The 72,089-nt window shown below is 34.4% G+C and overlaps 3 protein-coding genes and 1 long non-coding RNA gene across 4 annotated transcripts; all 4 read left to right on the top strand.

Moving 5' to 3' along the window:
* The first annotated feature begins 13,979 nt into the window (after positions 1-13,979).
* On the top strand, positions 13,980-60,747 carry LOC142544466 (uncharacterized). Its single transcript, XM_075651512.1, has 6 exons — positions 13,980-14,956; positions 56,273-56,829; positions 56,874-58,112; positions 58,195-58,317; positions 59,143-59,837; positions 60,153-60,747. The coding sequence occupies exons 1-6, from the start codon at positions 14,890-14,892 to the stop codon at positions 60,745-60,747; spliced, it is 3,276 nt and encodes a 1,091-aa protein (XP_075507627.1). The 5' UTR covers positions 13,980-14,889.
* On the top strand, positions 41,722-42,637 carry LOC142547665 (major pollen allergen Bet v 1-G-like). The gene is made up of 2 exons (XM_075656053.1): positions 41,722-41,999; positions 42,179-42,637. The coding sequence occupies exons 1-2, from the start codon at positions 41,813-41,815 to the stop codon at positions 42,478-42,480; spliced, it is 489 nt and encodes a 162-aa protein (XP_075512168.1). The 5' UTR covers positions 41,722-41,812; the 3' UTR covers positions 42,481-42,637.
* LOC142545015 (major strawberry allergen Fra a 1-3-like) lies at positions 52,087-52,977 on the top strand. The gene is made up of 2 exons (XM_075651998.1): positions 52,087-52,355; positions 52,524-52,977. Exons 1-2 carry the CDS (start codon positions 52,169-52,171, stop codon positions 52,823-52,825), a joined length of 489 nt encoding a protein of 162 aa, XP_075508113.1. The 5' UTR covers positions 52,087-52,168; the 3' UTR covers positions 52,826-52,977.
* A 311-nt stretch (positions 60,748-61,058) lies between the features above and the next one.
* LOC142545013 (uncharacterized) lies at positions 61,059-63,171 on the top strand. The gene is made up of 2 exons (XR_012820195.1): positions 61,059-61,370; positions 62,733-63,171. It is a non-coding gene; the product is annotated as an uncharacterized LOC142545013 (long non-coding RNA).
* Positions 63,172-72,089: the final 8,918 nt, after the last annotated feature.

Raw genomic sequence — 72,089 nt, 5'->3', positions numbered from 1 at the left:
AAGCTGAATCAGTAACTGTCTGCTGGAATATCGTTCTTCTGCTGCTGGATTTTATCTGTTGTCTGCTGCTAAATTCTAATATGCTGAAAAGTATCAGCTTCTGAAATATTATCTTCTGCTGGAAATTTTGCATTGCTACTGAAATGCTGGAAATGCTGGAAATTCGGGTTCTCACACCACTTTTTTTTTTAACACTTAAGTTAAAATTTCAACCTACCCATCAATGGCCCAGCCCAGCCCAGCTTCTCCTTATTTTCACGCCGTCTTCACAAAATTTGGGATTCTTTTTTGTTGGCCAGTCACTGTAGTTGCTCATTTGCTTGTTCTTCCTAAATCCTGAGATTCAGTCATCTTCCTAAGATACAGGTTAGCATATCATGTTTTTCTTAATGACTTCTTGCATTCTGTATTTTATTTTTTAATGTAATTCATAAATTACTTTTCCAAAAATTTTAATAATTTTCTTCTTATTTTATTTTTTAAAAAATCCCTCAACTTAGTCATTCCATGAAATGCTATTCGAATATAAAGATAGTCTCTGCGACTGTTTTGATCGAATAAGCTTGAAGAAGTTATAAAAAAATTGGAACGAGCAGCTTTATTAACGAGAAAGAAAAGAGAAGAATAGGTGATGAAAATGAATAGGAAATATGACTTGCACAATAATGATAGGGAAATTAATTATGTTAGAAGTTAAAGTTAATTTTTTAAATAAAGTACAGAATTTAATATAAATTCAACATCTAAACAACATATATGGGTGCATTTGAATTTGTGTTTATTTTGCACTTAATGCATAAAATTATGAGAACAACAGATACTCTTTGTCAAATTCTTCAAAGAAAATCTCAAGATATTTTGACTGCTATTACATTTGTCACTACTACCAAAACTAGCCTTCAAGAATTTAGAGAATGTGGGTGGAAAGAATTTCTTCAGGAAGTAAAAGTTTTTTGCTCAAGAAATGAAATCGATGTGCCTGACCTTGACTGTCTATATAAGATTGGACTTTCCTGTCAGCAAACTACAATAGAGCATCATTACCACTTTGATGTTTTTAATGCAGCAATAGATTTCATTTTGATGGAGTTAAATATTCGGTTCAATGAGTCATCGGTGGAACTTCTTTCTCTTAGTACAACATTAGATCCTAAAAATTCATTTGACTCATTTAACAGTGATGATATTTGCAAGCTTGCAACGAAGTTTTATCCTGGAGATTTCACAGATCAAGAAATTGTTGCTTTGGAGTATGAATTGATACATTATAAACTTGATGTGATGCAGAATTTAAAGGTTAATTCTACACTTGTTGAGTTGTGTCAGCAATTGACTGAGAGTGGACGGTCAAATGTTTACATTATGTTGACTAGATTGATTCATCTTGTTTTGACATTACCAGTGTCTACCACCACTACTGAGCGAGCTTTTTCAGCAATGAAGCATGTGAAGACGGCACTTCGCAATAAAATGGAAGACGATTTTCTTGCCGATTGTTTGACACTCTATATTGAACGAGATTTAGCTAAACATATTGATGTAAATTCTATTATTGATGAATTTTATGTTTTAAAATCTCGTATGGCACAACTTCGTTGAACGATATATGTAATTTTTTTTTAATAATATATAACTTAACATATTGAGTTCAAGCCTCCCTAACTCTTATTCCTGGATCCGTCCCTAGGTATAGCTGCATTTTCTCTTATTATCTATGTCAATATATTCAATATTATCAAATATTCTTTTCTTTTATTATAAAAGTGTGAAAGATGGATAAAATTTTCAAATGAAAATTATAAACTCTGACCTTCATTAGAATATACTGTTGATAATAATTTATGATTACACTCATCGAATTATGGTAAGATTAATTATCATGATAGAGTCAGAATTAGGAATGCACGGAGTGATTTAATCTTTTGTTTTTCCTATATATTGATAGTATATCTCATGTAACTCTACTCGAAATATACATATATTAGATATATAGAGTTCAACCTAAATGAGACAATGATATTTTTAGTCATGTAACTAACATAATTTTCATTTTTCGTCATGTTTGGTTTATTCACGATTTTAGTTGGATGAAATATTTCAAATATAATAATAAAGGATAGAAGTTAATATGATTCAGTGATTATATTAAATAAACAAAATTGTTAACCCGGATAGAATTATAATTGGAAAGGAAAAAAGATATAATATTTTATCGTAAAAAAATGGAGGAATACGTGTTATGCTAGAATATGACTATATATAAAATATTAATCTGAATAATATTTATTTACCCGTTAAATTAATAAATTCGTCATTCCTTTGTTCTTTGACAATTCTTAGTCTTTAGAATTTAAACAACCTAGAATTTCTAGAAGCCTTTTCCAAAAATAGAAGTTTTAAAACTAGAATACCTAGAATTTTTAATTATATTCTAAAGATGTGTATATATATATATATATTAGAATTAAGAACTAGAATACCTAGAATTTTTAGAAACCTTGACTTTTCTTGTATTCTAAAGACGTCAAATAAGAGGAATATATAACGTTTTTAGAATATAAGAAAAGTCAAGGTTTCTAAAAATTCTAGGTTATTCTAGTTAAGTTCTATAAGAAAAGTCTATATATATATATATATATATATATAATTAATTAATTGATTTGTGGTCCTCTCTCAGGTTTTTGTCTATTCATGCATATCCTTCGATTTACCTTCTTGTCTGGGTCAAGAGGTCTCACACTCATATAAGAGGGTTTATGACAATCAGTTAATCTTTTTAAAAAAGGGGGAAAGCATTCTTAGATGTGTGGTTAAAATTTGTTGGGGTTAAGTTCAACAGCATCAACAAGAATGGAAAGGTATCATGTCTTTTTTTTTCTTTTTTTTAAATGTTTGTTAAGATCGAATATAACAGTTTAGAAGTGGGTGAATGAACTGTTATAAAATTATGCATGTAATACTCTTTGTCTCACATCTTAAAAATTAAAGATTTAAAATGAGTGTATAATGGACTTACAATGGACTTTTATAGCAACTTGGGTTAATCATTTTCGTAAAGCAATGATAATATGAAGTAGTTGCTATAGGAGCCCATTGTGCAGTCATGCATGCGCGGGCCCGGGTTTGGGGACGTGACATAATGGTATCAGAGCCGGTCACCGTCATAGAACACGAGAAATAAGTGGTATGCGGGGCAAAGTGCTACGTGCATGAGAGTCACCTCTTGAACTTGCAGGGACAAAGTGTTACATGACGGGAGCCACCTCTTGAACTTGTAGGAGCCACTTCTAGATTTTCGGCGCTGGTGGATCAAGAGGTCAGGCCGCGACGAGGACGTCACGTTCTGAAGGAGGGGTGATTGTAATACCCTTTGTCCCATATATTGAAAATTAAATATTTAAAATGGATTTATAATGGGCTTACAATGAACTTCTACAGCAACTTGGGTTAATCATTTTCATAAAGCGAGAATGAATATGAAGTAGTTGCTATAGAGGCCCATTGTGCATTCACGCAGCTGCGGGCCCGGGCTCGGGGTGTGACAATGCAAATAATTTAAAACTCGATCTGTGCTAATAGCTTAAGTTAATATTTCAATCATACTGAGTGAATTTAAGATACTAAAATATCTAAGGGTAAAAAAATATCAAGTTAGTAAATGAATACAATATATACTAGTGAAACATATCCGTTCAAGTTAGAAGTTCAACAACATGGATGATAACATATAAGATAAATAAAATGACTAGAAGTAAAGGATGACATGAGTTTGCTTATGGAAGTTCGAAAATTAAACTTCTGTGTCTCCTTTTTTTCTATTTTCAGAAAGATTCACTAGAAAATTTGATCGGTACCACTCTTTGTACAAACCTCCTCCTATTTATGATTTATCTCTTGCTAAATCGGAATTCCTAGCACACTTTTTTCTTAACTTGAACTGTTCAGAAACAAGCTTCTGACAATTACAGTGATTCTCACAATTCAATACAACTCGTGTAATCAAAATAATTGAGAATACAAGGTTCAAAAAATGATCTTTAATTGATCAGATCGGTTGAGTAGTACGGCTTGGTTTGTCTATAATAGTTTATCCATCTCATCTTGTGCTAGTACAGTTGATCAACATAGAGTGTGTTCTTTCATTGATAGTTTTGTCAGTTCAGTTCATTGATTTGTGTTTTTAATAATATAATTTAACTCAATATTAGTTTAGTATGTGATCATCAAAACTTATATTCAAATTTTATTTTAGCAGTTTCCCATTTTTTAGTGATATCAATCAAAACCAGGCTGCTTGATTTAGTAATAAATACTTTAAAAAAACTTGATTTGAACATTTGAACTGTTTATTGATAAGATTCATAGATAACTAAAGACAAATGAAAAGATGAATAAATAACTCTATCTCCTATTTTATTATTTTGATGAAAGGTTGATGTGAAGAGTAGCCGGGTCTCTGTCCACCACTTGAGCTGCTGTGATGACCACGGCTACTGAAACTTCCACCAGGTGGTTTATTGTGCTGAGACGAGGAAGAAGTGGGCTTAGACTGTTCTTTGGACTTTTTTCCCCTTTTTGACATCATCCCTATCTTGTTGCAGAAAATCAAATACCTAAGAAATCTGTTTTCCCAACGTCTCAATATGACATATGAGTACATGTTCTTGCTCGTCGATCTGACATACAATATCAATATTAGATCTTCGAAAAGCATGTCTGAGCTCCAATATCTAGCTTGATTACATCTTCAGCACTCTGAATACTTCAGAAATTTGAGCATTAAATTAAGTTTTGAGAAGATCTAAAGAAAATGAGGATGCCATTTGATCTCCTCTTAGACCAGAAACTTCAGTCAACAATTGAGATAAGGACTTATCAACTAAGTTTACCTTCGTGAAATTTTGGAAAGTACGGTTAATTCCTTTATCGGTATTTTGAAATTGTGGAGGTGAGGTAGGTGGAAAATTGTGTGGAATATCAACTTCTAACGAGTTCTGTTCTGTAATAAATGGAAGACTAATCTATGGTTCAGGTCATCTTCAACTTCTTATGTTCAAAGTTTTTGGGCCTTGGGCAAAACATGTTGTTCGGTTTCCTGTGCTGGTAGTTTATGAGGAGTGAGAATTGGAGGAACTTTAGATATGTTATAGATAAGGTCTTCAAAATATGGCCGTTTCAAAGGAGATGCATCTGTATGTAGAGTTGTTGCTTTTTTATGTTGAGGAGGGGAATAAATATGATGTTGTTCTGTTGGGTCAATATGTTGACGATTTGGAGAAGAGGTCTCTGAAGAAGATTCAACAGCCACAACTTGTCGCTGAGAAATTTTTGTTTTGATTAAAGAATTAGTTTCATGTGGAATGAAAACTTGAACAAGTTCAGGAGCAATCGTGATGTCGAAAATTTGCAGCATCTCAGTTGTTGTAGTCAATGGTAATTGTGAGAACCGAAATCTTCCTCAAATACAATTAATAATTGTAGGGGAATTTTGATTGGCATAAGATTTTTTTGAATAAGATGTACATATGGTAATCTCTATTGCCAAGCCAATTAAATCTACACCTTGCAAGCAAATTTCGAATTTTGGAGTAGGAATATTACCAATTTGTATATCATGCAAGATACAAGGGAATAAGATAAACAATTCATGGATATTCAAAAATCCAAAATCAAGGATTTAAATCTCACAAATTGGAAGCAAATCCTTGACTTAGCCACCAAGAAAAATCGAGCCAATCTAGGCTGTAGGATTAGGATCAATTGGAATCACTTATAGGAGAGATTTGATGGCGAAATGGTAAGAAAATCGGGTGATTTTGATGCCTTATGCGTGAGATTTGACTTCCACATTAAACCCTCTCCCCTCCACCTATAAATAAGCCACCACCCTTAATCTTTCCCCACACTTAAATTTCGAAATTTTAGAGCTGAAATCTCAAAAATTCCAGCATCCCCTAGCCGAAACTCTGTCCAAAAATCGTCTCAAAGTTAGCCTAAAAATCAAGTCGAAGTGCCGCCGAGTGTAGAGCAAGGAACGATCCACGTCGAGAAGCCAAGCACCTACGTTTCTTAGCATCAATTATACTGTAAGTGGGCTGTTTTAAATTTCTGTTTTTATGCATGTAAAATTTTCGGTTTTTACAAAATAACAGTACTGAAAATTCGGTCGAGCTCCGTCTCCCGTCTATACGTTTTACGAAAATTGTTACGTGTATGTGTTGACACTGTGAGGATTCCCTGAAAATGGGTGGAATTTCAACATATGGCCCTTAACGGTGGGATAGAACCGTTTTATGGCCTCGCCCCCTTAGAGGATCAAAACTTAGGGACTGACGTCAGTAAACCGTTGAAAGGTGAAAAATCGCAGTGTTGTTATGTTACGAATACGATTTTACGGTTATGAAAAGCATGTTGTATGTATATGTATGTTTCGAAAATGTTATTAAATTGGTTATGCGGTGTTCAATATCCCCCATTTACTGAGTATTCCCAAATACCCACCCCCCTTACTCTCCCCTCCCAGATAAGTCCGAGGAACAGGTTGAGGACGAAGAGTCCGAATAGTTTTGGGGCTGGTGAATCACAAGATTAGCAGTGGGTTTTATTTCGAATTTTATGATTTAATGAATTGTAAGACGCTTTCGCATTTATTTCTGTCGTTTAGTGATTTTGGTTGTAAAAGACAATGTTTCCTTTGGATTGAAATTATGATATATAAACTGGTTCGATTTATACTGTGCTACGAAAGGCTTGTTGTTTCGATTTTGTGATTGTTAAACAACGCCTGTGTCAAATCCCGAGTTTCGGGGCGTGACAGTAATTATAGAAGATCATCAGAAGAGTGTGAAGGCACTTGAACTTCTGTCATCTTCTCAACAACTGCCTCTGTATTGTTCAAGACCATCCTGAAGGAGGATCTATTGGAGAAGTTGGCCACTATGAAAGGCCATACGTTGAATTGGACCAAGACTGATGAAATTGAATTAGCTCTCAACTAGCAGACGCTTATTGACTTCCAACTGAGGGAAAGTATTTTAAGGATAATCATCCAACGACGGACAAAATTTTATGCCACCAACCACATAGATCTCTATGATGATATCGTCATCTCACAACTGGAGTTCGATCTTCTGTCCATCGCCTCCAAGATCCAAAATAAGCGGAGGGAGTTTGAAATGCCTTTTCAACCGCACTCCAAGACCATCAATATCTAGGATAATGAAGCATTATGCATGCTCAATGACATGGGTAGGGAAGAAGAAAAAGTAGCTGGGGAAGAAGGAAAAGCTAAAGGGGATGAAACAATTGTCTCAGACCCCTCTATGTTTAACTGGTCGAAAGACAACGATAATTTCCTCAACTGATTTGGTGGATAAAATAATTTTTCCTGCTGCTGAGAACTCAATGGTCAAAGAGCCTTCCTCCACCACTAACCTCATTGCAACTGCTGACACCAATCCAACCGGTGTGCAGCCCCAACCACAAGTACATTCTCTTCTACCCCTCATAAAAACTTTGAAAATGGTCCTTCTACCGATGCTGATATGGAGACATCACTACCTGAGGTCCCTCTGATATCAGTGAATGATGTTATGAAGTCTATGAAGGATATTGATCTCTTTGGTGACCGATCCATCCCACGAGACATTGAGAAAGATATTTGTCTCATGAGTGCAGCTCCTGAGACTATATTTGAAGAAGAATCTCCAAAGTCCCCAACTTCTCAAAAGATCGTTGATCAAGCTGAATCCTCTGCTCCCATTCTTACCAACTATGAAGGCACCTCTGGAGCCGATAATATGGAAAATATGGAGATGGGCACAAATAATGAAGATGACTTATCGAAATCCAATGACATTAAAGCCAACCCTTAGCTCACAATTGATCAGATTGCGCCTGATGCACACTTTGTAGAGGTCAATTTCCTTCTTGAGAATGTTCGTCGCCTCATAGTCGATTTCGATGCTCGTATGTTAGCCTCTGATGTTGGCATCTCCAATCTGCTCTAAGCTGTAATGCAGAATGTATCTGATATTTCGAAGGGCATCAAACTCTACATGGCTGAATTCAAATTTTCCAAGAAGCAACCAACGATGCCATAGTACCTTGTCTGAACAATTAATTAAAATTGAATAGATTCTTGGGCTCACATTAACGGTCTTCTGGCTATCATTATCACCTAGCTTCAATAAATGCTAGAATATTTTCTTGAGAGTGATGCCAAAAAAAGAGAAGAAGAACAGCGAAGGCAGGAGGAGGCCAAATGAAGGTAGGATGAATGTCACGCCCCGAGCCTGGGTCTGCGCCTGCGTGAGTGCACAATGGACTCCCATAAAAACTATTTCGTATTCGTCATCGCTTTACGAAAATGAATAACCCAAGTTGCTATAGAAGTCCATTGTAAGAACATTATAAACTCATTTTAAATCTTTAATTTTTAAGATGTGGGACAAGGGATACCACAATCACCCCTCCTTCAGAACGCGACGAGGAAGAACGCAACGTCCTCGTCGCGTTCTGACCCCTCAGTCCACCAGCGTCGAGAATCTAGATGTGGCTCCTATAGGTTCAAGAGGTGGCTCTCGTCATGTATCACTTTGTTCCGCAGGTTCAAGAGGTAGCTCCCATGCACATAGCACTTTGCCCCGCATATCACTTATTTTCCGGTGTTTCTTTCTAGTGACCGGCTCTGATACCATTCTGTCACGCCCTGCGCCCGAGCCCGCACCCGCGCCTGCATGACTGCACAATGAACCTCTATAACAACTATTTCGTATTCATCCTTACTTTACGAAAATTATCAACTCAAGTGGCTATAGAAGTTCATTGTAAACTCATTATAAACTCATTTTAAATATTTATTTTTTAAGATGTGGGACAAAGGATATCACAATGAAGCTATTACAAGGGCAACAGTTGAAGACAAGAGAAGAAGGCACATAGGTGTAGTAGAATTTACTCCATTCCCATTCTCCTTAACAATGAAATGCATTATCTCGATGAAATTCATTTTTTCTACATCATTTGTTATTTATGGGTCTTAGGATTTTTCATCACCAAAAAAAGAGGAAATGTTAGATCCTTTAGTTTCGTTAATAACAAACAATAACTTATTGTATTAGATCATGCTCCCTTTGCAATGTATTAGATGTACTCGATTGCCCACAAAATATTCAGAAGAATTCATTCAACTGGTCTCGAGATGCAAAGTTATCCATCAGCTTTATCATTAGCAGTGTACTTGATCTATTCGATTGCTCAAGCGTTCAGTCTATAGCATAAGAATTACTCGACCGTCACCATATCGAAGTACATCTATAAACGGTTGAGTAAAGTCATCTTCAGATACAAGCCAAATGTATTACAAGTATCTCATCTACTTTAACAGAAAAATTGGTAGACTGATCAAGCACGACAAACAGGATATCTGAAAATAATATTGTTTTCTTAAAATGTTTACGCACAGAGCTAGTTATTTTTTGTTGTTAGTGGTCTTTTCTTAACACATTTGGTAATTGTGAAATTACTCATTAATTGAAGTGTATGATATATCAGTAAATGATGACAGTAGTGCTTTTGCATTAATGCTCATTTAATGAGCTACAGTCGAATGTTGAATGAGAAGATACAAGAAGTACTATAAATAGAGAATGCCAAGAAGAATTTCAAGAACTTTAACAACGAGATTTTACACACTTGAGGCATTCTTTGAAAAAATTTATGAGTACTCATAACTCTAATATCAACTATTGCTCATCAGCCCTCGTATCAAAGATCATTTATCAGATCATCAAGGACTTCTATCAAACTACTCGACATTTTCTGTCTAGAACATTTGAAGATTTTTTCGATGGTTTGAATGTAAGGATTCACTTCTTAACTTCATTTGGGTTGTATTGGTTGTTAGACTGTGTGTCTCAACTATTTGAGTTAACTAGGAGTTTTTATTTTGGCAATAGATAAGTCCTAAGATTGAATTAGATTGTTACAAAGAGTTGTAAAACTAAAGTCTTCTAGTAAAATCTTTTCTAAGTGGAAGAAGAGATGTCGTAGGAGCTTGAGTCTCCGAACATCCATAAAATTCTTATGTCATTTCCTTTACAGCATTTACTTATCTTGTTTATTTGTTATATTTGAGTATATAATATTCATATTCATATGAATTAGCGAACCAATTTTCGTATTATTTGTGGTCCGACCGTTTCCTAAAAGTTGGGAAAATCAGGTTTTGTATAGCTAACTTTATCAAGACCGGTCGCATTATTTGACTGTATTTTAGAGAAAATTTTGAAGTAATTATTCACCCTCTCTAAATATATCTCTGAGCACTTTGAAAAATATTTTATCAATCGAGAGTTGATAGGATATTGTATTTTCATTACTTTAAATGGTAGTCATTGGAGAACTCGAGTTGCAGTATCCACCTTGATTCTCTAACATCTGACCAGTTGATGTGCGACTTGTGCACTTTATTGAAAACTTGGTCTGTACAGAAGGCAGATGATCTCTACAGCTTGAGTTTCTGATAAAATGTTGAGTTAATCCAGCAATAGAGTCCTGTGAATACATAAAATTATTTGGCAGCTAGTCTCTAAAACAACTCGATATTGTTACTTTTCATTACAGTAACTTAGGATATAATATTTCTTAACATGCATATATATATCTATATAAGTATGATAAATATTGCAATGAAAATTATATTTACATTCTAAATTTATTAAAGAGATATGATATTTATACTACATTTTTTGTTATTTGCACTCCGTTTGTGAATAAATTTGACACATATTTTTCACATAAAGTGAAATGTAGATAATACAAAATAAAGTGTAAATATCAACTCCTTTTGTTAAATGCATTCCATTTGATATTTTAATTTTCTATCCTTTTAATTTTCTATTTGACAAGATTACCCTCAATCATTACTTTACTTTAACTTTTATTAATTAATCCATACTTCTCATTACTTCCATTTACTATAAAATGTTAATTTACCAACAAAAAAAAAACTAAATGTATTATATTTTTATGATAAAAAATATCATATTTGAAAATTTAGTCATGACTTTTATATATATATAAATATAATATAAAATAATTAAACTATACATAAAAAATAAAGGAACATAAATTTTTTTCGTTAATTTTTTAAATTCCAAATATTTAATAATTTCGAACTGTCTAATCGAACTAGCTAAGAATAAAATGTGAAATAAATTAAAATTAAGGTCTTATATTATTTAAAAATATATAATATATCCTCTAGTGATTAAATTCATTTTTTTATAAATTAAACTTATTAGTTTGACTCTATTTATTTTATGTTAATATACATTAAATATTAAAAACTAATTAATGTAAGCTCCTTTGTAAATGAGTAATTTCACAAAAATATTTAATCAATAAATTTGATAAATAACATTTTATTATAAGATATCAAGATGTTCACGTAGGATATTATGATTAATTGAAAGAAAAGTAATAAAATATGTGATAAATTATAAAAATAAAAATGAAACGTCTTTTAATTTGAAAAAAAAAAGGAAATATGCATATATTAAGATGAAATAAAAGTAGCAATATTTACTATGTTTATTTTATATTTATGGATATTAATAAAAATAACGATAATCATTGATTTTTGAAAATCTATAGTTTTGGCACATTAATTGAGGAATTGAGAGTCATTAACTAAATTACTTAGAAACAACAAAAGTTTAAATTATATTTACAAAATGGTGGAATGTAAATAACAGTCCATTAATTTCACTTGTGTAGTAAAGAAATAAGGAGACCAAAGAATTCAGGAACAATTTTTTTCCATTTCATTTTTGTCCAAATTAACACTAAATATATTTTAGCACAAATCGAATTAATTCGAAATTTCGGTTTGATTAATTCAGAAATTTGGTTTTAATTGTTTAAATTATTGGTTAATTTGGTTCGATTTCGGTTAATAAAAAAATTAGGTTTAACTGAATCAAACGATTTATTTTCTTTATATGTTATTCAATTTATTTTATAGGGCTTTAACAACTAAAAGATTGATTGTGTTGGGCTACGATATTGACACTAGGTTTGCCAAAACTGCTTTAATATTTAAGCGTGCGAGAAAAAAGGATCGATTTTTTCTCATCCTTTTTTAAACAAGATGGAAGAAATCCAACAGCGATGGTGAGAAATCGTTGCTACGATTCATTAATCTTTTGTGTACAAAACCTGCCCGAGTTCATCCTCATTCTTTCTACTGAAAAACTGTTTCTTTATTTTCTCTGCTGCTCACGAGTTGTGAAAATGTGAGTGGATTTTAAGCTGATTCCATGGCTGGACCTTTTATGAGGCCAAGGAGGCCACTGTCTCAGAGTCCGTTCTTTGAAGGGGTGCAACATATATATATTTAGTTGATGATGTAAGGCCTTGTAATTAATTATCCGATAATTTGGCATAATTAGAATAATTATTGAGTTGTAAATTAAAATAATTATTATGCCAAATAATTTTAGAAAGTGTGTTAAAAATATTATTTTAGTAACCAAATACACAATATATATATATATATATATACACACACACACATAAATTACATACACCTCATTTATAGTAAGGAAAAGTTGAAAGAAGAAAGAAGGAAGCCAACCCAATTCCCTCAACCCTTGGAGCAGTTGCGGCAAAGTCGCGATATCTCCTCCGTCCTAAGTTGAAACTCAAAAATTCTTGAAGGGTTGTCTTCCTAACAACCTATGCTTCGATTCAAGCCATAAAACGTGAATTTTGAGCAAGGAAGCGAGTAGATCGAAGCTCCATTTCATGAGCCCTGTTTTTGTGCAGTAGTTTTGGTGAGTTTCAGTTTTTGTGCTTCTGAATTTCGAGTTTTTGTGTATTGTGCGCTAAAAATCTCGCCTGGTAGTTCAAATAGAACTTGTAGATTTTTTGTTAGCTTTGTAGAGCCGCTGGAATCATCGTATTTCAATAAAAACATGGATTTGATATGATTTTTCTACCAAAATGTGTCAAAACCTCTGGAATTGAGCTGTGTACAATACTTACAGTAATTCTGGATTATGACCTTCATGAAGTTGGATTCTGGATTTTTGGTTAAAATGAAAGTTGTAAGCTATGTCTTGTCTTCGAAATGAGAATTGAATCGTTAAATTCCAGTACAAATTGTGCAAGTTATGTTCGTTTTTCTGGAACTGCTCAGTGGATGAAATTTTACCCAAGAGCAGATTTGATATCTTGGGTTCAATGTAATGTTGGATTCAAAAATGATTTGGAATTTGAATATTGTTTCAACCGGAAAAACTTATATAATTGAGTTTTATTTCATTTCCAATTGGCGGATATTGATTTGAGTTTGAGCTAGATACGGATTTTATGCTTTTGTGTGCCAAATCGGACATTGGAATAAAATGTAGTTTTGATGATCGGCTTATTGTTGTTTTGTTTAGGCCGAGGATCTTGAAGTAAAGTCCATATTGGATTGTCAAGCTGGTATAGGTATATTACAGCTCGTTAACTTACGGCGGTAAAACATAAATTATGTTTTAATTGTCATTCTGTGTGCACTGATCGTGTCTATGATTTGTTGACTGTTGTAAATTGTTAAATTACTTCGTTGTGACATATATGTTTATTGTTGTGACATATTATTGGCATTATCATATGGCATACTGTTATGACATTCATGTTGAGCCATATCGTTCTTGTTAGTCGTTGTTATCTGGCACTGTTGTTTATCCCGGGATCAGAGTGTGGCTGATAGGCCTATACACATGAGACCGTAGATATGATTGAACAATCTCGTGGTTAGTGTAGCCTTTTGAGATGAGCGCTGGGATTGTGTCATCTCGTTCGTTCTGTTGTGACATCATGTTATATCGTATCAGCTCTATGGAGGCCGAGTCAGGGGTGTTATTCAGCACAGCTTGGCATACCTCGCATACTTGCAGTGCGGTTTAGCTGCATGACGATGTAGCTCTCCTGTGTTGTTGCTCGAGCATTATTCCAGTTGTTATCGTACCATTTATTGGCTCCTGTTATCCCGATTATTCGTTGAGTCTTTCATGCATTGCATATTACATTTTATTATATGATTATGCATGATTTATGTTTATTGTTGTTATAATGAACTGTTTCATACAATGATCCTAACCTCAGTTGTTTACGGGGGGGCTGCTGTGGTTGCTTTTGGACACCATGATAGATCTCCCGAGTCGTTTTGCAGCATCAGGCTGAGGTTCCGCCAGTGGAGCTCGGGATTGAGGTTGGATTGCTTTGTTCTGTTCAGTGGAGTCTCCCAGTTAGTCTATATGTATGTCTTGAAGTTTGTTTCAGTCTTGTGTTGTAGTTTATTTGCCTGGGAGATGCCTCATGTATCTGTAGTGATATTTGGTTGTTTTTGTGATGTTCTGAGTTGACTCTGTGGTTCTTATGATCTGGAGAGTACTTGGTAAGTTTTAATTTCTGCTTAGTCCTGGCTAGTGCGGCTGTAGGTTGTTTGACTTTGGTTTTTGTTTTAATGACTCTAGTTGGAGTATATTTTTATATAAACTGTTGTTTGAGTTTTTCGAGATGTCCTACTTACGGGGAGGTCATGTCGAAATTTTTCTAGGCCCTGAGGTCCATTTTAAAGTATTTTAAACCCTTTTTCCGCTGTAGTTTTAGATCAAATAATTATTGTTTGATAATTAATTTTCATTAGTGTAAATGGGCCTCGCATCTTGGTATCAGAGCGTAAACTGGGATACGCTCGAACTAGAGTCTAGGACACTTGAGTCTTGGCACTAAAATGGTTGTGCGCTTGTGTATGCTATTTGACAACATTCTTATGTGATTTTATGATTTGTTTACTTCCATTCTAATTGTTTTGGTGTTTTATCGTATAGAATGGAGGGAGGTGGAGAAATTCATGTTGATGAGATTCCTTTAGCTCGAGGTCGAGGTCGTGGACGTGGTATACCTTGTGTCCATATTGTTGATGATACTTTTGTTGAGCAAGCTGCTGATCAGCTAGAGCAGCTTAGGATTGATGAGTTAGTTGCCCGTTTTCATTCTATGCATCCACCTCGATTCAGTGGTTCTAAGGGAGCTGAGAAAGCAGAACTATGGATTTCTGAGATTGAGGAATTTTTTGATCTGATTGAGTATCCTTCAGAGCGTCGATTGAGATTATTTGTGCATCATTTGAAAGGTCGTGCCAAAATGTGGTGGTCTACTACATTGATGACCTTAGATGCTCAGAGGATTGTTCCATCATGGCATATATTCAAGCTGAATTTTAAGGAAAGTTATTGTCCTCCATCATTTTACAGTTCTAAGGCTTCGGAGTTTCATAACTTGAAGTAGGGCGATATGTCAGTTGCGAAATATGCTGATACTTTTTATGATATACCGAGATATGCTCCTCATGTTGCTATAAGCCAGGTTGCTGTTGTCGAAAGTTTCATTGAAGGATTGAACGATCATCTGCATCCTTTTGTTTCTACCGGTAAGCCACTGAATTATCTTGAAGCAGTGGAAATAGCAAAGAGGGCTGAAGCTAGTCTTAAGATGAATTGCAATCGAGTTCCTATCTAACATCATCAGTCGGGGAGGCAACAATTTAGTTCATCTGGTTATGCATCTCTTCGTCCACGTGGAAAGCAGTTTAAGAAGCCTGGTTCTAGTTCTTCGAGTTCAGGGAGTTCAGGGAACCGTGGTGAATATCGTTATAGTGGACCTTACTGTGATCACTATGGAGGCAAGCATTCCAGTAATCAATGTGTTGGAGTTCAAGGGGTTTGTAATAATTGTGGTCGGCCGGGTCATTTTGCTAGAGTCTGTCCTAGTAAGACGGGGAAATCAGCCCAGGCACGTAGTGGAGCTCAAATTACTAGATTCCCAGCAGCATCCCAGTCTTTCCACCAGCCTAGTCGCTCTTCACGTTGGTCCAGAGGGCAAGGTGGTTAGCAGAATCAGTCACATGTTCGTGTATTTGCCTTGACTGAGGATGAGGCTCAGGCAGCTCCAGGTACTGTCATTACCGGTAACTTTACTTTATGTGGTTTTACAGCACGAGTGTTATTTGATACTAGAGCATCTCATTCCTTTGTTTCCCATGCATTCGTTGTTTTGCATGATCTTTGCACCACTAGTATGTATTCCAATCTATATGTTGCTACTCCGATGGATAAAATGATTATCACTGATAATGTGGTGTTCAATGCGGTGTTGTTTCACGATGAAAATGTTCGATATCTAAATCTCATAGTCCTACCTATGCATGGCTTTGATTGTATCATTGTTATGGATGTTTTGACTGCAAATCGCGCCACTGTTGACTGTTATCGAGGATTAGTTCGTTTCAGACCTAGATTTGCTCCTAAATGGAATTTCTATGGCCGTGGTTCTCAATCCAAGATTCCTTTAGTTTCTGCTATTGAGATGAATCGATTGTTAGATTCTGTTCATGAAGGTTTTCTGGTTTATGCTGTTGATCTATCGCAAGATGAGCGACGGATTTATGATATTCATGTAGTTCTTAAGTTTCTTGATGTGTTTCCAAAAGTGATTCATGGTTTTCCATCAGAACGAGAAGTTGAGTTCAGTAGCGAATTAATGCCAGAAACTGAACCCATATCTCGAGCACCATATCGTTTAGCTCCTGTTTAGCTAAAAAAACTGAAAGAACAAAATTTGTTGATTAAATGTTATATTCGTCCGAGTTCTTTACCGTGGGGTACACCTATTCTATTTTTCAAGAAGAAAGATGGTACGATGCGGATGTGTTTTGATTATCGGCAAATGAATAAGTCTAGTGTCAAGAATAAATATCCACTCCCTAGGATTGATAACTTATTTGATAAGTTGCAAGGTACTTCGGTGTATTCTAAGATTGATCTTCGTTCTGGGTATCATCAGGTGCGAGTCAGGCAAGAGAATGTGCCGAAAACAGCTTTTCGCACGAGATACGGACATTTTGAATTTTTGGTTATGCCTTTTGGTTTGACCAATGCTCCTGCTGTGTTTATGGACTTGATGGATCGAGTGTTTCCTAAATATCTCGATCGTTTTGTGATTGTCTTCATCGATGGTATTCGTGTCTATTCCAAGTCTGAAGAAGAGCATGTTCAACGCTTGAGATTAGTTCTTCGAATTCTTCAAAAGAAGTCGTTGTACGCCAAGTTGTCCAAGTGTGAGTTTTGGTTAGATAGAGTTGTGTTTCTGGGTCATGTCATATCTCAACATGATATTTCTGTCGATCCAAGTAAAGTGGAAGCAGTTCTGAATTGGGCACGACCGAACAATGTACCAGAGATTCGTAATTTCATGGGTTTAGCTGGTTATTACAGGAGATTTATCGAAAATTTATCAAATATTGCTAGACCTATCACTCAACTGACTCAGAAAAATCAGATATTCATTTGGTCTGATGAATGTGAGTCAAGTTTTGTTGAGTTGAAGAAGAGATTGACTTCTGCACCAGTTCTTACCATCTCAAGTGGTTCTGGAGGATTCGTAGTTTGTACTTTGTATGGACGCATCAAATCGGGGACTAGGTTGTGTACTGATGCAGCATGGCAAAGTTGTGGTCTACGGTTCTCCTCAGTTGAAACTGCATGAGTCTAAGTATCCTGTTCATGACTTGGAATCTGCTGTTATCGTTTTTGCTCTCAAGATTTGGAGACATTATTTGTTTGGTGAGCAATTTGTAATTTATTCAGATCACAAAAGCTTGAAGTATCTGTTCCTCAGTCAGATCTGAATATGAGATAGAGATGTCGGATGGATCTTTTGAAATATTATGATTGTGAGATCCAGTGTCATCCGGGAAAAGTGAATGTCATTGCCAATACTTTGAGTCGTAATGTAGAACCCGTTAAATCAGACTACGTATAAGCCATGCATAATTTCTAGTATTTAAATTAAAATGATTTTATTGCATGAGTATTTAAATTCTTTTCTTTAAATTTAATTATTTTATGCAGTATTTTAATTGTTACCTTTCAGTTAAATAAGTGAGGCCGGACTGAAGTTGGAGTATTGAGATAAAATTTAATATTAAGAAAACATTCCTAGAATTTATTTAAGATAAATAATAAGTTAATTTAATGTAAAAGAATGTTTAAGGATGTTTAAAGAATTATTTAGGTAATTTAAATATTTAGCCATGCATGCAAGATAATGTTATTCCATAATTAATTTATTAATTCAATAAAATATTTAATGGGTAGATATAACTCTAAAGATTTAAAATACAATATTTAACAATATTTTTCCTCCCATTTTTTACCAAGATTTCGGCCACTACACATTTGGGTTTAAAAATATTTATCTACTCTCCATTTTAATATCTTTCCTTAATCCTTTCATGACATAAATAATTCCTTCAACTTTAAAACATCAATAATTATTATTTAAGCAATATTCCACCCCATTTAATTAAATAAAATCGGCCACCTCAATTCTAAAAGATTTAGTTTTGATTTACAACTCAACTTTAATTCATTTCCTTATCCCTTTCATGACAATTAATCCCTTCATTTTAAATCCTCATTTAATTAATAATTAAGCAATATTATCCCTTATTTTTACAAGCTTAAAATTGGCCCCTCCCTTATTTTAAAAGATTTAAATTAGTTTAAACAACTCATTCTTTATTATCTTTCCATAGTCTTCCTTGGTAGATAATATTCTCCCCACTTTTAAATCACCCACAAATAATTTAATTAAGCAATATTTTTCCCTTGTTCCTAGAATCAATATCGACCAAGTGCACCTCTAAATATCCTTCAAATCTTTTGATATCAAACCATCTAACAAATTCTAGAATAGCAAGATTTATTTTACCATTTAATCTCCCATCTATCTTGCAATTTCCATTCATTTCTCCTAACCATTTTTCCCTCTCCTCATCACCGAAATTCAGAGCAAAATTCAGTGTAAAAATCGTGAGAAAAAGTCGAGAGAAACTAGAGAAAAATCGAGTAGAAAACAAGAAAGTAAAGCGCTACGTCTCCTCCGCGCCGCGTCGTTGTTTTTCTTTTATTTTCTTCAAAACAAAATCCAGGCATGTCTATATTTTTTTCACTCTTCAATCAAGCCATATTAGTATTTTTTTTTAACATCATACTCATGATTTTATTAAGCCAAAAACCAAAATACATCAAGAAATTTTCAGAAAAAGGAACATGCAGATTTCAGCCCTCCCTCTTGTGCTTCACGGGTCCATTGTTTTTGATTGTTTCAGGTGTTGACTCGACCCTAGGCTCCCAAGGCTGCACCTAGACATGTGTTAGGGTGTATTAGGATCATGCTGGTCCATCGGTTCAAACCCCATGCATGCTGAAAATCAGAAATAACAGCAACTCCCCATTATGCCATTTGTGTGTCTCGATGTGCATGTTTCTTGCCCAAGGGTGATGTTTCTGATCTTGGCTGCCTTAGGGGATATAGCCATGGTTAGAACATCTTCTTATTATGTCTCAAATGAGACCAAGTCGGCCTTTCAAGGCTTGGTCCATGGTTGCATTGGTTTTCAAATAAAATAAGCACAGCCCCTTCGATCCCCATTTTTATTTCTGCATGTGTACTCTCGGTTTTGGTGGTTTGGGGTGGACCTTGGTTGGCCTCTGGCCCTTAGCCTTGGTTCATACCCTACCTCTTGATGTCTAGATCATGCCATGGTCAATCAAATGGCCACTGGAAGGGTCCATGACAGCAAGAACAGTTGCAACACCCCACGCGCAGATTTGGTCTCGGGTGGGATGTGCGGCGCATTTCTGGTGTGGTTCGAATTGTGGCTGGCCTAGGGCCCTTAGCCATGGTTCAAACCATTCCTTAGGATGTTGGTAAGAGGCTCTGGTCGGTGTTTTGAGGCCCAATGGCCAATAGTCTTGAAAACGACGCAAGGAAACGAAAGCGCTGCTGCTGTATTTTGTGGACAGCAAGTGGTGCTTCGGTTCAGATGATCCTTTGAGTTCTTGGTTGGCTTTTAGCCTATGCCCTTGGACTGTACAGTGCCTCATTGAGTTAGGAAGGTCATGTTTTTGGCCGTTCGTGATTTGGTCAAGTTTAGAGGTCGTACGAGAATTTACGGTGCAATGTGCCAAAGTGACTCTCGAAAGAGCCTTTCATGTTTTTGGCCTCCATTCACCAAATTTCGAAGTATTGATATGTTAGGAGCATTATTTCATCATTTTAAGTGTATTTTAATCATGACTAAATGATGGTTCAGTGTTGGTTCGGGTTGGCACGGATTCATGATTAAATACCAAGTCATTGGGCGTAATTGTCTCGTTTTTGGAGTCAATTACCAAGTTTGAGCAAGTAAATCATTTGCATATTTTTTTATGTTAGATTTAAGTCGCAGCGAGCCTGAGAACGATCCAACCCATTCGGTAAAATTAATACAGGATATTTAATTATGTTATTTAATTATATTACGTGCAAAAATATAAAATATTCATTTTTTAAATTTATGCGATATTGCTTGTGGCCACTTCATTATCATGGGATTATTACTTCACCCGGTGCTCACTTACCGGTTCAGTTCAGTTCATTTATTGGTATGGATATCCAGTCCAAGGTCTGTGATGATCTCTACCACCTAGTATACTGTGGTTTAGTCTGATCAGGAGATCCAGTTCAGTTCAGTTCAGGGGCCACTTGCGTAGAACATAATCTCAACAGAAAATTTATGACATGTTATTTTATTACATGGCTCGATTGAGCAACCAGTTCACTTATGATTTTCAGTTCAGTTGTGCACGTATTATAATTACTCATGACATGATATTTTACGTTACGCCAGACTCATGATATTTTTACCATGCATGCAATTTTATTATTATTACTTGTTATTTATGATATATGCATGCTGAGTCTTTAGACTAACTAGACTTGATTGTTGTAGGTACTGATGAGGTCGGAATCGAGGGCGGGGACCAGTGAGCCATCTTGGGTCGGCAGCAGTGGAACCCGAGGACCTCATTTTCTGCATTTACCATTTTTTTTATGCCCAAACATTTTATCTTTGTTGGATTATTTTAAATTGTTATTTTGTAAACAATAATTACTTCCACTGTGCTATTTCGAACATCAAACTCTATTTATCAGTTTATTTTACGAATGAGGCAAATTACTTATTTTAAAAGAAAATTTTAAATTTTTTCGCAAATTTTCAAGTACGAATTTCGGGCCTCTACACGTAAGGTTGTTGATGCTAATTTATCCTCGATGAATGTTTCTAAGTTACGAGAGGTTATTTGCACTTCTGGGTTGAATTTTCAAATCTAAGGTAATGATATTTGTGTATCTCATATTTATTTTGAGCCAGAGTTGCTTCAGATTGTAAAAAGTCAGCTCCGAAAACTGATGATCGAGTTCTGAAATCTTATGAATTAATATCTCAAGGACACCAATTTGGTTTCTCAATTCACTCAGATGATTCGCTTCGGTTGAATGGTAGATTGGTTGTCCCAGATATTCCTGAATTGCGTATAGCCATCCTCAAAGAAGCTCATTGCACTCGATTTAGTATCCACCCAGGATGCAGGAAAATGTATCATATTATACGGCATCAGTTTTGCTGGAAGAATATGAAAAAAGATGTGGCTGAGTTTGTGTCTCGTTGTATTATTTGTTAGCAAGTCAAAGCGGAACGTATGAGATCGGGAGGATTGCTGCACAGCCTTGAGGTTCCTCAGTGGAATTGTGAGCACATGGATATGGATTTTGTCACGCATTTGCCACGTACTTCTCGCCATTTCGATGTTATTTGGGTTATTGTCAATAGATTATCTAAATCGGCACATTTTATTCCATATGAGAGGACATATTCGTACAAGAAGCTGGCTCGTCTGTATATTGAAAATGTTGTGAGAATACATGGAGTTCAAGTTGCAATAGTCTAAGATTGTGACCCTCGTTTCACATCAAAATTTTAGACTAGTTTCCAAAAAGAAATGGGTACACGACTTGCGATGAGTACTGCTTCGAGCTGGAGTCATGGAATTTAAAGAGAGTTGGCAAGAAGGTTTACCATTAGTTGAGTTCTCTTATAACAACAGTTTTCAGGTGACTATTGGTATGTTTCCTTATGAGGCTTTGTATGGACAACGATGTCGATCACCTCTTTGTTGGGATGAATTTGGTGAGAAACGGTTGACTGGACCTGAGATTGTTCAGGAAATGCATGATAAAGTCCAGTTGATTCGTCAGAGAATGAAAGCTGCCCAAGATCGGCAAGCTAGTTATGCTAACAGACGTCCTCGACCTCTAGAATTTCAAGTTGGAGATTTTGTGTTTCTGAGAATCTCTCCGTTTAGAGGTGTTATTCGTTTTTGTATGAGAGGTAAGTTGTCACCTCGTTTCGTTGGCCCCTACGAGATTGTTGAGCGTATTGGGACTTGCGCTTATCGTATGGGTTTGCCCCAGTCTTTGTCTCGCATCCACAATGTTTTCCATGTTTCTATGTTGTGTAAGTATGAGCCTGATCCATCTTATGTGATTCAGCCTGATGAGGTTGAACTTGATCCTTCTCTATCGTATACTGAGTATCCTGTTTGTATCTTGGATCGTAAAGATAAAGTGTTACGTAATAAAGTTATGCCACTTGTTCGAGTTCAGTAATCGAGGCATGGGGTAGAAGAATCAACGTGGGAAACAGAAGAGAAGATGAGAGCATCTTATCCATATCTGTTTGATTCTTAGCATTGTATTGATGTTTTGTATCGTGTGTAAGATGTATGTGTAAGGTGGAGAAATGTAAGACCGTGTAATTAATTATCCGATAATTTGGCATAATTAGAATAATTATTGAGTTGTAAATTAAAATAATTATTTATGTCAAATAATTTTAAAAAGTTTGTTAAAAATAAGTATTTTAGAATATTGGAGAATTTAACAATATAAAATACATATAGAGTTTAAATAACACACGAGAGCAAATTAAATACAAACCGGGGATAAATGGGCTGGAGTTACTATTTTAGTAACCAAATACACAACATATATATATACACACACACACACACATACATTACATACAACCCATTTATAGTAAAGAAAAGGGGAAAGAAGAAATAAGGGAGCCAACCCCAATTCACGCAACCCTTGGAGCAGCTACGGCAAAGTCGCGATATCTCCTCCGTCCTAAGTTAAAACTCATAATTTTTGAAGGGTTGTCTTCCTAACATCCTAGTCTTTGATTCAAGCCATAAAACACGAATTTTGAGCAAGGAAGCGAGCAAATAAAAGCTCCATTTTGTGAGCCCTGTTTCTGTACAGTTTTGGTGGGTTTCAGTTTCTGTGCTTATGAATTTCGAGTTTTTGTGTATTGTGCGCTAAGAATCTCGACTGGTAGTTCAAATAGAACTTGTAGATTTTTTGTTAGCCTTCTAGAGCCGATGGAATCATCGAATTTCAATAAGAAACAGATTTTATATGATTTTTCTACCAAAGTGTGTCGAAACCAAATTCTGGAATTGAGCTGTGTATAATACCTACTGTAATTCTGGATTATGACCTTCGTGAAATTGGATTCTGGATTTTTGGTTAAAATAAAAGTTTTAGAGCTATGTCTTTCTTGAAAATGAGACTTGAATCGTTAAATTCCAGTAAGAATTGTGCAAGTTATGTTCGTTTTTCTGGAACTGCTCAGTGGATGAAATTTTATCCGAGAGCAGATTTGAAATCCTGGGTTCAATGTAATGTTGGGTTAAAAAATGATTGGGAATTTGAATATTGTTTCAACTGGAATAACTTATATAATTGAGTTTTCTTTCATTTCCAATTAGCGGATATTGATTTGAGTTAATATAGAGCGATATACGAATTTTATGCATTTGTGTGCCAAATCGGACATTGGAATAGAATGTAATTTTCATGATCGGCTTATTGTTGTTTTGTTTAGGCCGAAGATCTTGAAGTAAAGTCGATATTGGATTGTCAAGCGGGTATAGGTATGTTACAGCTCGGTAACATACGGCGGTTAAATATAAATTATGTTTTAATTGTCATTCTGTGTGCACTGATCGTGTCTATGATTTGTTGACTGTTGTAAATTGTTAAATTACTTCGTTGTGACATATATGTTTATTGGTGTGACATATTATCGGCATTAGCATATGGCATACTGTTATGACATTCATGTTGAGCCCTATCGTTCTTGTTAGCCGTTGTTGATATCTGTTGTTATCTGACACTGTTGTTTATCTCGGGATCAGTGTGTTGTTGATAGGCCTATATACATGAGACCGTAGATGTGATTGAACAATCTCGTGGTTAGTGTAGCCTTTTGAGATGAGCGCTGGGATTGTGTCATCTCGTTCGTTCTGTTGTGACATCATGTTATATCGTATCAGCTCTATGGAGGCCGAGTCAGAGGTGTTATTCAGCACAGCTTGGCATACCTCGTATACTTGGCAGTGCGGTTTAGCTGCATGACGATGTAGCTCCCCTGTGTTGTTGCTCGAGCATTATTCCAGTTGTTATCGTACCATTTTTTGGCTTCTGTTATCCCGATTATTCGTTGAGTCTTTCATGCATTGTATATTACATTTTATTATATGATTATGCATGATTTATATTTATTGTTGTTATAATTGAACTGTTTCATACCAGAATCCTAACATCAGTTGTTTATTGGGGGGCTGCTGTGGTTGCTTTTGGGCACCATGGTAGATCTCCCGAGTCGTTTTGCAGCATCAGGCCGAGGTTCCGCCAGTGGAGCTCGGGATTGAGGTTGGATTGCTTTGTTATGTTCAGTGGAGTCTCCCAGTTAGTCTATATATATGTCTTGAAGTTTGTTTCAGTCTTGTGTTGTATTTTATTTGCCGGGGAGATGCCCCGTGTATTTGTAGTGATATTTGGTTGTTTTTATGATGTTCTGAGTTGACTCTGTGTTTCTTTTGATCTGGAGAGTACTTGGTAAGTTTTAATTTCTGCTTAGTCCTGGCCAGTGCGGCTGTAATTTGTTTGACTTTGGTTTTTGTTTTAATGACTCTAGTTGGAGTATATTTTGATATAAACTGTTGTTTGAGTTTTTCGAGATGTCCTACTTACGGGGAGGTCATGCCGAAATTTTTCTAGGCCCTGAGGTCCATTTTAAAGTATTGTAAACCCTTTTTCCGCTGTAGTTTATAATCAAATGATTTGTAAGACCGAGTGCTTACCGCTTTACCAAAAGCTATAGCTAGTGGTAATGGTGCAATTCAAATCTTTTAAACCGCACAGCAGCTCAAGCACCACGGTTCGATCGCTCTACCAAGCAGAGACAATTATTGCAACCAACAATCTCCCTCTCAATAATTGCACTCCTTGCAATCAATGGGAATCGAACCCGTGACCTTGGCTAGAATCCTAATTGTAGGACCAAGTGCTTACCGTTTTACCAAAAGTTATAGCTAGTGGTAATGGTGGAACTCATTTCTTTTAAACTGCACAGCAGCTCAAGCACCATGGTTCGATCGCTCTACCAAGCAGGGAAAATTATTGTACCCAACAATCTCCTTCCCGATAATTGCACTCCTTGCAATCAATGGGAATCGAACATGTGACCTTGGCTCTAATACCAATTGTAGGACCGAGTGCTTACCGCTTTACCAAAAGCTATAGCTAGTGCTAATGTTGCAACTTAAATCTTTTAAATCGTACAACAGCTCAAGCACCACGGTTCGATCGCTCTACCAAGTAGGGACAATTATTGCACCCAACATGATTATTGTTTGATAATTAATTTTCAATAGAGTAAATGAGCCCCTCACAGATGACATGTTGAAATAAATTTTTTTTGACCCAATATTTAATAAAAATAAGAGTAATATGATTATTTTTTGTTTTTAATTTATCAAACTCGATCTTTTCTTCAAGTTCGGTTTGAACAATTTAAATAATATCAAGAGACTTTGGGGCATTTGTTGAGTTTGAAGAAGTTAACGAGTTAGTCTTTAACTAGCTTGATGAAGTATTGTATTGAACTTCAATAATTTTTTAAGATGCCACAGTGTTTGGCAAAACTGAGTGATTTATTCTCAAATACTTATATTACCTATAAGATTTTGTTAACTATCTAAGTAACATGAGTTGCATAAGTAGAAAGAAGCTTATTGAAGTTGAAGTTAATAAACACTTATTTTCAATCAATAAGGTCACAATCAGACTCGCCTCCGCTCTCTTTGCTTTACTCAAGGCATCAGCAAAATGATAAGGTCGCTGCATATTCATCAATGCAACTATCTTCGAGTTCAATCCTCTGATGAACTGATCCGCTACAGCTTCATCATTTCCAATTACATGAGGAGCAAAACGCAGTAGAGTAGAGAATTTAGCAACATATCCTTCAATATTCAGTTGACCTTGTCTCAAGTTCTCAAACTCTGTTTTCTTGTCCTCTCGGTACGAAATTGAGAAAAATCTTCGATAAAATTCAGTTCTGAATATTTCCCACGAAATCACTGTACCTCTCTGTTCTAGCATTCTTTTACTTGTAATCCACCAACTCCTGGCAGTCTCTCGTAACTGGTGGAATATCAGTTTAATTCTCTGCTCGTCTGAATAATCAAGTAAATCAAACAGTATTTCTATGTCATCAAACCAGTTCTCACAATCTTCAGACGTCTCGGTACCACTCAGGATCGGCGGCTGAAATACCTGAAATTCTTTCAACTGTATTTCCATCTGAGTTTCTGATACATCTATCTGTTCAGTCGAAGTACTACCCCTTTCTGGAATTCTCCGTGGAGGTATATCTGCTTATCAAAACATTAGTACTCAAATACTACAAATCTATTCCAATCTTTCTCTGATCATCTTACTGCTGATCAAGAGTCAAATCTGATTCATACTCAATAATACATATTACCAATTCAAATCAGATAATTAGATAACATGTATTTTAAAGCAGTAAAGCATAATGTCATGCTAGCACACACAATGTAAGTCAACATTAAAATAAATCTCATGCTAGCAATCACATGCAAGGAAAGAAACTCACTCTACCCCGCTCATTCTCTTCTATCTCAGTCTAAAGGATCTATCGCTCTGATACCACCTGTTGTGGGGACCCGGACGCTAATCATCTTCTTAATCATTTTTGGGATTTAATTATCAATTAAGATAAACAGGGTCTAAAAATTTTTCTTTTTACAATGTCAGTGCGGAACGTAATGGAATTTAACTAGTATACATCTCAGTATAAAAGTACAATAATGTACAATAATCATTCAAACTAGTCTAAGGTTCAACTACTAATTTCAAGTATTAAACCAGGTCTACAATAAGTCTGAAATCTCCACTCTAAACTCGTCTTCTCTCATCATCTTCTTGACCCCGATCTTGTCCCACCTGTTGTCATGCACACATACAAACAAGACAACAGCCGGATACTCCGGTGAGAATAAATCCCAGTATAAATAATGTATACATGCAGTTAACTGAATTAACATAAAAGCATGAATTATATCTTATCACATGTAGTATAATCAAACAACATGTATCAATACCAATCTGTAAATAATATCTGAATCGTAATCTACGAAACATAAATCAATACAAATCTGTAAATCAAGTTCTAGTCTCGATATCTAAGACTCGACTCATCTCTCATTCTAATCTAGGGATCCCGGTGAATAAGAACGTAACAAGTCTCCCACCTACTACTACCAGTCGCAGTGGCGGTACGTTCTTATTTCTGGACTTTGGTCTAGCTGTATCGAATAATCTACAATAAGAACAATGTCTGTATCTTAAGCATATCGATACACCAAACGTCCAGTGCCTTGGCATATCTACCAAGACTAAGCCTAGTATGACAATGTGCAATGGGTCAGTGACTATACTGTCAAAATCTAACCCCTCTGTCAGTGACTCTCACTCAATAGCTCTCTGCTTTCTATTTCTAATTCAATAGAATAAACATAATCATGAAAATACAAGGCATAAAAACAATACCATACAAGTATGTGGTTTAGGGAAACTCGGGTTAAATCTAACTCAAGTCGATCTCCCAATTAACATCAATTTATACCTTTGTCTTCTCGGTCTGATGAAGACGAAGTCTCGTATCCCAATCTGTCCATATCCAAATCTGATAATGACAATCATATAAATACCATATCAGTATATAACTCAATTCAAGACATGTTCTGATCAATACTCAAATCGGTATATAATCTGATCCATATCTGAACACGGTACAATCTAATTCATATCAATGATATCACGATACAATCGAAATCATTACTGAATCTGATCAATTTCAATCAATACTGAATCTGATCAATATCAATCTACTGATGTTTCGACGGCATAACAATACAGTCACGATAACCCGTCTATCACAACATCACAGATATAATACCAGAATTCATAACCAGTATCAGTACAACTCATACTCTGAATAATAACACAACTCTGATATAGAATCTCAACTAAATCAACTCTGAAATTTATAACAATTTCATAAACAGTCTATTCTTTAATCTGACTTCGATTCTATGATGTCTAACATTGATATGAATTCCATTTAATTCTGACAACATCATAATTTCAAAACATATCAAAACATAACAAAACTTACGCCCAGCACACGTCTCGCGCATATGCGCGACCCCAATCAGCGCATATGCGCGAGAAACGCGGTCTCCGCGCGTATCCTGCACATCGCCTCGCGCATATGCGCGACTCATCTCCGCGCATATGCGCGAGACTCTCTGGAGTTACTCGCATAGGCTTCGCGCATATGCGCGAGGTCTTCTGCCTGTTTGGCGCATGTGCGCGCATCCGGTCGCGCATGTGCGCCGATGCTACTGTCCTCGCACATCAATTTTCACCCGCGATCTCATTTCGTGTCTCGGTTAGCCCTTTCATAATTATATCGATTAAAAATCAATAATCGTAATTTAACGCGGTATAAAATCTCGGGCATTACACTGTTTGTTTAATTAATTAATTATTGAAAATATTATTTTTCCTTCCTTCGACCTAATTAGGGGGTTTTCTTGATATATTAATAAATCACCAAAGTACCGTATAAGTTTGTCACCCTTTTTTTTTCCAATTTTTTGAAACATTGGTTGATTCGGTTAGAGAAGGAAATAATTGTTTTTTTATTTCGGTCCCATTTTGTTCGGTTTTAGGGAAAAATTCGATTGGTTTGGTAAAAAAAAATTTGGTTTATTCGGATTTTGATAATCCGGTTATGTTGGTAACCAAACCGACTAAATGCGCACCTCACCTATAATAACTAATTTTGAAGTTATAACATAATTTTTGAAAAACCACAAATATACCTATAAGATTACAAAAAATATTTTATATTTTTAATTAAAAATATCATAAAAACTATTTTAGTAAATCTATAGTTTATCTATTATTACCATATGTATTCATCTTTATCTATATTTTGAATTTTCACCATGAACATATTGCACATTAAAAAATATATTAATTTTTTTATTTTAATATGATCTCCAGTCGTTTTACATAAACATTATTCAACATATAAAATTTTAATATGAATGCATGTATTTTTTGCCAAGAGAAAATAACATGCCCCCAAACTACAATATTAAAACAAAGATTGTTAGGATCGATATGACACAGTAAATCAAGTTGCAATAGCTTTGTTCTTGAAACGTGTCCAACTTGAATAGAACACTGGAAGATTATACAATCAAAACAATCTCTCTATAATATGTTAAATATTTTAAGAACATTTTATGTGGGCCCCCGAGTCGCAATACCATCATTAATTTAATAATTACGGTAGCGGAAGCATGTGTACAATATTTGATTTTACAAAAGCTAACAAAATGTGAATTCAACGGCAGAGTCACGGTCTTACTAAGCCAATGTTTTCATATTATTCAATTTTCATCCTATTCGGAGTCTTGTAACCATATATCTGAAATTTAAAATAAATAGAAAGAAAATAGAGGTTAAGTCTTTGGGGACCTAGTGAGGGAATAAATTGGAATTATATATTGTGTACAAATCAAACAATAATATATCAATGTGCTAATTCAATATGAGATGACATGTATCAGTAGTAACGTATTGTTATGAAAATATCATGTCAAGTAACATGCAATCATTATTCAGAAAACTGAAGTGAATAACGTTGGCTAAAAAGGTGGCTTCCACCAATATTAGGTGTACCACTTTTTCTCACGTACTCAAATAGGATCCATACAATCGATCATTTACGAGTCAAGTTGAACTCGTATTTCCGGACCTAAATCGTGTTGTTGAGAAAAACCATAAATTAGGTTTTAAACTCGTTGTTCATTGGGCTCAAATTTTCTGCCTGAAGCCTGGATGTCCATTGGACTATCAATCCGGTGCATAGATCGTTGTCCAAGCTCAGTTCATTTAGTCAATCATTCATTCAATCAGTAATAACCGATCGATAATCAGTCAAGAACCAATAAATCTAGAAATTCAGTATGCAATACAATATGACCAATAAATTGTGACATGCACAATATGATGCAATATATGAATAAATAATTAGTTATAAAGTTTACTACAAATTTCAGGCCAAATTCCAAACTATACTATTGAAGAAACCGATACAGAAAACCTCATGGTATAAACCATACGGTAGAAATTATCACATCGTTATCTTACTTTTCGTCTTGATTACAATCCTAAGACAAGATAATTTCCTATAAATATAATTTGAGTCATTTTACGTTGGTTAAGACCGGTAATGGATTTTAGAAACTTTAAAAATCATTTTTGTACAAAACTTTTATCGGTTGAATAAAGCTTTTAGAATTCATATTAATTAAACTACATGTCCAAATATTAACAAATTTTCTAGAAATATCTAAAAATAGTGCAGAAATGATCGACCATCAAAATCCCGACCGTCGAAGAGGCGTGGAATTTCATTTGCCACCAGTCGTCGTGCTGCACGTGGCGGAGCTCCAGCGGCCACACACGGTCGGAAATTTTACAGTGGATTGTTCTTGGTCCGATCTACAACTTTTATGTTTTACACTTTTTCAAATTTAGACCGCATCAATACCTGCATATTCTGCAAAAACTAGAATGGTGATCAAGCTCGTTTTTTATGAGCAAAAACTGTATTTTTGGCGTCATCCGACACAATCGAAAACCTGAAAACATGTTGAACATTTTTTTTGTAACTAAAGTGTAAATTGTTCAAGAAGAAGGAGTAATATAGGATGAAAGTAGCTACCTTAATCACAAGTTTTTGGATTTATTTTGTAGAAATGTTCTTCGTGAATCTTGATCTTTTGGGCAAAATTGGTTGATGATTTTGATACACCTCCTATGCTATTTGTTTTTTGGGTATAATATGAGGGTTGTGTAAAATGTTTGGAATTTTTGGTGATGATTTGGTATTTTTTTCCCTATTTTCTCCTATTGGCCCTTTTTCTACTGGTTTCTTCCCCAATTTTTTTCCTCTCCAAACTCGCGAATTTTTACATTTTGATATCATGAAATTTGTTTGTTCAAAATCTCAAACTTGACACCTACCTAAGCTCATTTCTTAACACATATCAACCTTATTTTAGCATAATTTGGCAAGTGTTGGCTTAACTTGGTGATACCTATTTGCTATCGAATATTAATTAGTAAATAGAATTAATTGATATAATATTTTATTATTTTTATTGTCAAATTAATTAAATATGTGTTTTTTTAGTATTTCTATACATTTTTATTGAAATGTTATTATTTCATACAAAGTTTTCTTAGATTTATTTATTTTATTTATTGATTATTTTTATTTAAGTCATATTATTTTAGAAGTCTATTTTATGTGTTTTTATATGTTTGTTCAAATTTCATTTGTAGATTATTATATTATTATTAATTATTTAAAAGTATTTTTATTTATTTGATTTCAACTCTTTTAGACATTAAGTAGACTAATATGTTGGCATTTTATATATCCATTTTTTTAAGATTATATTTATTTATTTATTTATTATTATTATAAGTATTATTATTATTTTTTATTTATTAATTTTTTATTAAACAACTCAAATTTTTGAAGTTAAAAAAAAAATTGTTGAAGCGTTTTACCAAACGTGACGCGACTAAATTACCGAGTTAAAGATAGAGGATGGAAAAAATCAATTTATTTTCATTTATTTTTATACAATGAAGGGGAAAGAAAAAAATAAATCAAGAAATTTACTTGACACACAAAAAACTAATGAGATCTTAACTTTTTCAATTTTTTTGTTATTATCAATCTTGACAAAAATTTGTATGAGACGGTCTCACGGGTCGTATTTTTTGAAACAGAACTCTTATTAGATCATCAATGAAAAACTATTACTTTTTATACTAAGAGTATTATTTTTTATCGTGAATATCGGTAAGGTTGACCCGTCTCACAGATAAAGATTCGTGAGACCGTCTCACAAAAGACCTACTCATCAATTTTTATGTTTTATAAAACAAAAGATTATTGTTTTTAAAAATTATTCTTAAAGTTGTTAAACATTATTTATTTTTAATTCCTAATATCCTTCTGTGACACCAAACACCGAAAAGAACGAAAAATAACCACCGGTGCCATGAGGCAGTGTCACAACCCGAGCTCGGATCGATAACATGACAATATCCTCAAAAATCATGCTTAAACTTTTGAAAAATTTTAAGCCTCAAAGGTACATAAAATCTAGAAAAACTAGCCTATTTTATTATAAAATCCAAATCAGGTCTTTAAAATTCATAATTTGAAATAACAGCAAAACATAAAAAAAAAAAAAATCAAACTTCTTGAAACTGTATCAACATAATAAATTTTCCATAAACTTCTATCGAATTTATTGTACGAATAATATAGATATATCATTTTATTTTTATTTGATTTTTCATTCAACTAAATCAAATTTGACCTGTTGACTATTAGTACGTCTATGAAGCAGGTTTTCCGCATTTGCTGAACGGCCGGCATCAAGGAGAATTGGACCACCTCGAAATTCAAAAAAAGACCATATTTATATTTTATTTATTAAATATTTCTTCCTTATCTCACACGTTACGGTGACTCATAAAAATGTACTTATTATTGATATAGATAACTATAATAAATTGTATTATAGACCTAAAAACATTACTGGTATTTAATGGATAATTTTTTTTTGAAATGATTAAAATACAAATATTATTGAATTAGGTAAAAGTCTTGGAAAGTTTCATCACGGAAGTTGCTTGTCAAACTTGGTGTGTAGCACTAACTTTATTCATTTATTATAATTTTTAACATTGGATTCTTGAAAAATTGTACACACACACACACATATATATATATATATAATAAAGGACAATTATTTAACAAAACTACATTTTTTTATTTGACCGAAGTCTACATACGTTTAATGGAAGAAAGAAACGGACTATTTATGCGCATAAGTTTTCAAAACTAATCAGAACCCTATCGCTTGCTTAAGCCAAATTGATAGTTTATTATTAAAAAGGTAGATAATAGCCATACGAATCAAAAGACAATTGATGGAGCAGTTTTTCTCAGTTAACCAGTCAGTTTATTTCAACACTCCTCAGTTTACTCAGTATTAAAGATCAAAGTGTAGCTTAATTATCGAATAAATTTTTATATACTAACAGTCTTTAATTTCCAACAGAATGTCAGAAATATGTAAGCACTACTCTCAATGTAATATTTTCATAAAGCTGAGTGACGTGGAAAACTACGTTACCAACAGATACTTCATTTGAAATGGATTACCGACCGTTTGATCAAATCCTATAAATAGAGGAAGACTTCAGCCAGTTTGGTTGTCTCTTGCTCTCTCTCATTTTTAATACATACTTGAATGTTTTAATCAGAACATTGAGGATCTTTTGTGCTTAGCATTCCAATTCTGAAATACTTGTAATCTGACAGTAAGTTTATTGATCAGTTTTGTAAAGTGAATTAATAAGAGTTTCAATTAGGCTGTGTGGTTAGTCCTACTAAACTGGACAATTGCAAGCTTTGTAGTTGTCAAAGTCTTTTAGAAGAATCCATGCTAAATGAATAAAAGGTGACATAGAAGTATTGAAGTCTCTGAACATCCTGAAAAAAAAATTTGTGTTATTTACTTATCAGTTACCCTAACTTAACCTTTTATTTGATAGTCCAACTGATTTTTACCTTAAGCCGTTTTCGTGTTCAAACATCATCAGTCAGCTTATTTTCGCGCAGTGACACTGCTGGCCAGTGATACTTAACTGACAAGAATTTTATTTCAGTATTGTTAATCCAACCGAAATATTTCCAGAATTTATTAAGATTATTTATCCACTCCCTCTAAATTAATCTCCGAACCTAACAAGTGTTATCATAGAGGGTTAATTCATGTCTCTGAACACTAAATCCAAAATGGCCTCATTCAAAAAATCTCAATGCTTTCTAGAGAAGACTTTGATGATTGGGAGATAAGGATGCATGCTCATTTAGCTGCACAAGATGATGATATGTGATAGGTCATGATAGACGGACCAATAGATATCATGAAAGCAAACACTGCCATTGATATTTCTGATGGTGCTTTTCATATTATTGAAAAATCAAATTGGAGTGGTCCAGTGAAGACAAGAAAATGGAAAATATATATAATGTTGCCAAAGACATCTCGTATAGAATACTGGACATGATTATTTTTAGCAAAATCAATATATGCTTCACTGCTAAGGATATCTACGAGAAAGTAATACAATTGTGCAAAGGCAACGATCAAACAAAACAAAGCAAAACAAAATGTTTGACGTTGCTATTAAAAAATTTGACATTATAAAGATAAAAACAAGGGAGTCTATGTAAGACTTCGATGAAAGAGTATGCAACATCATCATTGAGCTGGATGCTCTTGGAAAGGAATATGACAATCTAGAAATAGCCTTAAAAGTAATTATGGCACTCAGATTCTGACTCAAACTCATCCGAGTCAGAGTGTTCCACAAGTTGAAGTTATGAAAATGAGGTGCAGTGACTCATGGACGATTCTGAGATGGAATCTACTATTGAAGAGATAAATAAACAAGAAAGGCTGAAGAATTCAGTCTGGTGCTTGGACAGTAGTTGTTCGAGATATAGGACTGTGAAAGGGGATCGTTTAAGGTGCTTGCTTGTGCAACAGAAGTTTCAAAAATTATTTTCAAATAAGAACCGAGCACCCTAAACATTATAGTGTGTAGCAAATACAATAAAACACAAAATATCATACATAGGGTATTTTAGAATTTTACCTATCAAACTTAAAAAATTGATGATGGCTTCAACTAAGTTGTAAACAACTTAGCTCTTCAATGGCAAGACAAATCTTCAAGCCTCCTTTCAGCACTCCTTGCTCAAAAATTAAGCCCACCACCAACAAGGAAGATCCCCTCTAATTTTGCACTAGAAAAATTAGAGGATTTTTCTTTGAGAAGTGTATGCAATCTTCAACAATTGAAGAAACAAAAATGAGGGAGAATAACATGAAAATTTCGGCCAAGATGTGTGCAATGAGAGAAGGGAAGACATTTTTCTTGGTTTTGTAAAAAGTTAAGTGAGTCCCAAAGGCATGCATGCATGCCCATTGACTCAAAAATTTGTCTCCAATATTTCACCTCCCAAGCATGCAATTCTCTTTGGGTTTGTAACAATTACAAAGCCCATGGACTTTAATTTAATTGTCTCAAACAAATTTGAGACCAATTAAACCTTACTTGATTTTACTCAAGCCCACTAGTTGAATAATTATTTTTAATTGAGCTCTACAAGGCCCAATTTTGTTTAATTAATTCAACACTTGAATTAATTTAATTATTTTGACTCTACTAGGTCCACTAGTGTTTAATTAATTCAACACTTGAATTAATTTCATTTAGTCCATAATAATGTTTATAAAAATCACAATTTTCAAATACATTATTTGTTTGACCAACTTTTAATTTAGGAACATTTCCTCAAATCAAAAGTCACATTCCCCTTATAGAAGTCATACTTCTAATTTTTCTTTCGCTTATAAACTCCTTTATAAGCCGTTCAACACATTGAACTATTTTTACTTCTCAACGGGATTTAGAAAGTTAGCACTTGTGTGGCCCTCAATGGTTCATTGATATAACTAGCCATGGGTTCACATCTCCATGTGATTCGGGACTAAACATGTCCTTATAGGAGCAGACCCCAATTGCTCCATTTTTAATTATCAACTCCTTGATAATAAGAACGTCAGAACTCAAGTCTGATAGTATCTAACCAATAATGTTAAACGCCTAGCAGCATTGCTTACATGATTCCCTAGGTATCAAATTATAGTGCCTGCAAGAACCATTCAATTATGGTTAGCGTACAGTACGGTCCCTTCAACTCATATATCCCGACCGATTCGACAACTATTGGTATATCGAGAGCTGTCAAAGAATCGATACTACGTGTCATGTCGTAGTTGCATCGATGGTGTAATCTAAGAAACCCCTTCCTTAATTATCACCATACTCTGATCAGATATTTCAAACTACATATGCATGAGATCACATAGGATATCCATACCCGAAGGTAAGCGGTGAATCTCTGACTACAATGCATCGACTCCTATATGTTTTGACAAAACAGCCAACCTTGCCACCTGATGACCCCATAAGAGTCGGTAAACAAGTCAAAGTGTAATGCTAGCATATAGAGTCTCAATGTTGTCCCGGATCATAAGGATTAATGGTGTAAAACCATAAACTAGGACGTTTCCACTCGATAAGTGAGAACCACTTGGAAAGTCCTTTATGAAGGGTTGTTCAGTGCACTCTACAAGGAGCACCTATCTGCATGTTCGAACATCACAATGTCCCCTACCAATGAAACATGGTACTCACATCGCAGATACTAGTCTCAAACACGAGCGACCTATATCCTTCTTAGCGGCGGCTGAATCGACTAGGAACTGTTTAGAATATACAGTATTGCGAATATGAGTTTCATGATACTCATCATATGAGAATCTTATATTCTTTCTACTATTTGTATATTCAAGGAATTTATCTATGTAACTAGCATGGGTATACAAATAAAGATGTGCCAAAACAATAATTTCAAATATTATTAAAATAAAGATTGTTTATACATAGAGTTTCATTGTGAACACTCGGCCAACACTTGGCTCGACGGGCACCTACTCTAACATACTGGTCAAGCCCAACTGTTAATAATTTAATCAAATATGAAGGCCTAAAACCACTTTTGGAGACAATGAAAAGGGTAAGACCATGGATAAGGGTAAAATTACTCACGGAAATATTGTGATTAATAATATGCTACTTATTGAAAATCTATGTCATAATTTGATCAACATCAGTCAGCTTTGTAATAATGGTTACTAAGTTATTTTTCACAAGAGTGCCCGCTTAATTAAGGATGCTAATAATCAAATTTTGTTAAATGATGTTATAAATTGTATGACTTATAAAATTCATTGGAACAGGCTACTTAGCCTCGCCAACTTGTTTTGATGCTATTAATAATGATAGACCATGGTTGTGGTATAAAATTTGACTCATCTTAACTTTGTATCAATCAATAACTTGCAAATTAAACCTAGCTGAAGGATTTCCTAGTATAGAATTTATTAAAAATCATGTATGTTCTGGATGTCAGTTAGGTAAACATATCTTATCTGTCTTTAAGAATCGTAGCGAAGTGCCTGATAGATGCTTAGAACTGTTACTTATGGATTTGTTTGGAGCAATACCTATAATCAGTTTATAGAGAATGAAATATACACTTATAATTGTTGATGATTTTTCTTAATTTACTTGGGTTATATTTCTCAGTGGTGAAGATAATACCGGTACCTAACTGATTAAATTTCTTAAGTCCATTGAAAATGAGAAATCAGTCACAATAATCAAGAAAAAAAGTAATTGAAGTACTTTGTTCACTAACAAAACTTTGGATGATTATATATCAGAACAGAGAATTCAACATGAGTATTCCGCATCAAGAACGCCTAAATAAAATGGAGTTGTTGAAAGATGGAAAATGACTTTGAAAGAAGCTGTCAGAACAATGCTTGTTTTTTCTGGTGTTTAACAAAGATTTTGGGCAAAATCAATTAACATTGCATGCTACACAGTGACCCGATCCATGATCAACAACAAGGATTGTAAAAATCTATATAAAATATGGAATGAGAGTAAGCTTAATATTCTTATTTTCATATATTTGGTTTTAAATGCTACATTCATAATAATGGTAAAAATGATCTATTTGCATTTGATGTCAAATCTGATGTTTACATATTCCTTGGTTACTCAACATTCAACAAGGCTTACTTGCGTATTTAATAATAAATCGTTAAATGTTGAAGACAGCTCATGTTATTTTTTATGAAACTGAACTGATTGATGATCAAACTATCCTAGCTAATATGAGTAATTATATGAAAGTTATTGATTTGGCAGATGACATCAAAGATGAAATCAATATGAACAAGAGGATTCATCAGTTACTTGAACCAGAGATCTTAGATAAGCCAGTCAGACAAAGAAAACAAGAACAAGATAACTAGACTGATCTGAACCAAGCCAGTCAGATTGATGATATACAAGCTATTGTTGATCAGTCGGATGAGACTCTAATGTTGAGAACCAAGCTGAAAGAAATCAGACCAAGGAGAACCTAACTAATCCTACTCCAAACAATAATGATCGCAATCCACTTGGACCAATTTACAAATGTAGTAAGACTCGTCCACCCTCACTGATGATCGGTAATCCTTCAGCATCTCTTATAACTAGAAAACAAATTATTAATAAATTGAAGCATATGGGTTTACAAAAACAAACTGAATGAAATGGGATTGTGATTAGGAATAAAGTAATATTAGTTGCACAAGGATTTAGGTAAGAAGAAGGCATAGACTTTGATGTAACTTTTACACCAGTAGCCTGATTAGAAGCAATTAGAATTTTTCTTGCTTTTGTTGCTTAACAAAATTTCAAAGTGTTTCATATGAATGTAAAGAGTGCATTTCTAAATGGCCTCCTTCAAGATGTTGAAATAGTCCATCCGATTGCAGAAGCCCATATAGAAGAGTTTGTCGGTCAGGTTGACTCGGAGATGATGATAGAGCAAGTTGGTCCTTCAAGCAGTCAAACTCCTGATCTGACTCTTGTCATCTCCAAAGAACCTCTCAGTATCGAGCCCTCCTTTCCAGATTTAGATTTTTCTGATGGAAAGACTTGGACATAATTCACTCCAGTTTGATTGCCATTTCATCAACTATTATTATTTTGAAGAGAAGCAATCTGAATACTGAATAAGATCTGAATTAGTTTAAAGACAAAATGTTATACTTCTACTCATATTGGTGGACAAATTCAGACAAATAATTTTCAGTTTGCACCAAAATTGAGGAAGTTCAAGCTAATTTAAATAAGAAGATTGATGGAGCGAGCAATCAGTTGGCCACTGTACTTTCATACCTAAAAGCATCTGCTGGTATTGACAAAAAAGTAGAAGAATTAAAACAACTAAATACTCTACCAGTAAAGCTCACAAGAGAGAGCAACCCAAGTCAACTGATCATCCCAAGAAGCTAGCTGACTCTTGTAGCAAGCATTATGTGTCATGCCCCGAGCCCGAAGTTAATCAACGCCAGCATTTTTTTACAACCACACACTTGAAAACAACAAGTCTAGTAGTACAGTACAAATCAAAACAGTTTATTACTCACTATCATTCATTAAATTGTCTTTACAACGTGAAAAATATGCGGAAGCATTTATAACGAAAACTCAAATAAAACTTAAAACAAACATAAACTCAAACAACTCTTATTTTTGTCCATCAACAGCCCCAAAACTGGTCATGTTCATCATCCTCTAACTGATCTTCTGACTTATCTGGGGAATGAGAGTAAATTGCGAGTGATATGGTCGTCACTCAACAAGTGAGGGTTGTTCGAGCACATACATAACAAATAAACATGACTTTCGAAAACAACATATCATATCATGCATAACATAATTCGACAAATATTATATGAAATTATTCAGTTTAGTCAGTATTAAGGATCAGAGCCCAATTGAATTATCGGATAAGTTTTTTGTATTAACAGTCTCTCATTCTCAACAGAATGTCAGAAATATGCGAGCACTACTCTCAGCATAATATTTTAAGAAAAGTGAGTGACGTGTAAAACTACGTGACCAACAGATATTTCATTTGAAATGGATATCCGTATTTGATTTTACTGACCGTTGGATCAAATCCTATAAATAAAGGAATATTTCAGTCAGTTTGGTTGTCTCTTACTTACTCTCTATCATCTTTGAAAAAGTTTAAGCATTCTCAAGCTTTCAAGAGTCCAACTGATATAAGTTTTCTAGTACATACTTGAATGTTTTAATCAGATTCTTAAGGATCTTTTGTGCTTAAAATTCCATTTATGAAATACTTGTAATCCGACTAGTAAGTTTATTGATCGGTTTTGTTGAGTGAATTACTAAGAGTTTCAGTTAGACTGTGTGGTAAGGCTTACTAAAGTGGAAAATTGAAATTTTTGTCAAAGCTTTTTAGTGGAATTCATGCTAAATAAAGAAAATGTGGCATAGAAGTATTAAACTCTCGAAACATCCAGAAACAAACTTGTATTATTTACTTATCAATTACCCTACGTTTACCTTCGATTTTATAGTCCAACTGGTTTTTACTTTAAAACCATTTTTGTATTCAAATATCATCAGTCAGCCTATTTCCACTCAGTGACAAACTGCTCTCTCATTGATACCTAATTGATAAGGATTAGATTTCAGTGTTGCTAACACAACCGAAATATTCCCAGAATTTGTTGAGACTATTTATTCACTTCTCCCCTAAATCAATCTCCTATCCTAACATATGTCAATCACTATATGGTTTTTAATTTTTTTTTTTTTGTACAAAATTTATAATTCACCAACTTGGCCGTCAGATTCTAAATTACTTATTTTAAAAAAATTATATTATAAATAAAAATAATAAATAATGATGAGAAATAATAAAAAAAATACAATATATTAATGACCATGATGAAATTAATGAAAAAATAAAATTATTTATTTTTTTAACATTTTTCATTTTAAAAAAAATGAAAAACTAAATTAAATATTGAAAAAAACTCTTATTAATTATATGGCGGGGAAGCTTCGGGCAGAAACATTTCATGAAATTTTTATCAACAAATAATTACATAATTCATAATGATTAATCGTGTTTAAATTATATGGAATTGCTAAAAATTTCGATTTTCGTTCATTAAAATATTGAGATATATCAAATATGTGGAGGATGAGTCCATCGAGTGAAAGAATCTTAAAATATAAAATTAATTATTTTAATTATCGATAAAACCCATCTTCAATTGTGAATATATTTTTTTGCGTAAAAGAATATTTTAAATTATGACACGTATAATTTTAATCACATAACTAAAATATAAAACCGAAGAAGCTTCATTAAAAAATTTTGTTGATAATTTGTCCTTTTGCTATTTATTAATATTTATTAGAATTTAGAATTTAAATAAATCAAATGGAACTTCTAGAAACTTAAACCATTAAGTCAAAACATAATACAAATTTCTAAAATAAATATATATAAAATAAAGCAAGTGAACCAAACATGAAACATTCTTACATGGGGCGATTTCGCTATTTCTAAATTTTCCGGGGTCAATTGCAATTATATGCAACTAACATCTCCCCCATTTCTCCTATAAATTCCCATCACAATCTCATCATTGGACCATCTCCTTCCAAGCCAATTCTTAGCATATCACCAACCTGTTGTTCTTCTAAATTCTTTTCGTGCTCGAAAAAAATGACGATCGTCGAATTCTCCGATGAAATCAAAGTGCGGGTCACCCCGAAGAGGATGTTCAAGGCATTGGTAACCGATTCCCACAATATCTTACCCAAAATAATCCCTCATATCTTTAAGAGCATCGATATTCTCGAAGGCGAAGGCGGCGTTACCGGTTGCGTCAGGCAAATAAATTTCCCTGATGGTAAATATATTTAGATTCATTCTTTGAATTTATAGACTTTAAATATTAATTCCATCTGCATGCATAACAAGCATGTAACATAAATATTATACATTAAGTACCAAATTGGATGAAACATGTAGGAAATATTTAACCTTCAATGGAATCAGTGAACATTATTGTATCTTACAATATTGTAGGTGCTCCATTCTCTCATATGAAAGACAAGCTCGAAGCCGTCGATACTGAAAACCTAGTGGTCAAGATCGTTCTATTCGAGGGACCCGGGCTCGGGGAAAAGATGGAGAAGTTTCACTCCGAACAGAAGTTCGTGGATTCCGGTGACGGCGGATGCATCATCAAGTTGAAGAATCACCATCACTTGAAGGCTGGTCACACTTCAATTTCAGAGGAAGAGTTTAAAGCCGCAAAAGAACATGGCCTAACATTCTTCACTGCGACTGAAGCATACCTCGTTGCTCATCCTGATGTTTGTGCTTAAGAAATTAAATTTTCCAAGCATATACTAAAAAATAAGTCCTAAAAATGGACATATGGGGTTTGGATCTATGTTGTTTACTTCATTTTATGTGAGTTTGTGGTGTTTTGTTTTACTTAAAAAGTGAGATTTAATAATAAATGTTTTAACTTACTTTTCACCCCAAATCTTTCCGATCAAAGCATTAAACTTCATAAATGATGTATGTTATCCCATAAATATATATATAACAACATTAAATTAAAATAACTCTATCGAACGGTCTCTACATATTATTATATAATATGGAATAATATGTAATAATAAATCACAATACATTTGAGCTATTTTCGGATAATGTAGGGTTTTAAAAAAAAAATTATTTTGAAGTCTGTCTTGTGTCATGGCTTAAACCGAGCGTTTGCCGCTTTACCAAAAGCTACAGTTGTGGTAATAATGCAAATCAAATATTTTAAACTGCACAACAGATCAAGCACCACGGTTCAATCGCTCTTCCAACAGTGATAATTATTGCACCTAACACATGCCTTGATTTAATAAACTATTCCAGGATTTTTCAATAATTTTATGGGGTTTGGAATAATATTTTTTTCCAATTATTCCAAAGAGACTAATGTTGAAGAAAGTAATAAAGAAAAATAAAAATCAATTGTTTCACATTCACATGCTTTTATTTTATTTTATTTTCCTTTTTAGTCAATCGGTTGGTTCTTGTGGGTTAAGCAAAGTTCTCCGGTAAAAAATTATTGTTTTATTTTATTTTTTAAATAAAAATTATGAAAATAAAACTGGATAATAATTTATACACAATTAAAAAATTTGAAATCAAATCGAATGATTTTAGTCAATCAATCAATCCCGGTAATAAAGTCACCTAATTTTTTTAGCTCGGTTCATTTAGTCAATCTAAATAAAAAGAGATTTCACAGTAGTTTTTATAAAGTAATATTGATGTCCATAGATTTCTCCTTTGGGAATCCTATGGAAGCAGGAAAACTTTGCGCTGAGGAATTAAATTTTTCCTCAATTACCAAAATATTATATATATTGTTTCTATTTAGTTTAGAATATCATTTGGTATTTTAATTGTCTGGTGGTCTCATCAATAAAAAAACAAAAAGAAAATTACATGATTAAGACTCAAATTTGACAGGTTATATGAAAAATAAACAGTTTAAGACACTGAATTATTTATTTTTCCTTAAAAATTAAAAAAAAATGAGAAAAACATATAATAAGTACTCTTGAAAAATTAAAATAAAATTTATGATTTTGTTATTTTTAATAAGTTTTAAGATTATTTTTACGTAATTTAATGTGATGGTGTGGTTTATATTTTACACATGCAGTTCAACGGGCCAGCGGCCCAAATCTTTGTTATGGACCAAGAATGGATGGGCCGCAAAACAAGAGGAGATCATCTCGTCTTCCTTATTTTGAACCAACTGAAATTAGTTCTGAGAGTTAGTTGGAATTCTGGTGTGAGCGTTTTGTTCTTTGTTTTGAGAGCTTCATTTTCCTGCGATTCTTGTAAACAATTCTCATCTTGATGTTCATAGTGAATTTGATCACTGATCAAGTGGATGTAGGACTTGGTTGTAGTCCGAACCACTATAACTCTTGATTGCATTATTTCCCTATTGCTTCGGTATGTTTCCAGTGATTCACGATCGCGTGTGTGCTATCTGCTACAACAAACTGGTATCAGAGCTAGGTTGATCAAAGAAGGTTGAATGGGTTCCGCAAGTTTTGATATCGAAAAATTCACAGGTAAAATGATTTTGGGTTATGGCGCTTGAAGATGAGAGCTCTGCTCGTTCAACAAGGAATTGAAGATGCACTTCTTGGAGAAGAAAAATTACCTCATATGCTTAAAGATTCCGAGAAGAAAGACATGTTGGCCAAAGCTCACACTGCTCTGATTCTTAGTCTCAGCTACCGGGTCCTGTGTGAAGTCTCAAAGGAGCGACCTGCTGCTGCAATTTGGGCCAAATTGGAATTGTTGTATATGACCAAGTCACTGCCCAACAGGCTCTTCTTGAAACAGAAGTTGTATACTTTCAAGATGCATCTCTCAAGATCAATAGAAGACCATGTAGATGATTTTAACAATGATCATTTTGGACTTGGAGAACATCAATATAAAGATAGATGATGAAGATCAAGCTCTATTGTTGTTGCGGTCTCTACCAGATAATTATGAAAATCTAAGGGACACCATGATATATGGTAGAGAATCTCTTACGGTGGAGGAAGTACACTCAACCCTGATGTCAAAAGAAATGAATAAAAGGGCTGATGTCTCTAACGAGGGACAAACCGAAGGGTTGTTTGTGAGAGGCCGCAATGAAAGAAGGGATTTTAAGCAAAGGGGCATCACTCGATCAAGATCGAGGAATAAGTTCAAAAAGAAGTGTTTTTTGTGCCATAAAGAAGGGTATTTTAAAAGAAACTGTCCTGAACTGAACAAGAAACACAAGGAAAAGGAAATTGGTACAGGGGATGTGGCTGTAGTCCAGGATGGATATGAAAGCGCAGACGTACACCTAGTTACTACTGAAAGAACTGAAAGTGACTGGATTCTGGACTCCGGGTGCTCTTTCCACATGAGCCCACACAAAGATTGGTTCTATGATTTTACCAGAATAGATGGTGGTCAGGTCCTCATGGGAAACAACGTGTCTTGTAAGATAGAAGGAGTAGGATCCATAAAACTTAAGGTTGCTGATGGATCTATTAAAACTCTCTCTGAAGTCAGATACATTCCTGGTCTAAAATGAAACCTGATTTCACTTGGAACTTTGGATAAACTTGGCTACTACTTCAAGGCAAAGGATGGAGTGCTCACAGTAACAAAAGGTGCCTTGGTCATCATGAGGGGGTGTATAACTAATGGCCTGTATACTCTGGTAGGAAAGACTTGTACTGATAACATGGCTCTCACACCCATGAATACAAGCGACAAGATAAAGCTTTGGCACCTAAGGTTGGGTCATGTGAGTGAACGAGGACTCCATGAATTGAGCAAACAAGGAGTGTTAGGAAAAGACAAACTCGGCAACCTGGACTTCTGTGAACATTGTGTCTTTGGAAAGCAAACAAGAGTTAAGTTCTCTAAAGCTATTCATAGGACAAAAGCCACTTTAGATTACATACACTCTGATGTTTGGGGGCCTTCCAAAACACTTACACATGGAGGTGCCAAGTATTTCATCACATTTATTGATGACTTCTTAAGGAGAGTATGGCTCTACACTATGAAGCAGAAGAATGAGGCAATACAGAAGTTCAAAGAATGGAAAGCATTGGTGGAAAATCAGACAGGCAAGAGGATTAAAAGACTGAGGACTGATAATGGATTAGAGTTTGTGGAGAAGGAATTCACTGAATTATGTAAGAAGCATGGAATTTCTAGACAACTTACAGTGAGGTATACTCCTCAACAGAATGGATTGGCTGAACGCATGAATAGGACTTTGTTGGAAAGGGTGAGATGCATGCTGTCTAGTGCCAAATTACCAATGAGTTTCTGGGGAGAAGCTGTAAACACCGCAGCCTATCTAATCAATAGATGTCACTCTGCTGCCTTAGATATTAAAACACCCATGGAAGTCTGGTCTGGAAAACCAGCCACCTATGAACACCTTAAAATTTTTGGCTCCACGGCATACATACATGTGAGTGAAGGAAAGTTAAAACCAAGAGCAAAGAAGGTGATTTTCTTAGATTACCCTGATGGGGTAAAATGCTATAAAGTATGGCTTCAGGATGGGGTTTTTGGTAAGTGTGTGATAAGTAGGGACATCACATTCAATGAAACAGATCTCCTACAAGATCACTCCAAAAATGAGCTCACTGGACTGCCAAGGGAATAACAGAAATGATATTTATCCTAAGGTGGAGCCTATGGAATCATCATCAAGTATTGAGAAGACAAACTAAGATGATCAAATTGAACATGGAATCGAGGTTAATCAAAATAAGAACAATCTTGATGAGTATGTACTGTCAAGGGATAGAGAAAGGAGAGAAATAAGGCCTCCGTCAAGGTTTGGTTATGCTGATTTGATAGCATATGCCCTGAATGTAGCTGAGGATATCTGTGAAGATGAACCAAGGACCTATGAAGAAGCCATAAGGTGTCAAGATGGGGCAAACTGGAAATCTGCTATGGAGGAAGAGATAATTTCTCTGCACAAAAACCAAACTTGGAAATTGGTGGATTTGCCCAAGGGACAAAAGTTAGTCAGCTGTAGGTGGATCTTCAAGAAAAAGGAGGGAATTCCTGGTGTGGAGAAACCAAGATTCAAAGCAAGGCTGGTAGCAAGAGGGTTTACACAAAGAGAAGGAGTTGATTTTAATGAAATCTTCTCTCCGGTTGTGAAACACACTTCTATAAGGATCCTACTGTCCCTGGTAACCTCACAAGACTTGGAGTTGGAACAAATGGATGTGAGGACAGCCTTCCTACATGGAAATCTTGATGAAACTATCTACATGAACCAACCTCAAGGTCATGCGATATCAGGAATGGAAGAAAGGGTATGTTTACTCAAGAGATCACTCTATGGATTAAAGCAGTCCCCCCGACAATGGTATAAATGGTTTGACAACTTCATGATTGATAATTTGTTTGCTAGAAGCCAATATGATAGTTGTGTTTATTTTAAGAGGATATCGAGTGGATGCAAAGTGTTCTTACTGCTTTACGTTGATGATATATTGATGGCCTGTAAAGATATGAAGGAAATTCTGAAACTGAAGAAGCAACTATCAAATGAGTTTGAAATGAAGGATTTAGGACCTGCAAAGAAAATCTTAGGGCATTCAAATTCAGAGAGATAGACAAAACAAGAAGATGTACTTATCAGAAAGTGCATACATATAGAAAGTGCTTGAAAGATTTCGAATGGATAAGTCAAAGGGAGTCTCAACTCCTTTGGCAACTCACTTCAGGTTGTCTAGTGATCAATGTCCAGAGACACCAGATGAGCATGAACAAATGATGAAAATTCCATATTCTAACGCTGTAGGGAGTCTCATGTACGCAATTGTCTGCACAAGACCTGATCTTGCTCATGCTTCAAGCGTTGTTAGCATGTTTATGTCAAAACCTGGAAAGATGCATTGGGAGGCTGTGAAATGGGTGTTGCGATATCTCAAAGGGTCAGTAGATCGAGGGTTGGTGTATGGTGAAGAACAAATCACCACTGAAAATGTTTTGGTGGGATACGTAGATGCTGACTATGCAGGGGACCTTGACAAGAGGAGATCGATTTCTGGTTATACATTCAATTTGTATGGAAATCTGATAAGCTGGAAAGCGACCCTTCAACCCATTGTTGCTTTGTCCACTATAGAGGCTGAGTACATTGCTATCACTGAAGCTGCAAAAGAAGCTCTGTGGTTGAAAGGATTAATTGGGGAGCTACTCAGTGATGAGGTGGAGGTAACTCTGTTCAGTGACAGCCAAAGTGCTTTGCACGTAACCAGAAATCCAATGCATCATGAACTATCAAAGCACATCGACGTAAGATCACATTTCATGAGGAATCTAGTTGAAGAAAGAAAGATTGAAATTAGGAAAGTATCCACAAATGAAAATCCAGCAGACATTGCTGACAAAACCTGTGACAAGTACTAAGTTCCAACCTTGTTTAAAATTGATCAATGTTTGAAGTGTACCGAGGAGTTGAGAAAACAGAAGAACTGATCAGGGACTTTAAAACTAAACCAAGATGGAGATTTGTGATGGCGTGGTTTATATTTTACACATGCAGTCCAACAGGCCAGTGGCCCAAATCTTTGTTATGGACCAAGAATGGATGGGCCGGAAAACAAAAGGAGATCATCTCGTCTTCCTTATTTGAACCAACTGAAATTAGTTCCGAGAGTTAGTTGGAATTCTGGTGTGAGCGTTTTGTTCTTTGTTTTGAGAGCTTCATTTTCCTGCGATTCTTGTAAACAATTCTCATCTTGATGTTCATAGTGAATTTGATCACTGATCAAGTGGATGTAGGACTTGGTTGTAGTCCGAACCACTATAACTCTTGATTGCATTATTTCCCAATTGCTTCGGTATGTTTCCAGTGATTCACGATCGCGTGTGTGCTATCTGCTACAACATTTAATTTTTCATGAAAAAAAAGGGGGGGCTAAAAAAGGAGTATTTTGTGGAATCTAAAATTACGTCACGACACTATTTTGTATCTATTATGACTCAAATATTATATATATATATATATTATAGATTACGAAAAATGTAAAAGATGAATATATGTTTAATTTTGCGATTTATTGTATTTTGTTTATATATAGTATTTGATACATTTGACTTTTAATAATTAGTACAACCAGAACTTATTTAAACACAATATAGTACAATTTGGAAATCAAATGAAGCACGTATTGTCTATGTTGTCCACATCTAAGATAATATCGACCAATCTTTTTTACTCCACATACAATTTTTATCTTACAACATATATTTTTATTATTCTAAAATTATAAAATTTGAATTTGGGAGACTCATTATTATTTAAGTTGATCAGTCAAGATTAGAATATATTTATTTAAAAAAAGTAGATTATAAAACTATATATCAGATAAGAACGTTATCTAGGCAGGTGGCCTTGAAGTCCAAGTCTGCGGTTGACCCAAATGCTGGGTTGATTAATGCTATATTAATGTCATTCGTGTGTAAAATAAGAGTAGGTCTCTTGTGAGACGGTCTCACGAATTTTTATCTGTGAGACGGGTCAATCCTACCAATATTCACAAATGGATGACCCAAATAAGAGATCCGTCTCACAAAATACGATCCCCGTCTCACACAAGTTTTTGCCGTAAAATAATGATTATTATGTATATGAATCATGATTATAAACAGATAAAGTTGATGTATAAATTTTTTTCATAGTTTTAATTATTATTTAGAGAAAAATAATATAATTATATTAAATATGTGATTTTTAGATATAATATATGAATTTTTTTAATTTTTAAAGTGTATTAGATATTATAGCTATGAGTAACTTATACGAAAATATTATTTATCTAAATGAATATATGATATTTTTCTAAAAACTAATTGGTGTGTCAAAGTCGGATAGCTGAGGTCATCTTCAACTCATTATGCTATCTTGTTGTAACATTAACTTTAATGTAGTGTTAATTCTTACATCAAATACAAAACTCATTTCCAACCCATCAACTCTAAATTCTACGCTAAAAAAATATATTATCGGAATATTATCTATTATTTTATTCACGAGAATTAATTTATTCCGAAAAATATTTTTAAACATGATAATTAAAATATCAATATTCATTAGAAATATCATTTTAACAAAAGTAATATTTTATTGAAATAATCTAATATTATTGAAACTTAAAATCAACACATTACAAAAATAAATTCTAATTAAAAATACAAAAAAAAAATTCAAAAGAAAATGAATAAAAAAATTTGACGCTGTTGCTACCGTGTGCTTTGCACCAACCTAGCCCCGAAAATAGCAGAGGGTTAGATCGGAGATGTTCTAAGAGTTTCAAACTTTATATATAATATAAATATATATATTTTAAAAATCTACAACCACTAATTGCAAATTATTTCCGACCTTATATAATTTGTCAGTTCAAATTTCAATTAGTGGGTTTTGCCTGGTTCGGATAAAATCTAAGTCTTACCTGGGTATTATTTCAAAATTTTGTAGAGGGGGAAATCTGCGATTATCTCTCCCCTAATTTCTCCATTTTCCTCCTATAAATTTCTCGTATATGAATAAAAATAAAGAAGAACAAAATAAAACAAAACGACATTCAATATCAATGTGACGAAAAAAACTTGTTATTTTATTTTATTTTTTGTTTCGATAGATATTAATGTGTGTAACATAAATTTTATTTTAGCCACATGTGTTACGTATAATAGTATCAGTGCCTAAACAATATTTGATGGATTCAGTAGTTTCGAGCAAGGAATGACAAAAAATCTAAGTTATTGGAAACCAAAATTTAATAAGTTTTATAATTATAAAATCCAAAACGTGCAAGTTACAAGATTAAAATTAATTTTTTTCCGGAATGTATTTATCCACAAAAACTTACCAACAAAACAACTTATCAAAATAAACTGTTTTCGCTATCTAAATCGAAGTGTTGGCTTCTGCAATTATAAAATGATATTTTTGAAAACTTATCTTATATATAAAAAAATATGAGAATAATTATCTTACAAACCAGATGATATTGGCTTCTTTTTTTTTTTCTTTTTTTTGATATGCATTATAGACTATAAAATAAAAATGGCTACGTTTTATTCCTCATTTTTCAAAATATTACAAAATAGAGGTGTTAACAAAATGTTATAATCATCTGTCGGGTCTGCAAATTCTAAATTGCTTATTTTTTTAAAAAAAATTATTAATAAAAACAATATATAATGATAAATAAATAAATATAAATACTATTAATGATGATGTTGATGTTAATAATGACAAAATAATATTATTTATTTGGTAACATTTGTTAAATACACATATTTTGCAATTTTTTAAGAAGAGTACACTTCATATTTTATTTTATTATTTTTTATAACTTGTGAATTCGCAATCATTACCATTTGACGCGTTTTGGTAAACTCCGAACTAATGTAATAATCTGAAAATTACGTTAGTCGAGTGAACCGTACTGGCAAAGCCCCGAGTATTAAGCTTGCCCCAGAAAGTGTTAGTAAGGGCAACCGAACTTTTGATCATTAACCAATCGTTTATCTACTCTATCAACTCGAACAATTTTCTGTACCATTCCTATTTTATTCTTTAAGCCGACCGAGGACTTTTCCCTAAGGATCAGCAGAAGAAAAGGACTCAATTAGGGATGGAATTAATTATAAACAAAATCTTTTCATGAAATAATAATATATTTATAATTGGAAATTTTTTATTTTGTATAAAATAAAATTTTAGAATAGATCTCTTGTGAGACGGTCTAATGAATTTTTATCTGTGAGACGGATCAACCCTACCGATATTCAATATAAAAAGTAATACTCTTAGCATAAAAAGTAATATTTTTTCATTGATTATTCAAATAAGAGATCTGTCTCACAAAATACGACCCATGAGACCGTCTCACACAAGTTTTTGCTCAAATTTTATAGAACTCGTAATGGATCCGGTGTTTTGAACTAGCTAAAAGAATATCATGAATTATATATGGTATTATCATATTATTATATTCAATGAGCAAAATGTATAGTCATTAGAAGCTTCATTAGAAAATTTGGTTGGTCAGTTGCCCATAATGTTATTTTATTAAATTTAGAATTTGACTAAATCATGAAACTATAACCTTAAAAATTAAAATCAAAGGTGATTGTTATAACCTAGTTTTTTAAAAGATATTTTAGTATAAATTTCTGAAAATAAATATACAAATAAAATTATGAAAGTGAACTAAAATATTAAATATTAATTAATTACAAAAAAACGGGTGGATTCATACATGTTATTGTGGAATTTCAAAATTCAGTAGGGGATAGGTGCGACTATCTCCAACTAGTCCCTGATCCCCACTTTTCTCCTATAAATTACCATCACAATCTCAGCAATTCACCATCTCCTTCCAAGTCAATTCTTGGTACATTACAAACCTTTGTGCTCACACTCTTTCGAGCTCGGAAAACATGACGACCATCGAGTTCTCCAAGGAAATCAAAGTTCAGGTCACCCCAAAAAGGATGTTCAAGGCATTCGTAACCGATGCCCACAACATCTTACCGAAAATAATCCCCCACATCGTCAAGAGTATCGACATTCTCGAAGGAGAAGGAGGCGTCACCGGATGCGTTAGGCAGATAAACTTCCCCCATGGTAACCTAACTAAAGTTCATTTTTTGAATTATATGTTTTAATTATTGATTTCAAATTATCCATTAGTAGAAAATTGAATGAAACAGTAAGCTTTATATTTAAGCAAGAAACATGTAACAAATATCAAAATTTTGATTAACAGATAGCACGTTCTATATTATTTGACAGGAGCACCTTTCTCTCACATGAAAGACAAGCTCGAACTCGTCGATGCCGAAAACCTAGTGGTCAAGTTTGTGCTCTTCGAGGGACCGGGCTTAGGGGAAAAGATGGAGTCGCTGCACTCCGAACAGAGGTTTTTGGATTCCGGTGACGGCGGATGCATCATCAAGTGGAAGAATCACCATCACTTGAAGGCTGGTCACACCCACATCTCAGAGGAAGAGTTTAAGGCCGCAAGAGAACATGGAATAACATTCTTCACTGCTACTGAGGCATATCTCATTGCTCATCCTGATGTTTGTGCTTAGAGAAATTAAATTTTCAAGCATATATTAAACACATTAGTCCTAAAAAAGGGCAAGTGAGGTGTGGATCTTTGGTTTTTATTTCATTTTGTGTGAGTTTGTGGTGTTTTCGTATACTTAAAGTGAATTTTATATCAATAAATGTTTTTATCCTATACCTCTGCTCTTTTATTTTATTTATCACGTCACGCTTTATATATATATATATACATATAAATATATATATGTATGTATGTATATATTGAAATCCAGAAAAGCTCATTGAGTAAAAATCTAAAAAAACATGAAACAGTGATCAAGTTGTGCGACAAATCAGCTTGAACATGTTTGATCTTCATTCTAAGTTCCAAAAAGATATATTTAAAGATCGAGGTATACTCAAACTAGTGTTTGAACTCGAAATTGAATTCATGTGATCAAACAAAAAATCAAGTGGCATGGAATTGGAGAAGCCGATCAAGATTTTCATTTTCCGTTCAAAAATAATAATAATAAAAACTTAATTTTCAAAAAAAGAGAAAATAATAATAAAAACATATTATATATTTGGATTTGTTTAATCCTTTACAAAAAGTATTTTTTGATCATTTAGTAACATAGTTTTTTATCAGTTTATATTTGATACATTATTTTGTCATCATTTTTTAAATATATATTTTTTGAATTATGTATTTGTATGAACTACCTAATTTGTCGTAAGTATAAAACCGGAGAATATGAATTAACAGCATTAAATGGCTTAATAAATTCGGTCCGTCATTTGTCCTTTGTTATTTATCAATTCTCGTTCAAAATCTTAAAGTCAAAGGTGGAGTGCTCTTACCTGTTGAAATATAAGGTATTGTAATTAATTATCCGGTAATTTGGCATAATTAAAATAATTATTGAGCTGTAAATTAAATTAATTATTGTTGCCAAATAAATTCAAGTAGTTTGTTAAAGATATGTATTTTAGAATATCGAAAAATTTAACGATATAAAATACATATAGAGTTTAAATAACACCCGAGAGCAAAATAATTACAGACCGGGATAGATGGGCTTGAGTTACTATTTTAATAACCAAATACACAAGATATATATACAAATATACATATGCATACACACAACTTACCCAATTAGAGAAAAGAAACGAGAGAAAGGAAAGAAAGAAGGAAACCAATTTTCGCAACCCTTGGAGCAGCTGCGGGAAAGTTGCGATATCTCTTCCGTCCGGTGTCCAAATCTCGATCGGTCTGAAGGGGTGTCTTCTTAACATCCTAGGCTTCGATTCAAGATAGAAATCGTGAATTTTGAGCAAGGATACGAGTAGATCGAAGCTGCTGTTCCGGTGCTCTGTTTCTGCACGAATTCTTCCAGTTTTTGGGTGAGCATTTTTGGGTTGCTGCGATTTTGTAGTTTGAATTGACCAAAATAAAACTTGTAGCTCTGTTTGTTAGCTTTCTATAGCCACTAGAATCATCGAATTTGGATAAGAAACGGATTTGTTATAATTTTTCTACCAAAACGTGTCAAAATGGAATTATGTGTTGGAGCTGTGTACAACACCTACTGTAATTCGGGTTTATGGCATATAAGCACTCGGATTCTGGGTTTTTAGTTAAAATAAAAGTTGTAGAGCTATGTGTTGTCTTCGTATTGATATAATAATCATTAAATTTCAGTAAGAATTGAGAAAGTTATGGTGTTTTTTTGAAACTGCGCAGTAGGAGAATTCTGTCCGAAAATCTGTTGAGTGGCAGTGTGTTCTTGAAAATTCTGGGATTAATCTACTGAGATTTGGAAGATGGTTTCTTCTAGAAAAATTTAGATATTCGAGTTATCTTTCATTTCCAATTGGCGGTTATTGATTTGAGTTAATATTGAGCGAGATACGAATTTTATGCTCTTTTGTGCCAAATTGGACTTGGTATGGAATGTAGTTTTCATGATCGGTTTATTGTTGCTTTGTTTAGGCCAATGGTCTTGAAGTGAAGTTGTTATTGGATTTTCAAGTTGGTATAGGTATGTTACATCTCGGTAACATACGACGGTAAAACATAAATTATGTTTAATTACCATTCCGTGTTACATTGATCGGGTGTATGACTTGTTGGTTGTTGTAAATTGTTAAATGCCTTCGTTGTGATCTATGTTTATTATTGTGACATATTATTGGCATTTAGCATCGGGCATACTGTTATGACATTCATGTTGAGCCCTATCGTTCTTGTTAGCTCATTGTTGATATCCGTTGTTATCTGGCACTAGTTGTTTATCTCGGAATCATTGTGTGGCTGATAGGCCTATACACATGAGACCGTAGATGTGATTGAACAATCCCGTGATTAGTTCAGCCTTTTGAGGTGAGCGCTGGGATTGTGTAATCTAGTTCGTTCTGTTGTGCCATCATGTTATATCGTATCAGCTGCATGGAGGCCGAGTCAGGGGTGTTATTCAGCACAGCATGGCATACCTCGCATACTTGGCAGGGCGGTTTAGCTGCATGACAATGTAGCTCCCCTGTGTTGTTGCTCGAGCATTATTCCAGTTGTTATCGTACCGTTTGTTGGCTCCTGTGATCCCGATTATTCGTTGAGCCTTTCATGCATTGCATATTACATTTTACTATATGATTATGCATGATTTATGTTTATTGTTGTTATTGTTGAACCGTTTCATACCAGAATCTTAACCTCAGTTGTTTACTGGGGGGCTGCTTTGGTTGCTATTGGGCACCATGGTAGATCTCCCGAGCCGTTTTGCAGCATCAGGCTGAGGTTCCGTCAGTGGAGCTCGGGATTGAGGTTGGATTGCTTGGTTTCAGTTCGTTGGAGTCTCCTAGCTAGTCTTTTTGGTTGTCTTGGAGTTGTGTCAGTTCTGTGTCGAATTTTATTTGCCGGGGAGATGCCCCGAGTATCTGTATGGGTGTTTGACATGTTATTATTTAGTTTGGATCAGTTTTAGTATATTTTAAAGACTTGCCGGCTTAGTTGAATTGATGTTTGAGAATTGTTGATGTGTGCCTGGCAGGTACTTTCATGTGACTGTATATGCTTATCGAGCGTCATTTTTGAGTCATTTTATTATTTTTCTGATGCTTGAGTTTTTCGGGATGTCCTATCTACGGGGAGGTCATGCCGAAATTTTTCTATGCCCTGAGGTACGTTTTAAATTATTTTAAACCATTTCCGCTGTAAATCTAAATCAAACTATTATTGTTTGATCATTAATTGTCATTAGAGTAAATGGGCCTCACATCTTGGTATCAGAGCGTAAACTGGGATACGCTCAAACTAGAGTCTAGGACACTCGAGTCTTGGCACTAAAATGGTTGTTGCGCATGTGTATGCTACTTGAAAACATGCTCATGTGATTATATGATTGTTTACTTCCATTCTAATTGTTTTGGTGTTTTATCATATAGAATGGATGGAGGTGGAGAAATTCCTGTTGATGAGATTCCTTTAGCTCGAGGTCGTGGACGTGGTAGACCTCGTGTACGTGTTGTTGATGATACTTTTGTGGAGCAAGCTGCTGATCAGTTAGAGCAGCTTAGGATGGATGAGTTAGTTGCGCGTTTCCATTCTATGCATCCTCCTCGATTCAGTGGTTCGGAGGGAGCTGAGAAAGTCGAGTTATCGATTTATGAGATTGAGGAATTGTTTGATTTGATTGAGTATCCTCCAGAGTGTCGATTGAGATTAGCTGTACATCAGTTGAAAGATCGTGCCAAAATGTGGTGGTCTACTACATTGATGACCTTAGATGCTCAGAGGATCATTCCATCATGGGATATATTCAAGCTGAAGTTTAAGGAGGGTTACTGTCCTCCATCATTCTACAGTTCTAAGGCTTCTGAGTTTCATAACCTGAAACAAGGCGATATGTCAGTTGCGGAGTATGCAGATTCTTTTTATGCTATGCTGAGATATGCTCCTCATGTTGCTGCTAGTCAGGTTGCGGTCGTTGAAAGTTTCATTGAAGGATTGAACGATCATCTGCACCGCACACTTTTGTTTCTACCGGTAAGCCACTGAATTATCTTGAGGCAGTGGAAATAGCAAAAAAGGCTGAAGCTAGTCTTAAGAGGAGTGGCAATCGAGTGCCTACCCAACATCATCAGTCGGGGAGGCAACAATTCAGTCCATCTGGTTCTGCATCTCTTCGTCCATGTGGGAAGCAATTTAAGAAGCCTGGTTCTAGTTCTTCGAGTTCAGGGAGTTCAGGGAACCGTGGTGGATATTGCTATAGTGGGCCTTACTGTGATCACTGTGGAGGCAAGCATTCCAGTAATCAGTGTGTTGGAGTTCAAGGGGTTTGCAATGTTTATGGTCGGCCTGGCCATTTTGCTAGAGTCTGTCCTAGTAAGACGGGGAAATCAGCCCAAGCAGGTAGTGGAGCTCAAAGTAATAGAATTCCAGCAGCGTCCCAGTCTTCCCATCAGCCTAGTCGCCCTTTGCATCAAAGCAGAGGACAAGGTGGTCAACAGAATCAGTCATCTGTTCATGTATTTGCCTTGACTGAGGATGAGGCACAGGTAGCTCCAGGTACTGTCATTACTGGTAACTGTACTCTATGTGGTTTTATAGTACGAGTGTTATTTGATACTGGAGCGTCTCATTCCTTTGTTTCTCATGCATTCGTTGTTTCGCATGATCTTCGCACCACTAGTATGAATTCCAATCTATCTGTTGCTACTCCGATGGGCAAAATGATTATCACTAATAATGTGGTGTTCAATGCGGTTTTGTTTCACGATGAAAATGTTCTGTATCTGAATCTCATAGTCCTACCTATGCATGACTTTGATTGCATCGTTGGTATGGATGTTTTGACTGCAAATCGTGCCACTGTTGACTGTTATCGAGGAATAGTTCGTTTCAGGCCTAGCTTTGCTCCTAAATGGAATTTCTATGGTCGTGGTTCTCAAGCCAAGATTCCTCTAGTTTCTGCCATTGAAATGAATCGATTGTTAGATTCTGGTCATGAAGGTTTTCTGGTTTATGCTGTTGATCTATCACAGGATGAGCGACGGATTTCTGATATTCATGTAGTTCGTGAGTTTCCTGATGTGTTTCCAGAAGAGATTCCTAGTTTTCCACCAGAACGAGAAGTTGAGTTCAGTATCGAATTAATGCCAGGAACTGAACCCATATCTCGAGCACCATATCGTTTAGCTCCTGTTGAGCTAAAAGAACTGAAAGAAAAATTACAGGATTTATTGAGTAAAGGCTATATTCGTCCGAGTTCTTCACCGTGGGGTGCACCGATTCTATTTGTCAAGAATAAAGATGGTACTGATGCGGATGTGTATTGATTATCGGCAACTGAATAAGTCTACTGTCAAGAATAAATATCCACTCCCTAGGATTGATGACTTATTTGATCAGTTGCAAAGTACTTCGGTGTACTCTAAGATTGATCTCCGTTCTGGGTACCATCAAGTGCGAGTTAGACAAGAAGATGTGCCGAAAACAGCTTTTCGCACGAGATACGGACACTTTGAATTTTTGGTTAAGCCTTTTGGTTTGACCAATGCTCCTGCTGTTTTTATGGACTTGATGAATCGAGTATTTCGTAAATATCTCGATCGTTTTGTGATTGTATTCATCGATGATATTCTTGTTTATTCCAAGTCCGAGGAAAATCATGCCAAACCCTTGAGGATAGTTCTTCGAATTCTTCAAAAGAAGCAGTTGTACGACAAACTATCCAAGTGTGAGTTTTGGTTAGATAGAGTCGTGTTTCTGGGCCATGTCATATCTCAACATGGTATTTCTGTCGATCCAAGTAAAGTGGAAGCAGTTCTGAACTGGGCATGACCGACCAATGTACCAGAGATTCGTAGTTTCATGGGTTTAGCTGGTTATTACCGAAGATTTATCGAAAATTTCTCAAATATTGCTAAACCTATCACTCAACTGACTCAGAAAAATCAGAGATTCATTTGGTCTGATGAATGTGAGTCAAGTTTTGTCGAGTTGAAGAAGAGATTGACTTCTGCACCAGTTCTTACCATTCCAAGTGGTTCTGGAGGATTTGTGGTTTGCACTGATGCATCGAATCGAAGATTAGGTTGTGTACTGATGCAGCATGGCAGAGTTGTGGCCTATGGTTCTCGTCAGTTGAAACCGCATGAGTCTAAGTATCATGTTCATGACTTGGAATTGGCTGCTATTGTTTTTGCTCTCAAGATTTGGAGGCATTATTTGTTTGGGGAGCAATTTGTAATCTATTCTGATCACAAAAGCTTGAAGTATCTGTTCTCTCAGTCAGATCTAAATATGAGACAGAGACGTTGGATGGATCTTTTGAAAGATTATGATTGTGAGATCCAGTATCATCCGGGAAAAGTGAATGTCATTGTCGATGCCTTGAGTCGTAAGGTTGTTGACGTTAATTTATCCTCGATTCATGTTTCTAAGTTACGAGAGGATATTTGCAACTCTGGGTTGGATTTTCAAATCCAAGGTAATGTTGTTTGTGTATCTCAGATTTCTGTTGAGCCAGAGTTGATTCAGATTGTAAAGTCAGCTCAGAAAACTGATGATCGAGTTCTGAAATCTTATGAGTTAGTATCTCAAGGACACCAATCTGGTTTCTCAATTCACTCAGATGATTCTCTTCGGTTGAATGATAGATTGGTTGTCCCAGATATTCCTGAATTGCGTACAGCCATCCTTAAAGAAGCTCATTGTACTCGATATAGTATCCACCCAGGAGGAAGGAAAATGTATCATATTCTACGGCCTCAGTTTTGGTGGAAGAATATGAAACAGGATGTGGCTGAGTTTGTGTCTCGTTGTATGATCTGTCAACAAGTCAAAGCGGAACGAATGAGACTGGGAGGATTACTGCATAGCCTTGAGGTTCCTCGGTGGAACTGGGAGCACGTGTCTATGGATTTTGTCACGCATTTGCCACGTACTTCTCGTCATTTCGATGCCATTTGGGTGATTGTCAATAGGTTATCTAAATCGGCACACTTTATTCCGTATGAGAGGACGTATTCGTACAAGAAAATGGATCGTCTGTATATTGAAAATGTTGTGAGACTTCATGGAGTTCCAGTTGCAATAGTCTCAGATCGTGACCCTAGATTCACATCAAAATTTTGGACTAGTTTCCAAAAAGAAATGGGTACACGACTTACGATGAGTACTGCGTACCATCCTCAGACAGATGGTCAGACAGAGCGTACGATTCAGACACTCGAGGATCTGATTCGAGCTGTAGTCATTGATTTTAAAGACAGTTGGCAGGACGGTTTACCACTAGTAGAATTTTCATATAACAACAGTTTCCAGGTGACTATTGGTATGGCTCCTTTCGAAGCTTTGTACGGCAGACGATGTCGATCACCTCTTTGTTGGGATGAATTTGGCGAGAAGCAGTTGACTGGACCTAACATTGTTCAGGAAATGCATGATAAAGTCCAGTTGATTCGTCAGAGAATGAAAGCTGCCCAAGATCGGCAAGCTAGTTATGCTAACAGACGTCGTCGACCTCTAGAGTTTCAAGTTGGAGATTTTGTGTTTCTGAGAATCTTTCCGTTTAGAGGTGTTGTTCGCTTTGGTATGAGAGGTAAGTTGTCACCTCGTTTCGTTGGCCCCTACGAGATTGTTGAGCGTATTGGGACTTGGGCTTATCGTTTGGATTTTCCCCAGTCATTGTCTGGCATCCACGATGTTTTCCATGTTTCTATGTTGCGTAAGTATGAGCCCGATCCATCTGATGTGATTCAGCCTGATGAGGTTGAACTCGACCCTTCTCTATCGTATACTGAGTATCCTGTCTGTATCTTGGATCGTAAAGATAAAGTTTTACGCAATAACGTTATACCACTTGTACGTGTTCAGTGGTCAAGGCATGGTGTAGAAGAATCAACGTGGGAAACAGAAGAGAAGATGAGAGCATCTTATCCATATCTGTTTGATTCTTAATATTGTATTGTTGGTATCGTATCGTGTGTAACATGTATGTGTATAAACAGAAATTTCGAGGACGAAATTTGTTTTAAGGGGTGGAGAAGTGTAAGGCCCTTTAATTAATTATCCAGTGATTTGGCATAATTTGAATAATTATTGAGCTGTAAATTAAAATAATTATATATGCCAAATAAATTCAAGTAGTGTGTTAAAGATATGTATTTTAGAATATCGAAAAATTTAACGATATAAAATACATATAGAGTTTAAATAACACCCGAGAGCAAAATAATTAGAGACCGAGATAGATGAGCTTGAGTTACTATTTTAATAACCAAATACACAAGATATATATACAAATATACATATGCATACACACAACTTACCCAATTAGAGAAAAGAAACGAGAGAAAGGAAAGAAAGAAGGAAACCAATTTTCGCAACCCTTGGAGCAGCTGCGGGAAAGTTGCGATATCTCTTCCGTCCGGTGTCCAAATCTCGATCGGTCTGAAGGGGTGTCTTCTTAACATCCTAGGCTTCGATTCAAGATAGAAATCGTGAATTTTGAGCAAGGATACGAGTAGATCAAAGCTGCTGTTCCGGTGCTCTGTTTCTGCGCGAATTCTTCCAGTTTTTGGGTGAGCATTTTTGGGTTGCTGCGATTTTGTAGTTTGAATTTACCAAAATAAAACTTGTAGCTCTGTTTGTTACTTTCTATAGCCACTAGAATCATCGAATTTGGATAAGAAACGGATTTGTTATAATTTTTCTACCAAAACGTGTCAAAATGGAATTATGTGTTGGTGCTGTGTACAACACCTACTGTAATTCGGGTTTATGGCATATAAGCACTCGGATTCTAGGTTTTTGGTTAAAATAAAAGTTGTAGAGCTATGTGTTGTCTTCGTATTGATATAAGAATCGTTAAATTTCAGTAAGAATTGAGCAAGTTATGGTGTTTTTCTGAAACTGCGCAGTAGGAGAATTCTGTCCGAAAATCTGTTGAGTGGCAGTGTGTTCTTGAAAATTCTGGGATTAATCTACTGAGATTTGGAAGATGGTTTCTTCTAGAAAAAGTTAGATATTCGAGTTATCTTTCATTTCCAATTGGTGGTTATTGATTTGAGTTAATATTGAGCGAGATACGAATTTTATGCTCTTTTGTGCCAAATTGGACTTGGTATGGAATGTATTTTTAATGATCGGTTTATTGTTGCTTTGTTTAGGCCAATGGTCTTGAAGTGAAGTTGTTATTGGATTTTCAAGTTGGTATAGGTATGTTACATCTCGGTAACATACGACGGTAAAACATAAATTATGTTTAATTACCATTCTGTGTTACATTGATCGGGTGTATGACTTGTTAGTTGTTGTAAATTGTTAAATGCCTTCGTTGTGATCTATGTTTATTATTGCGACATATTATTGGCATTTAGCATCGGGCATACTGTTATGACATTCATGTGGAGCTCTATCGTTCTTGTTGGCCCATTGTTGATATCCGTTGTTATTTGGCACTGTTGTTTATCTCGGAATCATTGTGTGGCTGATAGGCCTATACACATGAGACCGTAGATGTGATTGAACAATCCCGTGATTAGTGCAGCCTTTTGAGGTGAGCACTGGGATTGTGTAATATAGTTCGTTCTGTTGTGTAATCATGTTATATCGTATCAGCTGCATGGAGGCCGAGTCAGGGGTGTTATTCAGCACAGCATGGCATACCTCGCATACTTGGCAGGGCGGTTTAGCTGCATGACGATGTAGCTCCCCTGTGTTGTTGCTCGAGCATTATTCCAGTTGTTATCGTACCAGTTTGTTGGCTCCTGTGATCCCGATTATTCGTTGAGCCTTTCATGCATTGCATATTACATTTTACTATATGATTATATGCATGATTTATGTTTATAGTTGTTATTGTTGAACCGTTTCATACCAGAATCATAACCTCAGTTGTTTACTGGGGGGCTGCTGTGGTTGCTATTAGGGCACCATGGTAGATCTCCCGAGCCGTTTTGCATCATCAGGCCGAGGTTCCACCAGTGGAGCTCGGGATTGAGGTTGGATTGCTTGGTTTCAGTTCGTTGGAGTCTCCCAGCTAGTCTTTTTGGTTGTTTTGGAGTTGTGTCAGTTCTGTGTCGAATTTTATTTGCCGGGGAGATGCCCCGAGTATCTGTATGGGTGTTTGACATGTTATTATTTAGTTTGGATCAGTTTTAGTATATTTTAAAGCCTTGCCGGCTTAGTTGAATTGATGTTTGAGAATTGTTGATATGTGCCTGGCAGGTACTTGCATGTGACTGTATATGTTTATCGCAGCATCAGTTTTGAGTCATTTTATTATTTTTCTGATGCTTGAGTTTTTCGGGATGTCCTACTTACGGGGAGGTCATGCCGAAATTTTTCTAGGCCCTGAGGTCCGTTTTAAATTATTTTAAACCATTTCCGCTACAAATCTAAATCAAACTATTATTGTTTGATCATTAATTGTCATTAGAGTAAATGGGTCTCACATGAAATCTCTAAGATAAAATTTTAAAACTAAATAAATGAATAAAATAAAGTACGTGACTAAACACCAAATTATTTTACTCGGAAAACTATTTTCTGTAATGTTTATTCATGGATTTTATATAATATTTTTGGAAAAAATGACATTGATATTGCTATTTGCATTCAAAGTCTCTCTTAAATATCAGAAACAACACATAGCGTGATGTATACTTTTACTAAAGCTACAAGTTTTGTGTAACATAAATTTTTTAAAAAACTTATTTCTGATTAAGGTTGATATTGTAGGATTAAGTTGCAAATATGAAAAATAATATTTTCGGTCTTGTAACTTGCCCATTTTTTATTTTTGGTCATATTATCAGTAAATTCACGATTTGCACTCTTTTCCTCAATTTTGGTCTTTTTCAAAGGAATGTTTACTTGGCACATGAAAATGAATATGTGTCACCAAAATATAGTGACGTGGATCCGAAAATGCTGACGCTCCTAGTGCCCTGCTGACATTCCATTTTTTGAATATGTTTTCTCGACTACTTGATTAATCTTTTTTATTCAAATTGCATGCATAAAATAAATAAATGTTGTTTGAATATATTTTATTTAAAAAAATTAGATTATATAACTATATATCAGATAAGAACGTTATCTAGGCAGGTGGCCTTGAAGTCCAAGTCTGCGGTTGACCCAAATGCTGGGATGATTAATGCAATATTAGTGTTATTCGTGTGTAAAATAAGACTAGGTCTTTTGTGAGACAATCTCATGAATCTTTATCTGTGAAACAAGTCAATCCTACCAATATTCACAAATGAATGATCCAAATAAGATATTTGTATTACAAAATACGACCCGCGAGACCGTCTCACACAAGTTTTTGCAGTAAAATAATGATTATTATGTATATGAATCATGATTATAAACAGATGCAAGTTGATGTATAAATTTTTTTCATAGTTTTAATTATTATTTAGAGAAAATAATATAATTATATTAAATATGTGATTTTTAAATATAATATATGAATTTTTTAATTTTTAAAGTGGATTAGATATTATAGTTATGAGTAACTTATACGAAAATATTATTTATCTAAATGAATATGATATTTTTGTAAAACTAATTGTTGTGTCAAAGTCGGATAGCTGAGGTCAGCTCCAACTCATTACGCTATCTTGTTGTAACTATTAACTTTAATGTAGTGTTAATTCTCACACCAAATACAAAACTCATTTCCAACCCATCAACTCTAAATTCTACGCTAAAAAATTATGTTCTCGGAATATTATCTATTACTTTATTCACAAGAATTAATTTATTCCTGAAAATATTTTTAAACAAGATAATTAAAATATCGAAAATATCTAAAATAATTTCTATAATAATATTCATTAGAAATATTTTTTTAACAAAATTACAATTTTATTGAAATAATCTAATATTATTGAAACTTAAAATCAACACATTATAAAAATAAATTCTAATTAAAAATACAAAAAAAATTAAAAAGAAAATGAATAAAAAAAAATTTGACGCTGTTGCTACCGTGTGCTTTGCACCAACCTAGCCCCGAAAATAGCAGTGGGTTAGATCGGAGATGTTCTAATACTTTCAAACTTTATATATAATATAAATATATATTTTTTAAAAAATCTACAACCACTAATTGCAAATTATTTCTAACCTTATATAATTTCTCAGTTCAATTACTGGGTTTTGCCTTGGGAATGGACAAGAAGGATAAAATCTAAGTCTTACCTGGGTATTATTTCAAAATTTTTTAGGGGGAAATTTGCGACTATCTCTCCCCTAATTTCTCCATTTTCCTCCTAAAAATTTCTCGTATATCAATAAAAATAAGGAAGAACAAAATAAAACAAAACGACATTCAATATTAATGTGAGGAAAAAAACTTGTTATTTTCTTTTATTTTTTTTTTCGGTAGATATTAACGTGTGTAACATAAATTTTATTTTAGCCACATGAGTTACATATAAGAGTATCAGTGCCTAATAAACAATATTTGACGGATTCAGTAGTTTCGAGGAAGGAATGACCAAAAATCTAAGTTATTGGAAACCAAAATTTAATAAGTTTTATAATTATTAAATCCAAAACATGCAAGTTACGAGATTAAAATTAATTTTTTTCCGGAACGTATTTATCCACAAAAACATACCAACAAAACAACCTATAAAAAATAAACTGTTTTCGCTTATCGATAGATTTTGAAATTCTTTTCATTTGTATGAACAACCAAAAATGTTTTTTATTAAAAAAAAATCTGAATCGAAGTGTTGGCTTCTGCGATTATAAAATGAGATTTTTGCAAACTTATATTGTATATAAAAAATATGAGAATATTTATCTTGTAAACTAGATGAAATTGGCTTTTTTTTGTTTGATATGCATTATAGACTATAAAATAAAAATGACTACTTTTTATTCCTCATTTTTCAGAATATTGCAAAATAGAGGTGTTAACAAAATGTTTTATGATCACCTATCGGGTCTGCAAATTCTAAATTGCTTATCTTTTTTTAAAAAAATATTAATAAAACAATATATAATGAGAAATAAATAAATATAAATACTATTAATGATGATGTTGATGTTAATACTGACAAAATAAAATTATTTATTTGGTGACATTTGTTAAATACACCTATTTTGCAATTTTTTAATGAAGAGTACAAGTTCATATTTTATTTTATTATTTTTATGACTTGCGAATTTGCAATCATTATCATTCGATTCGTTTTGATAAATTCCGGACTAACATAATAATCTGAAAATTACGTTAGTTAGATAAACCGTACTGATAAAGCTCTGAGTATTAAGCTTGCCCCAAAAAGTGTTTGTAAGGGCAACCGAATTTTTTATCATTGACCAATCATTCATCTGTGAGACGGGTCAACCCTACCGATATTCACAATAAAAAGTAATACTTTTAGCATAAAAAGTAATACTTTTTCATTGATGACCCAAATAAGATATATGTCTCACAAAATACGACCCGTGAGACCGTCTCACACAAGTTTTTGCTCAAATTTTATAGGACTCGTAATGGATCCGGTGTTTTTAACTTGCTAAAAGAATATCATAATTATATATGGTATTATCATATTATTATATTCAATTAGTTAAATGTATAGTCATTAGAAGCTTCATTAGAAAATTTGGTTGGTCAGTTGCCCATATGTTATTTTATTAAATTTAGAATTTGACTAAATCATGAAACTATAATCTTAAAAATTAAAATCTAAGGTAATTATTATAACGTAGTTTTTTAGAAGAACTTTTAGTATAAATTTCTGAAAATAAATATACAAATAAAATTATGAAAGTGAACTAAAATATTAAATATTAATTAATTACAAAAAAACGGGTGGATTCATACATGTTATTGTGGAATTTCAAAATTCAGTAGGGGCTAGGTGCAACTATCTCCAACTAGTCCCTGATCCCCACTTTTCTCCTATAAATTACCATCACAATCTCAGCAATTCACCATCTCCTTCCAAGTCAATTCTTGGTACATTACAAACCTTTGTGCTCACACTCTTTTCGAGCTCGGAAAATATTAAATATTGAGAATTGTTGATGTGTGTCTGGCAGGTACTTGCATGTGACTGTATATGTTTATCACAGCGTCAGTTTTGAGTCATTTTATTATTTTTCTGATGCTTGAGTTTTTCGAGATGTCCTATTTACGAGGAGGTCATGCCGAAATTTTTCTAGGCCCTGAGGTCCGTTTTAAATTATTTTAAACCATTTCCGCTACAAATCTAAATCAAACTATTATTGTTTGATCATTAATTGTCATTAGAGTAAATGGGCCTCACATGAAATCTCTAAGATAAAATTTTAAAACTAAATAAATGAATAAAATAAAGTACGTGAACTAAACACCAAATTATTTTACTCGGAAAACTATTTTCTGTAATGTTTAGTCATGGATTTTATATAATATTTTTGAAAAAATGACATTGATATTGCCCTTAACTTTAAAAATATTTGCATTCAAAGTCTCTCTTAATTATCAGAAACAACACATAGCATGATGTATACTTTTACGTACTAAAGCTACAAGTTTTGTTTAACATAAATTTTTTAAAAAACTTATTTCTGATTAAGGTTGATATTGTAGGATTAAGTTGCAAATATGAAAAATAATATTTTTCGGTCTTGTAACTTGCCCATTTTTTATTTTTGGTCATATTATCAGTAAATTCACGATTTTAATTCACTAACTTGCACTCTTTTCCTCAATTTTGGTCTTTTTCAAAGGAATGTTTACTTGGCACATGAAAATGAATATGTGTCACCAAAATATAGTGACGTGGATCCGAAAATGTTGACGTTCCTAGTGCCCTGCTGACATTCTATTTTTTTTCTCGACTATTTGATTAATCTTTTTTCTTCAAACTGCTTGCATAAAATAAGTAAATATTGTTTGAATATTTCTTTTTACCCTCAGTTTTGGTGATTGACTAAATAACAACATCGAGTTGTTATAGGAAATTTGCCGCTATATTGCTTTCATTTCACGTTTCCGACACTGATGGAAAGTCCAGCCTCTCAAGTGCTTTATTTACCAGCTGTAGATAATCTAATTTCTGGCCGCCTTACATTAAATAAAGACTTTTACTATCTAACAGTTGGTCAGAGATGTGGAAAGTGAACATGATACCTTTTCAATAAACATGATTCATACACAACTCTCGCGCACATTTCACATCTGCACTATCAAAATCTCTAAACATTTCTAAAATAAATACTTCAAGCTTTCTCATACAAACATGTTTATGATAATTATATCTTATCATCAAAGATCAAATTTGTGCTATACCAACAACTCAAGCCGTCAAGTCTGACCGTTGGAATTTTTGTATGTTGTCTGGTGAACCAAGAGCTTTTAAATATCAGAAGTATAAAATGATCACTTAGAGTTTCAATTAGGCAGTGATAAGTTCTAATTGAAGTTGATTGTTACAAGACAATGTAAAATTGAAGTCTTTTAGTGGAAACCTTCCAAAGTGAAAGAAGGTGTAACGTAGGAGTTTTATCTCCGAACATCCATAAAAATACTTATGTTATTAAATTACACACTTACATTCCTGCAAATCTTATTTCAAGTTTTTTATTGTTAAACTGTCAACTATAATATATCACTGGTCAAGCCAGACCGTTTCTGCCTTTATAATTTTTAGTGGTCCAGCAAGTCTTAGCCGTTCAAAATTAAACTGTTCAGATACACTTTTCAAAATCTTCATAGACATTATGAAGAAATATGCTCAATCTCCTGGGTTTGCCATTCTACTATGTTATCTCTTCGAACAACGAAAGATTCAGCTGGTGGACACAACCATGCTCCACAAAGTCAAGCTGTTGGACTGGAACACAATGGAAGCTTATGAGAAGAAAAATATTCCGACCACTGAGGAACTTCTCGATGTCAAGATTGAGAATGGAAAGGAACAAGAAAAAAAAAAAGAAGAAGAAGAAAATCAAGAAGCAAACTACCAAGGCTTCCAAGGTTAAAGCTCTAGCAAAGGAAACAAAGAAGAAACTGGTATTGTCCTCTGATTCTAATTCTGACACTGCAAGAGAGAATTTCCCCAAACACAAGTGTTCAGCGCCTCCATGAAGCTAGCAAAATTCAAGCCATCCACTGAACCCAAAGAAAATGCTGAAAATCCTAAGGTAAAAAGAATCAAGCTGATCAAGCATGTGAATGCTCCGATGGTTTCTGCTCCAATTCCATATGTTCTAATCTAAGTACTAACAAAATGTGTCACAATCAAATAATATTACATCTCATCTATGCAATCTGGGCTGCAGCTGATAGATCCCAAGGCCAAAGGAAAAGAAATTCTTGTAGAATAACAAAAACTAATAAACATTCAAACTGATATAAATGTCGCCATGGAGCGAATAAATCAAAGTGCCAAGGAGACAATGACAGAATTTGAAGATGGGTAGACTTCCGAACATTCATTCATTTTTTATTTATTAGAAAGGATAATCGAGTGAAGGAAGTTGTTGCCTTAGATCAAAAGATTCTGAAATGGGGAGAAACATAAATTATCTCTAAAGCTCTCAACGACAAGACTCTATTGAGACAAAACTCAAAGAAAGTTTCCTTCGTTATCTAATATAGCAAAAGAGGGAACTTTGTGACTCACATACCGACCACTAAAGATGATGGAGCTATCATAAGCCAACTTGAAATGGACGCACTGTAACGTCCCGAAAATTCGAAGGTCCACATGAACCACATGCATGCAAGATTATCAACTTCTTATGTGTTTTAATTAAATTGCTTTGATTTCATAAATTATTTATGATGTGCATATTTACATGTTTAAAATGTACTTCTCTGCTTGAATGCATAGAACTATATTTTAAAAGTTATTCGAGTTAAGGTCGAGGAACGGAGATCGATGGATGAAAAAAGGAAAATATTTTATTAAATAATTGTTTTTAATTATTTAAAATAAGGTTGATACTTTTTATTATTTTTGAAAATAGGGAGCTTTGAGTTAATTTTATATGTCGGGACATAATTTTTATCAGTATTCGATTTTCAACAAAAATATGAACGTTTTGACAACTCGGCTAATAATTTCACAAACATTCCTAAACGAAATAATTTTTAAATGCACTAATGGGCTTATTGGCCCTAAATAGCCATGTTAATAGGCCTAAGCTATTATTAGTTTTGATTAATTATTTAAAGTACAAACCCACCCCAAATCATACCATAACACACGCCCCTTCCCCTAAACAAATTACTAGGACTCTTTTCTCTCAACACAATCACATGGCACACACACAAAATCAAGCAAGGAAAGCTTCGAAAATTTCAAGGAAATTCACCCAAGGTTTCTCGTCGCCGTTCATCGCATCGTTAACGGATTTTCGTGCGTTAAATACGCAAAGACACGCCATAATCCTTCCTTTTTCTCATCTATCACACCCTAAATATGTATTTGACATGAATTTCATGAAAAACAAGTCACCATTTTATTTATTTTCGTTGGTATGAAAAATATGGGTTTTAAAGCATGTTATTTGATCCAAAACTTGATGTATACATACATGAAGGGGCTAAATGATTAGAGAAAGTTTAAAGGTTGTTTTTACACAAGTTAAGGAGTCCTAGAATGCACTAGATAGGCTGCACACGAATTGGAATAAGTTGGAACCTTGGAAACACGTTTTTGTGTCAAGCTACGGTTTTAAGGGGGACCATGGTGCATGGCTTGGCTTGGGTGCGACCAGGGCTGGGCTGGAACATGGTTGGGTCAGGAGAGGGGTCCTAACCATGCTAGGGATCATGCACAGCGGCTGGGGAGGAGTCCATGCGAGTTAGGACTCTCCTAGAAGCCTCACGAGTTCAGCTGCTGCGCATGGAGGGTTGGCTCGGCCAGGGGGCTTAGGGCTGGGCTAGACTAGGTCTCTAGGGTCTTGAGAGGGTGCACGATGGTCTGGGTCAGGGGCTGGCTCGATGGTTAGAGTCCTAGCAAGTATTCGAAGTATCCTAGTGCCATAAGGAGTCTCGGCCACAGCTTTCTTCTGTTAAGTGTGGCTTCGGCTTGGGCTAGGCTCGAGTCCTAGGGGTCCAGTGGGTTCATGAGGGTCCAGGTGAGGTCTGGTTCGAAGATGGCTCAGGGTGGTTCGGGCATGGCTCGTGGAAAACGTGACATGGCTCGAGGGTTTAGTGCTTGGTGCAAAAAATTTGGGTTTATTGGTTAAGGGTGCCGTGGTTCGATGGGAGTCGAATCATTGTTCACGAGGGCAAAATAAATATTAAAAGTCTAAGTTTTGAAATTGGGAAATTTATATTAAAGTTTGACTTTAATTCGGGATTAAAACGCATTAATAATTCATAATTAAAGAATAAATGAAAAGCCATCGATTTAAGCTAAATAAAAATATGAGAAATATAATTTAAGCTTAAATATTTATTTGGAATGGTCTAGAGTCAACAGAAATAAGAAAAAGTCAAAATCGTGAAATTTTACGTCTAGAGGGGTAAAACAATAATTTTACACCTAAAAAATAGTAAACGTCATGACACTGCTCTGAATGATGTTTTATATTTTAAAATGATTATTTTAAAAGTTCATGGAAATTATATGATAAAACGATTAAAGCTAAAAGACATGTGGCATGCTTGGTTTTAAAATAAAAATGATATTTATATGCATGGTTTTTATAAAGTGATGCAAATATGAAATGTTGAAGGAAGTGAAGTAATTGTGACTAATACAAATATGTGATACGATGATATGTGAATATGTAAGGCCAAGACTCAGTTGACGTATGAGAATGTCGCTGATGTTCCCGCTGCCCAGTGCTGTGGTTACATATAGATGGATCAATCGCCCCCAATACGAATATGAAAATCACAATTAACGATCTGAATTCAACGAAGAATGAATACGTATACATATATGATGAATATGAATACGTTGATGATGATATGAATATGAATATGTTTATATTTATGCATGATTATGAAAATATTATTTTACGTAAAAGTATTTTCACTGTTGCATGTGACCTGTATATATATTATTTGTTATAAAAAATATGGTGTGTTGAGTCTTTAGACTCACTAGGTGTGATCGATGCAAGTGAGTGTGATATTAATGTTGAAGGAGGTCTTGATTGTTGATCTGACTGGACTAAAGGTGCACATAACCCGAGGACCAGCACTAGTAGTTTTCCGCACTTATGTTTATGATTTTAAATTGATGTTAAATATATTTTTTCGACTTTTATTATGATTTTGAGTGGTTTTTGAGAGGTTGATAGATTTAGCTTTATTGCTAAGT

The sequence above is a fragment of the Primulina tabacum genome, chromosome 5 (genome assembly GCF_025594145.1).
Source record: "Primulina tabacum isolate GXHZ01 chromosome 5, ASM2559414v2, whole genome shotgun sequence".
Taxonomy (NCBI): Eukaryota; Viridiplantae; Streptophyta; class Magnoliopsida; order Lamiales; family Gesneriaceae; genus Primulina; species Primulina tabacum.
This window is presented reverse-complemented; position numbering and strand designations above follow the sequence as displayed.

Excerpts from the sequence above, each read along its gene's own strand:
- LOC142545015 (XM_075651998.1), top strand. The coding sequence starts at position 52,169 with ATGACGACCATCGAGTTCTCCAAGGAAATCAAAGTTCAGGTCACCCCA. Across the intron at positions 52,356-52,523 it reads GCAGATAAACTTCCCCCATG|GAGCACCTTTCTCTCACATG; the intron begins GTAACCTAACTA and ends ATTATTTGACAG.
- LOC142544466 (XM_075651512.1), top strand. The coding sequence starts at position 14,890 with ATGGAGGGAGGTGGAGAAATTCATGTTGATGAGATTCCTTTAGCTCGA. Across the intron at positions 14,957-56,272 it reads AGGTCGAGGTCGTGGACGTG|CTCGAGGTCGTGGACGTGGT; the intron begins GTATACCTTGTG and ends AGATTCCTTTAG. Across the intron at positions 59,838-60,152 it reads TACAAGAAAATGGATCGTCT|ACGATGTCGATCACCTCTTT; the intron begins GTATATTGAAAA and ends TTTGTACGGCAG.
- LOC142547665 (XM_075656053.1), top strand. The coding sequence starts at position 41,813 with ATGACGATCGTCGAATTCTCCGATGAAATCAAAGTGCGGGTCACCCCG. Across the intron at positions 42,000-42,178 it reads GCAAATAAATTTCCCTGATG|GTGCTCCATTCTCTCATATG; the intron begins GTAAATATATTT and ends ACAATATTGTAG.